The sequence below is a fragment of the Salvia miltiorrhiza genome, unplaced genomic scaffold (genome assembly GCF_028751815.1).
Source record: "Salvia miltiorrhiza cultivar Shanhuang (shh) unplaced genomic scaffold, IMPLAD_Smil_shh fragScaff_scaffold_71_2, whole genome shotgun sequence".
Classification (NCBI taxonomy): Eukaryota; Viridiplantae; Streptophyta; class Magnoliopsida; order Lamiales; family Lamiaceae; genus Salvia; species Salvia miltiorrhiza.
In genome coordinates this window covers 16,129-87,608 of record NW_026651484.1, presented here as the reverse complement: position 1 = coordinate 87,608, position 71,480 = coordinate 16,129, and the positions used below count along the sequence as shown (strand labels likewise).

Here is a 71,480-nt window from a genome sequence, read left to right as displayed (position 1 = left end):
ATGAATACATGGAGCAACAAGGCGGATCGAGGGTTCCAATGATGGGGTTTGCTCCATTTTCAGCAGCCTCGAATGTCTTGGCTACAGGAAATGTTCCTACGCCGGCGGCGAACGCCAACGTTCAAGAAGAGCCGGAGGAGGTGAAGCCGAAAGCCAAGGGCACTCGCGCTGCATATTCTAGCGAGGAGACCGAGCTCGTGGCAATATTGTGGGCGGAGGCAACCCACAATCCTATTTTGGGGACCTCCCAAAAGTTGCTCCAATATTGGGGAGCAATCGCCGAGAAGTTCAACGCGCTCAATACTTCGGGAGCGCCGCCGCGAAAGTCGGAGCATCTCAAGTCCCACTTCGCCCGTGTCCAAAAGGAGACAAAATTCTTCGAGGGCTGCTACAACACGTGCAAGGAGAATTGGGGGAGTAGTATGAGCGACGATCAAATCTTCCAACAAGCCCAGACGATGTTCGAGGCGAATTTCAAGAAGCAATTCTCCTACGTCAAAGCTTGGAAAGTGCTTCGTGACTGCCAAAGATTCACGTCGCAAGCCGGGGATGTCCACTCTGCCAAAAAGTCGAAGGGCTCCGATGGTGGAGCAACCACTACTTCTTCGGAGCCGAGTGTCACAACGAGACCCCAAGGCCAAAAAGCGGCAAAGCGAGACAAGGGCAAGGCGAAGAAGGGAGAAGGGTCTTCGGGAGGAGGATCGGCGTTCTCCGACGCCCTCGAGAAGGTGGCCGAAAGCATGAAGGAGCATGCTCTGAAAACGGGGGAAATCGCCCATGCCAAAAAAATGCAAGCCGAGATGAAACGGGAGGAGATGGATATGAAGCTCTTGAACAAGGATACGACGGGTATGACGGATGCACAATTGGCTTTGCACAACCACCTAGTCCAAGAAGTGCTCAAGCGTCGAGGGCTTATTTAAATTAGGAAATTATGTTTTTTTTTAATTTTATTAGCGTATTTTAATTATGTTTTTAATTTAATTTAAATTATTGTAATGTAGAATTTTAATTTTAATGAAATTTGAATTTTAAAAATAAAAGTGTAGAAATATGAATTTTGTGGAAATGAGGATCTAAGCACCCACCTAAGACACAATGCATTGGAGAGGGGTGTGTCTTAGGTGGGGCCCACTCCTAAGACACCGCTCTAAGACACCACCATTGTGGATGCTCTTATAAGCTATTTTAAAGAGCTTATGAGTTCAAACAATTTTAATAAATAGTTGAATAATATAAATATAATGAATTAAAAAATTTATTAAAGTTGATTTGTTAGATAATTTTGTTCGATAATTCCTATAACTTCAAATAAATTAATAAAAGAATAAAATGAGCTTTTATTTTTATGTAATTTATAAAACTCAATGATGTCAATAATAATTTCAGAAGTATTATAATAGAAATAAATATATAAAAAATGCTGATACTGACTAAACAAAATCATGGTCGATGTGCTCACATAAATTATGTAGCATATCATTTCTCAGAAAGGGATACAAATAAATTTTGAGATTAGGTTGTAATTAAGGTTAAATTAATTTCAGACAGTTTACATTAAGAAAATTGTTGTTATGATTCTGTCATTAATGGTGTCATCAATACGGTAAGCGAGATGCTTTTATGAAACGAGTTCCTTACGCTCAACAATAAATGCTTGATAAAAAAAGTCTAAATAAGGGGATTCGAATTTTGATTGGAAATGATATTAAAACTATATACATACATGTGTAATTTGTTTTAATGGGTTGGTCTGAATTTGAAAGTTTCATAATAAAAATAAAAAGCGCCCGTATTTTATTTACACTCGATAGGTGAAAATCTTTGAATATATAATTTTATAATACTAAACCCCAAAAGTGTTTTTTTTTTTGGACTTTGATTTAGTTTATTTCCCACTTATATTATATGCAAGGGCGTATCATGCTCACTCACAATTAAATACGAATATTTTAAACTAACAAATATATGAGAAGTTATACGGTTTCAACTTTCACTAATAACTTACTACTAAAAAAATTATTCACTTGCATTAATATATAAAAAGACGATATTATAATATATGTAGGAGTTTTGGAGGTGAACAAGTCATTATACCACAAATAAAATCATTTATTATGTTAGTTATCATATTCAACTTTGTTATTAGTACATATTGGCGTGTATTATATTTCATTATAACACAATGTACAAAATTATATTATATATTACACGTGTAATTTTGAGAGAATTAAAACAAAATAATCAAAGATTAATATATGTTAGCTAACCTCTTCGTAAAGGCAACATCATTAATATGAAAGAGACCACCCCACCTCCACCTTCAATACATCTACCTAAATAAATGCACCTACTATATAAAATTTCAAAACAATTTTTTTTATTTTTATCGGTTTCAAAACTTTTATTCGGAAAATAAGATGAAAGTGAAAGGAAAATAAAATACCGATATTTATTTCATTTAATGTCCACGAAAAAAGGTTTTGTTGTTGCACAGGGTGGGCCAGAGGGCCCAGTTCTACATAGCTTAATTATGCCGGCCACATAACTTGCTATTTAGTAAACTATTTAATTTTTATTATGAAAAAATCATTGAAATGTTAGAAAGTTGAAATTATATTCAATAAGTAATCTAATTGACTTTTGGCTTATGATTAAATTTCCCTTTCGAGTTGGTAAATAGTTTGTCTACTTAATTATCTTTATAGAAAAAAAAAAAAAAAAAGTATGTTAGTCTTCGATTATATAGTAGCTCATGTTTAATATTCGTCTTTTCATATTTAATGCAAACAATTCACTATTTAATCTTGAGTATATGGTTTTTCAGTTTTTAATATTTAACCACAACACGTTTAATATGGGCATGGTTGATCTTGTAGGGACGGAACTGCCCCTTAACTTTCTACATACTCCATGAATTCAATAATGAATTTTTCACTCTCATTTGATTTTAATTTTTTTAAAAGAAGAAGATGAATTCCCATGCATCTTTCTCTCCTTCTTCATTGTCAAAATCGTGGACCCCTCCTATTTCAACAAAATTTAGACAAATCACCAATTTTACAATTGTGGTTGAAAAATAAAAGAGGAAAATAATATTTGGTTAAATTCGTATTTTTTTTCGCGTTATTGGTGTCATTTTGAAACACACCATCAACACCCTTATACCAATATTATTGCCTAACGAGTCGAGTTAGAATATTTTATAAATATTAATTGTTTAATATTTGTTGTAGTCAGACGTTCACTTTATTTATTTATTTAAAAAATTTAATGATCAAAGTAGCATGAAGTGATACTTTTCTCATAGTCATAGATAAGGAGTGAGACTGAGATGCACTTTGAATATGGGGTTGCATTTGGTCTCACCCAACTCATAGTGTTGAAAGAGAAATTCAAAATGTTTGAAGAAGATGAATTAGTAGTGATCAAATATGAAGAAATGGCACTAAACCTTTTGGCTGCTTTTGGAAGGTCAAAGCATATGTTGCCTCCCCAACCAAATCATACGCCCACTAATTCTAATTATAATTACTCTTGACTCACTCACTCACACACAAGTAGGTGTACTTGTGTGTATGTGACGATAGCTAGTTCAACCACTCCATATTTCCATCATTTTTTTGGCTTGTATCACAATACTGCAATCCTTCTGTCTCATTCTCTACCTTTTATCTAATATTGTGCTTTTTATGAGAGAGAGAGAGTTAGATTATGGAGAAAAATGGGCGTATTAGATATTTCACTAGCATTGCATGCCAAGACTATGATAATTCTTTGATAGCGAAGACGCTTTGACAAAGCAATAATTCCACAAAGAAGTTAATTTCAAGATGATATAAGAGATGACGCAAACATCGCACTTTGTTTTGTACCTTTTCCTTATAAATTATCATATTTGAGTAGTACACATAGAAATTACGCGTATGTCAGTCAAAATTGATGATATACCTCAAAAGAAAAAGTGAGCATAGAATTCTAAAGTTATTGATCGTGGTGGAAGGAAACATAAATATTTGATTTTTATAATTCGATTAATCGCAAATCATAAAAAACCAATGTAAATATGTGGCCTGTTGTAAATGGAAAAAAGCCTTCTAGAAGCACAGGACGAATCAAACATTGACCAATTGACATATAGTATTTATTTGGCAACTAATCCACCGGCATTTAAAATGCAATAAAACGCAAAACATGACTTAATCAAAGAAAAAATAGTTTCTTAAAAAAAAAAAAATCATTAGCAAACGCCAGCACGCCTCAATACAAAGTCAAGACCTCACATTCACATTTCAAGATTCGGCATCATTCAACCAAAGCTATAACTAATCTTTGTCTGTTCCTACAGCCCTAAATCACATGCAACTAAGAGAGAGAGAGAGAGAGATTCAGAACTGCTCGTACAATATATACAGGAGTATCATAAATTTCAACAGTGTTTCAAATATTATTATAAAAGAATAGGCCTAATATGCACAACCTAGAACGCTGGCGCTAGCTAACTAGAATAATCCAAACTAAAAACTAAGCAACGAGTTAGCAAGTAGAACAAGACGAGAGAATGAATGTACCAGTTATATTTTGCCATAGCTTGCCAACATTACCACATCTCGGATAGCGTCTAACACGAGAAGCAACGAAGAACTCGAACCGTGTAAGCCGTTAGTCCCATGCGCTAGCCACAGTAGCAGGGCCATGGCCTCCAGCATAGACACTAGACGCACTATATCCGTTGCTCACGTGCCCCGCGCCATAGTAGTCCATTCCACCGCGGTTGTAGGAGGTGTCTCTCCGGAAATCCCGCCCACCAAATCTTCCTCCTGGCCCTCCCCCACGACGGTTCTTGCCATAGGAAGACCGGGCTGCAAAGCGGGAGAGCCAAGCCGGGACGTCTTGGTTTGCTTCTTGCATCAAATCAGACAATGGCCTCGCCAACGAGGAATTGTTGTCGTTGAAGAAGGCAGTAGCCAACCCTGTCTTGCCTGCACGCCCAGTTCTACCTATGCGATGGACATAGTCATCAATATCATTAGGAAGATCAAAGTTGACAACATGTGCAACATGAGGGATGTCAAGACCCCGTGCTGCCACATCTGTTGCAACCAGAATTGGTGTTTTGCCACTTTTGAAAGACCTTAAGGCGTACTCTCGCTCCTGTTGCCAGGATAAAAGGCAAAAGTTTCAAAATCTGTAGCAAGAAGAGATACAAGTACTACAAAACACATAACCCCAGATGGATATGATTTCGTGCATGTGCGTGTGCCAGGAGATGGTTTTTTTGTCTTCAAAGTTCAAATCAATCTCCTATAACTTAAGCGACAAGGGAAAATATTATCACATATTTCAAATTGTTTTCCAGCCTTCGATGTTAGTATGATTATTGTATCATTAACTTCTTAAGAAACTCAAGGGTGGGTATGCATTCTCTGTTCAAGTAATCCGGAAAACAAAAGAGCACTGCCGACTGAAAATGCTGCTAATTTAAATAAACCTGTTGAGTTCTGTCACCATGAATAGAAGCGGCAGGGAAGCCATTGATGCAAAGCCAATGTTCAAGTGCATCAGCTCCCTTCTTTGTTTCTACAAAAACCAGTGTGAGAGCTTGCTGCAAATCAGAAGCACAAAAACAAGGATGAGTACATTAGATTTCACAAAATACACTTTATTACATTAGATTTCATAAGTTCTAAAATGAATGGAAGCAAATAGGCTGAATGAAGAGAATACTAATCAGCCAGAAATGTGAAAACTGTCTCAATGTTCCGCATAAAAAGATCCTATATTCAATCAGTAATCTGGTCTACCTTTCCTTGGTCGCCATTAGCTATCTGCGCATGTAGAAGGTCCATCAGGTGGCTTCTTTTGTCAGTCTCGAGCACATATTCAACTCTTTGGACAATCAAATCAGTACTAGAACCAACTCTTCCAACAGCCAGAAACACATAAGTTGATAGAAAATCTGCAGCCAGCCTCTGCATGTCAAATATAAGTGGCAGAATATCACACAAACGAGGATTGAAGAAAGATGCATATGAACTATATGCTGGTTTCTGTCTGTTACAGGATGAGAAGACAGTTTCACACTAGTTGTTTATATATAACCCTAAGAGTATTTTATGGCTGATATTTGTCAACACTGTACTCTCATTTAGTAAAGAAAACAAGGCCGATATTTAAAAAGTATCAATTTCTAATATAGACCATTACTGTCACTAAAGCCAATTTCTCTATGTAAAAACAAGCAAAGTTAGAATCTAAACTCTAATTATCCAATCTGCTCCCAAAAGTGTTAGTTCTGACAAAGTCAATGACATATAACACCTTCCAGCTCGAATCTGACTCGGCAAAGCTTGAAATACCTGATGTCTGTATCCTAATACAAACACATTAGGTCTACTCATGTATTCAAGTAGCTTGTTCTGATGAATTCTGGAAAAATAAAGCAGACCTGAATCTCTTTTGGAAAAGTGGCACTAAACAGCATTGTTTGTCTTACACCAGCAGGTGGCATGTCCATTTGTTGCACGATTCTCCTTATTTGAGGTTCAAAACCCATGTCCAACATTCTATCTGCCTCGTCTAGTGCTAAATACTTTATCATTTGCAAAGAGACTCTTGCCCTTTCCAACAAATCCACCAACCGTCCAGGAGTCGCAACAAGTATGTCAACACCTCTTTCAAGATCACGGAGCTGTTCGAACAACCAATCATTACATTCAGTCATAAGGCAAAGCTAAACATTTTGGCAGGACGTATGCAATAACAACCAAAATAAACAACAATAGCTGAGGAATGATAGGAAACGACATTCTTTAAAATTAGCTTCTATCATCACTTCTCCAGTTCATTATAATCAAAGTTTTCACCTCTAGTTAATCCATATTAAAATTCGTGTTAAATTTACTAATGAAGCAGCATATAAGTGTTAGGAGCATCAGACAAGATGAGTTGTCAGCCTTTTTTTTTGTCATATTAATAAATTTGCGCCCATAGTTAAAGCTTCTTCAACATTACAACAAAGACATGATATCAGCTCCAAGTATGGAAGAGGCATCACTATTTGATTACAGATTCCATATAATGTAGCTTCTGCAATTCTCTGTTCATGAGATACAACAAACCAAGGTATCATTAATTATCACCATGATGGCATAACTAAGAAGGCGGCAAGCTTACAAACATGAAAATATATCAAAACACTGAAAAATATGGCAGTGAGTGATAAGCAAAAATTGTTCATGGAACTAAAAACTTGTATCCAATGCTTCTGAAAGCCAAGTTACGGAAGAGGCACACTTAAGTTTCAATAACAACAGAAACCTGCATGTTTATGGGAGCACCACCATAAGCAACCACCACCCTGACACCAGTTTGGTAGGCAAACTTCCTAGCTTCTTCATGAATCTGCAAGAGCCGAGACATGGTTGGAATTCTAGTACAAGCAAAGAATGAAGAAAACAACAGAACTAAAACTTTACTTGGACAGAAAGCTCCCTGGTTGGAGAAAGGATGAGAGCAAGGGGACATGCCACACGTGAAAAACTAGGCGCGCTAGGAGCTGATCTGCTAGACCTCATGATTCCACTTATGATTGGGAAGCAAAATGCAGCCGTCTTCCCAGAACCAGTCTGGGCACACGCCATTAGATCCCGACCACAAAGTGATATTGGTATAGCATACCGCTGAACAGGTGTTGGTTTTGAGTACTTGCACCTCTTAATGTTGAGATTGAGAGCTTCACCTAAATCAATTTCAGCAAATGTATTCACGGGAGGAGGAACATCTCTCCCACTCGTCTCAACCGGAATATCCTCATAAGCATCAAAATTGATCCCTGTATTCTCCTGAGACCCAAATTCCTGCTCTGTGTCTAAGTCAGCTCGAAAAGGATTAGCTTCTCTTTCCCTCCCGCGATCCCAACCATTCCCTCTATTGTTCCAAGCACCACCACCACCACCACCACCACCACCACCAACACGGCTACTACCACCTCCATTTCGATCATTCCTTGGACCAGCCGATTGAAATTGGAGGTTGCCACCGGAATGTGAAATTGGAGCTGAGGCTGCTTCAGCTGAGGGAGGCCTATTCCTAAGATGTGGCGGAACATAACTTGTTCGAGCTACACCTCCACCAGCAGAAGCTTTCCCATTAGAATCAGAACAATATGATATCGGCATATTCCTATCTCGTCCCCTGAAAAATCCCTCCAATCCCTCACAGTTCAAAGCTGACAATTCTTCTCCGCAAAATTATACAATCAAAATTCAGAAATTGTCGGCCTCGCAGTTACTGCCTGATTACAGAGTAAACAATCAAGCAGCAAAACGAAATGAACATTAATCAGCAACCAAAAACTTCTAAAGCACATACACATACATTCAGCATTGCAATCACTACGCTAAAACCAGGAAAAGAATGAAAAGTAAGAAATAATCACAACATTTGAGAGCAATGCCCCTACACAGTTCAAAGCAGACAATTCTTCTACGCACAATTTAATTATACAACCAAAATTCAGAAATTGTCTGCCTCGCAGTTACTGCCTAATTATAGAGAGAGAGAATCACGCAACAAAACAAAATGAACATTAATCAGCAATTTCTCAAGCACATATACATACATTCAGCATTGCAATCACTACGCTAAAACCAGGAAGAAGAAAAAAAAAAGCATCAAATAATCACAATTCAAACCACGAACTACGTGGATGCGTGGGTAATATGAACGTACAGAGGAACGGAGGGAGAGGTGAAAGAAACCCTAATTTTTGGGCGAGGGACGTGTGATCGGAAGCAAAATGCAGAAAAAAATATCTCTGTTTTGCTGCTTTGTTCGATTCTCTGGTTTCTCTCTCTAAAAGAGTCTTCGCCTTTTCTTTGTTTCTCTTTCTACGTAAGAGTATTTATAGAGAGATAAAATAAGTGAATGGATAATGTCCCCTCTCAAATATTTCCGTACAATTTTTGTGTGTGATAATTGCGGCTGTCTGGTTGAAATTCATTGGCTACTTTCCATTTTCAGATTTCTGCCTTCTTTTTTTATTTAGAAAATAATTTTTGTTGGGTGCTTTAATTGTTAATTAACTATCCTAATTATTCCAAACTTTGGTAGATTGAATTTAATGTCTTTCATTAGTCCAACTGTTTGACTTTAAATGCAAAATTAAGACTTAAGAATATAGCTTAATTTGAACGAGGTGGACAAATCCAGTCAACGTGAGTTTGGTTTATCGCGCGATCTTTTTCCAAATATATAGTAATATTAATAGTATTAATTTTTTTGTTGATAAAAGAATACAGTATTATTTTTATTGTTGTTATATTTAATGAAAATGTCTCTCATTTAAACATCCACACAGTACAAAGCACTCACATCCAGAGTATAATGAACATAAATGTAATCCTAGTAATCGGTTTCAAAAAAAAAAAATGTGATACTAGTAATCTATTCTATATTAAAACAATAATTTTCAATTTCAAATTAATTTAGATGGAAATTTTGTAAATTATAGAGAAATTAAAGTCATAAGTTTTGCAAATAAACTCAAATTAATACAATTGTAAAGTTAACTGTTAACATGTTTAATTATGCCCAAAAAATAAATCGTTCATTAATTGTCATTAATTTTTAATATTTCATTTACATACTTCCATTTAAATATGCTATAATAAGAAAAAAAAATTATAAAATTTGAAAATAGATAACTTTTCAACATATTTAAACTGGTGATTTCAAATTAATATATATATATATATATATAATTGCTATTGAAATTTATAAAATTTATAATTTCAGGCTCTTTACATAGGTCATCTATATAATTTTATAATTGATTTAAATTTTTTAAAATATAAAATATTTTTTATTTGCATTGCACTGAGGGTAAATCTAGTATTTATGTAATTAATAATTATTGAATTTCTGAGGTAAGGTGTTGGGTCCCGAAAGGTCTAGAATAGGTGTGTGTATTGGGGGGGGGGAATACACCTATAGGCTATTTTTCAAAACACACGAGACAACCTTTAGAAGTTAACTGATACTGACGAGTTTGAAAGATGTAAACAGTTAAAGACGAAGTTAAGCAAAGGTTGAAGACTGATACTGAAATAACTTCAGTGAAGATATCAGTTAAGCACTAGTAGAGGTTCAGTCTTAGATTTGATTAGATGAGTGTTATGAATCTTACTGACTATTCGAAAATTAATCAGTTAGACTTATAACACTGGCAGTGAAAGCTTATCTTTTGAAAAAGCCTTTTAATAAATACGTTGTCAGGTTTATGTTTCACTTTGCAGTTAATCAGTTTCAGTTAACGACGTTTGAGCATAGATAAGAAAGTAAAACTGAAAGCTGTAAACGACAAAGGGATTTTTACTTGGTTCGGAATCCAATTCCTACGTCCACGGTCAGTTGATCACACTGACAAATACTCTAGGCTTATGTTTACGGGTGCACAGCAAACCTTGAACTTAAAATACACTTTTCAGTACCAACACACTGGGTTGGATTTCTCAATCACTTAGCACGCACTGGGTACTAAGATCTCTTTGGAGTCAGAACACTGGTATGAACTCCACACAACTCAAACACTCTTTTCACTTAGTTGAAAGGAGATTCGAAAACTACCAACTAGATCACAGAGAACAAGCTCTTTGTAATCGGTAACTTACGCTTTGGATAAACAAGTATTTGCCTAAGGTTCTAAGAGAATGTATGTAATCAGTAATGAACTGATTTTGGCTTTAGAATTCTCTTCTTCGATTCAAACTTGGGAAGGCTTTGATTGGCTGAGTTGCAAATTCGGCAGCGTTTCAGCTTATGTATTTGAATCGATAAAGATTGAAATGATCCTCGAGCTCTATTTATAGGAGAGGTCTTGAATAGATCCGTTGGCGGAGATGGTCTTCAAGAATTCATCCGTTGGAGAGTAATTCGAAACGGCTACTCAGGTACAGGAGGTAAGACACCTCTGAAAAGATAATCACCAAAAAAGAATGCTCTGCAGAAAAAGGACGATCCTCTGTATCTCTGCATTTAATGCGGCTGTACTTTGAGTGCGTGGCTTCCTTTTAACGTTGGAGTTTCAGTCTGAGGAAGAATGTCAACTGATACTTGACTTTAGTACCAGTCCGCTAATTCCACGTAGCCAACATTAGATGAATCAGTCATAACTAATTCTTTAGTTGAGAAACTCGTTTAGTCAAATATCAGTATTTGACTCTGCCTTTAAATGCAACATCAGTTGAGTTCTTCAGTTTTCAGTCTTCAATCCTTCGTTCTTCATTCTTCATTCCTCCGGTCTTCAGTCTTCAGAACACTAAACAAACTAGAAGGTGAACTCCAACACTTGAGTTAGAAAGATTCTAGTCTATTACAAAGAAAACTTAAGGATTATGGTATCATCAAAACAATGGTTAGGATATTTCATTAAGTTCCCAACATAGGATTTATCCTCCGTGATTATTTGGAAACCCCGATTGCAGCTGTGAGTCGTCAAGCTGGTTATACGACCATTGTCCTTCTTGGTGAATTACACGTGTTGATGCTAGCTATTAATTTTTGTCTCTAGCAGGATTTTGGTCCGATCATTGTGTTCACATACTCACTGTTGGTTATTCATCTTCTTCACGACACCTATAGAGGTTTTAATTCACTGTGTGACGATTTTTGGGAAGTTTCGAACATAAATGGAGGCATGTAGTTTTCGAATTCTGTTATAGTCGTTGCGAGGTCAATTGTGCAGCGCATGAGCTTGCTATTTTTTCTTTGGTTTCTCAATAAGTTAAGATTTAGAAGAATGATTTTCTATCTTGACTTCTTGACATTATTCTTTCTGATTTGATTTGAATGAAATTTGGTTTTTGCCTTTAAATAAAAAAACAATTATTGAATTTCAGCATTTGAATTCCTATTAAAAACAAATATTGAACTCAGTGATTATGCCATCATAGTTATTTACATATATTTCTTGGGCTGTTTGTTTTAGTGTACGGGATAAAGTTTAATATATTTAATTATGATGTCCTATAAAATATTACGATAGTAGTATTATTTTGTAATAAATGAATATATGATAGTACTATTTTGATGACACGTACCATATATATGTGGTGTCAATATAATCACATATACTTAATAACATATGTTGATCGATCCCTTATTTTATTACTAGTAAAGATTTTTAATATTTAAGCAAATAAAACGTTCACATATTATATATATTATATTTAGGGCTTGTTTGATATGGTAGATAAGGCATAGATAGAATAAGTATCTATCACATACCAATTGCTTGGTGATTTGGATGTAATTATGTTCACCCGCTCGGATCAAGTATAACAGGTGAAAAAACATGAACAAGAGCAAAGAGTTACCCTAGATTGCTTAGCCTTGACAGCTCAGTTGTGACATTCACATGTGGAATATGCAAACTTAGTCTTGATAGTTCAGTTGTGATATTCACCTGTGGCAGCAATGTCAATGTCCACTCGTGGCAACTGTGTCAACGTCCACTCGTGGCAGCTATGTCAACGTTACCCTTGGCACTCCAACTATGTCAAGGCCATCATTGGCACCCCAGCTATGTCAACACCAGATATTTGGGACCAATTGCACTGCTTAATGGGCCTTTGGGCTAGGTTTACTCTGTAACTTATAAATAGGGCTCTCATGTGTGAATTTAGGGGATTGATTCATTATTCATTACTCAACTTTGTAATTATAAAACTCCACAAATAGTTATTTCTCTCGGGTTTTTCTCCGTGGACGTAGATCTTTACGATTAAACCACGTTAAAATCTTGTGTTATTTTAGATTTTTATATTTTTTGCTGTTGAGTTCAATTCCAAGCTCAACATTTGGTATCATATTTCATCTTGGAGGCTTCAGAAAACAACAAAGCCCAATTCTAATTATTTGTTTCGTTCAACTTATACATCTTCCTATCATAATTTGCAAGTATACAATCTTGTAAAAATATAAGGTTAATTGAAGTTCTGGCTGGAGGTCCAAATAGAAGTAATACTAAAAGATTGTAGGAACTTCATTGATGAGCAGAGAAGATTGATGCTCGGAGAGGAGATGCCATATGCTAGCTCTTTAGTAGGTTGCAAAAAAATTTTATATTGTTCGTATTTTTTTATTTTTAATTAGTTTTTAGCTATTTAAATATGAAATTTTAATAATAATATAGTTTGGACTTTTAAGAGCTCAAAATTATTATATTAAAAAATGACTATTAATTTTGTTATATTGACAACGTAGTGTTATTTGGTCAAAAAGAGATTGACTTAAATTATTTTCTTTACAATCTATAAATTTAATTATTATTAGGGTTAATTTGATATAAATTCACCAACTTTCGCCGATTTTGAATTTAGACACCACCTTCAAAATTTGTCTGACAATACTCAACCTTTGCACCCAGTTTAATTTTTGGCCCAACGAAAATTTCCGTCAAAATACGTGTCATTACTTATCCGACGTGTGCACAAATTATCTGACCTGTGTAATTTTAATAGTGACATGGCATTTATGAGTAAAAAACGACTGCATTTTAGCTGGAGAGATTTAAAAATGTTGTCGTCCTTAGAAGCAATTCTTCATTTCCAAATAAGGGTTGGGAAAAACTGAATCTTGGCATATTTCGTTGAAGAACCACGAAAATGGCAGACATGTAAATCAAATTTGAAGAATGCGATGAAATTTAATGAATTTGTTGTGTGAATAAGTTGATTTAGTTATGCATTTTCTTGTGTTGCTCATTTTGCAGTTCTTTCAGACTTTTTTTACAACGTGATGGTCGATTTCATGAAATTAATGGGGGTGAAGAGTATTGTGGGGGGGGGGGGGGTGCTGTTGAATGTCGTAGTTTAGATACCGATTTGTTTGGGTACTTTGATTTAGTGGATGAAATTATGAAATTAGGATATAAGTCATGGGAACATATTTAGTGCAAGGAGATGGATTAAGATGGTTTAGCTTAGTTGAGGACGACAGTGATGTTCTTGGTATGTTAAGTCAGATGACTCCATTGCGTAAACATATTAGAGTATATGTTGAGGGTTGTAAGAAAACTGCATTAACAATTGGAGAGGGTAATTTGGCTGTTGAGAATGAAACTGCTCATAACTTGAATGCAACTCATGAGGCTAGTCCTGAGGTGCAGCGGCCTACAAAGAAGTCTAAGGGTAAAAAGAAAGTAACTCAGAAATGTAAAGGTAAGGAGAAGGTGGTAGAGACTGTGAGGGAGACTATCAATGAAAAAGTGAGGGATAAATCAACTGATAAACATATTGGGAAGGTTACTAAGAAGGTGACTGAAAGCATAGATGAACTTATAACTGAAAAAATTACAGAGAAGGTCAATGAAAAGGAAAGTGAAAGGGTTAGTGAGAGCCAAATAAATAGAGTTACTGAATTAGAGAGAGCCTAATTCTGTAAAGAGGAGAGTGATACTGAAACTGATGATGGTTATGTGCCTAGGGATGGGGAGGAAACTGAGGATGACCTTAGTGATAGAGAGCTAGCTGATGAGGATAAGGAGTACATGTCAAGCCGTAGGGAGGTTAGAATTGATAGAGATACATTTAATGATAATGATGATGATGTTGGGTAAGACAAAGAAAGAACATTGTCTGAGTATGATGATATAATCATATAATAACTATGTGTGAGGAAATTAGGTGCTCTGTAATGGAAAGACAGTTTAAGAAGCTTTCTGAGGTTGTGAGTGTGAATGATACCCTTGTGTTGTAGGGTTAGGAAAACAGTAGAGGAAATGAAATTTAAAAGTAGATATTGTGAGGTGCATCATGCTGTTGGTGGCTTGTTTGAGGTTCATCTTTATGATGACAAATTCATTGTAAGTTTAGATGAGAAAGTGTGCTCTTGTAGATCATGGGAATTGACTGGAACCCATGTCTTCATGCTACTACTTCAATTATGTATATGAAAGGGAATGTGGATTAATATGTGCATGATTTTTAAACAATTGAGCGGTACAAGAAGGCATATGAGGTAGGTATCAAACCACTAAGGTTGCATTTACTTTGATGGAAAAGGTGAGAAAAAATATATTTTCACCCTTTTTCCACCCTTTTCACATGTTTACTATGATGGAAAAATTTTCCCGGGCAGGCTGGAAAATTTTCTTGGGCAGCTCCTTTTCAGCCATTTTTCTCTCAAATGTTGGATAATATTATCCAAGGTTAGAGGTGTGAAAATATTATCCAAAGTTTTAATTTTTTTAACTTTTCAATTTTACCCCTGAAAATGTATGAGGATAGCACACTCGGTCTTCATTCTTCCCGCAAGCATAAAAATTCTCCAAATTCTCTCATCGGCGCCGCTCCGCTCATTCCGACGTCGCTCCACCCAGTCCATCGTCTACCTTTCCACCTGCTTCGGTTATCGGTCAGTCTCTCTCTCTCTCTCTATTTGTCTTTCTTTTCCATCGTCTCTCTCTCTCAATTCGGGAACCCTATAGAGTGCTCGCAGGTCGGGTTCACGAGTCATCTCGTCTATCTCTCATTGTCTTAGCCTCGGTTGTCGCTCCAGCCAGCTCCGCCGTCTGCCTCGCCACGCAATTGCTGAATATAACTGATGGGGTAATTCCTGAATTTCTGTGTTTGTTTTGTTGCGTCATATTATAAGATTTGTGGATTTGATAGCTTCTTTTATGGTAGATCTACATATTGATGTATCCTTCGTAAGAGGTGCTATTGATGGATTATTTCTTTCTTTTCAAGCTCTTGATGTGTATGTTTGTTGGTCCATGTTATGCAGCTTGGTTCATATATTCATATTTGGTTGTTCCTTGTTTTGCTGGTTGCCTAGAGTATAGGTTTCATAATAACCACTTTTACTCCAAATTTGACTGTTTTTTTTGTTTCCCTTTGTATTATCAATATCAACTTTGCACTTCATCATTTGCTTAAAATCAGGACATGGCTTCTCCTGTAAAGTTTTTTAGGACTTAACTGTTAATCTTGTGCTGGGGTTATGGTAGATATATTGGGTTATGGTTGTTTACAAATTATAAATTGGTAAACTTTATATAGGCGTTGTGCTGAGTTTCAAGAAATATAAGTAGTGATATAGAAAAAGAGGATCTTCCCGCAACCTTTGGATGATTCATACCATTGATTTGGATAAATTTCTAAGTATAAGATCAACTTACATTAATCACCCAAAATTCTTACTTGTTGCAACAAATTCTGGATAACATACATGACTTTTACCTCTTCATTACTTAGTATTGCCAAATGCCAACTGATATCATATGACATGATAGTTGATAGACTCATTACTTTATTTGGATTTGGAGCAATGGAAGTTTGCATAATGCATGAGATTCTATTTGCTATACAAGTTTCATTGAGGTATATTACAAAGGTCTTTGTAGTATTCTGTTGAGATGAAGTAGTTCTTCTGTAGAGAGTATCAATAGAACTAGAAATAGTCTTATATTTTCCGAAGTGTAAGGACGGGAGGAGCTGGTGGCGAGTGAGACATAGAGAGAATGGATTGACTGGTTCAGTACTCTAAGGAATTAAGTACAAGAAAAGGAAAAGATGCACAAAAATAGTGGATTCAGCCTTGATTAAACATTAGCTCAACATCAAACATAATTATATTATAAGGAGAAAATTTCATTCTAAATCATTTATGTTTGATATTAGTACTAAGTAACAAGGACCCTAACCTTTTGTTGAAACTGGTAAATCATTTATGTTTACATATTATAAACTGGTAAATCCTTATAATTTTACTACTTCCCCCATTTTTATCATCTCAATCATGAGTTGGTTTAATTTATGTGCGTGTGTTTGAATATAATTAAGAAATCTTATATACAAATAAAAGTAATTAATTATCTTAATAGCATTGATGAATATACAATTAATTATCTTAATAGCATGTATTTTACATTTATCAAGGAAAAGTTATTTCTTTTCTTTTACGCGGGATAGCTCTAAGTTAAATATAGTGTGGTTATCTGATTATACGTGTTGCTACCAGATATAACAATGATCGTCTCAGATAGTATTGAAATATATTTTGTGTGCCGGTGGAAAATCTCACTCGGAAGGCTCAACTTCAGGAAGTAGAGATAGAAAGAAAAACCACATAGCTGAAGGAGGCAATAGCAATTGCAGGGGAAGAGACTGCGAAGTGTAAATCTGCAAAAGAAGTCATAAAATCACTTACAGCTCAAGTAAGAAAAATAATTATGTATAAAAATCTAGATGTCAATTTAGATGACAAAGTTTCTTTTAGTTGTATAAGCCTCCCAGATGTGGATGAAAGTCCAGTTCTTGCTCTTTTGAAATAATCTTTAAAGTTCTCATTGATGAATATGTGGATTGAACACTTTGTCTACAACAAGCTTTTTGTGATGCCTAGTTGTCTGGTGGTATCTTTTGTGTGCATGTAACACAGCTACTACTATCTGAGTTGAGAATTTCTAGATTTCTACTTTTTTTCAAGAACAAATCTTAAAACCTGCCTTAATTGATATGGGCCAGGGGATTCCATTTGTTGCATGAGCCATGCAGCAACAGCTTTGGAATTTATGGGAAGGATTCCATGAATTCCAAATGCTTAATTAGAATTTCTGGTTTGCTTGACATGGAAATGCATGTTGCAGAAGGGATTAAATCATGTCTCTACTTGAAAAAATATAGGGTCCATTTCATTTATGTTTCTTGCTTCTAATTCATCTAGTTTTCCTAAACCTCGCACTGCCTATTCATGTGGGTAGAGGTGCTTTTGGCTTATGCCGTTTTGAAGGTTGCAGGATTAAACACAGCTGTTGTTATCTGAGTTGAGAATTTCTTTCCATGGAAAAAAGAAAAGGAAAAAATAATTGCAAAAAAAAGGTGTATAATGAATAAATTAGAGGCTTTATATAAAAAAAGGAAAAAAAAACAAACCTAAACCCTTGAAAAAAATTAATATATTTTTTTTAAAAAGTGTATAGTAAGACAAAGAAAAATTCAAGAGAAATTCAATTTTATTTTATTTTTAACCATTAATTAAGATTTATAATCACTTTTTTTGAATTAAGTAATTAAAAAAATATTAAAAGAAGAGGTTCTACGAGATTACGGACCAAAAAATATATTTGTTAGTATATTTTATAACAAATTTGAAAGAGGCTAAAAAATGATTGTGTATAAATTTGAGAGAGGCTAAAATATGGTTTTAGTAATTTGTATAATGAGGGCAATATGGTAAAATTACTAATGTATCCATTCATTTCCATCAAAGTAGACAAGTGTATAGGATAAGTGTAGTATAATTTATCCACTAATTTCCAACAAAGTAAACACATGATAAAAAAGGAGAAAATGATAATATTATCTCACATTTTCCAATGAAAATTTTTCATCAAAGTAAATGCAGCCTAAGGGGAGAAAAGATGTGGCCTCATGCGGATGGATGGCCGCTTAAGCCACCTGCATATTCAAAGAGAGCTGGAAGGCCCAAGAAAAAGAGGGCAAGGGATGAGACTTAAATCCGCATCATGATCCAAATCCGCATCTTAACTTAAATCGTGTAAATGACACTATTTAAAAATATAAATGACAATTTCTGTAATTAACACTATAAGATTGAAAATGACACTATAACATTTTTTAAAATGTTACAGTGTCATTTATATAATTGAATAGTGTTAATTATAAGTAGTGTCATTTGTATAACTGAATAGTGTCATTTACACGATTTGGATCAAAATGCGAGTTTGGATTAACATGCGGGTCAAGATTTGAGTACGGGTCAACCCGGGTGTACGGTACATCGGGTGTACATGAGATTTTGCGTACAAGGGTCATTGATAAAGTATAAAAATTATAAAATTAAATTAAATTATAGATTATACTCCCTCCGTCCCGTAAGAGTGTATCACATAAGGGATGGTGCAGGATTTTAAGAAAAAAGTTAGTAGAGTGTTATGTAGAAATGAGTGGTTGTGGTTAAAAGGAGAAAGTGATGTCATGTCCCAAAATGAAAATTATACTATATTTTTATGGGACGGACGAAAATGGAATATGTGATACACTTTTACGCAATGGAGGGAGCATATAAAATAAAGAGAGAAATAAATTATTGTTTTATTAAATAATTGGATTGACGTGAGCCATCGATAAATATAATCTAAATGTCCTTATAATAATATCAAAAGTAGGATGCTAATCCAAAATTTCCAAATTACAGAGTAACAGGTAATCTATATTTAGATGGAATAAATCCAAAATATCGAAACAAGCATAGTCATCTGCTGGTCTTACTTACAAAAGTGAAAGCAAACAGATTTTGAAAATATTGTCCCTCCTAAAAAAAGTAAAAATTCCATTTACAATTAAAATTCAAAGGAGTGAAGACATTTTCCTTCCACATCATCCGCAACCATAACTGTTGCCAAACAAATCCCAACTAACTGTAAATCAAGCAACCTGAGAGGGCTTTTAGGTAATTTCGCAATCCCCTTCGATTTCCTCGCCACTAGTCTCTACTCTCCAGTATCCACCTGTCACCCTCTCTTCGCCCCAGAGCGAGAAAAAGCTACCTTCAGAAAAACGACGCCGTCGGAGGAATCGATCGCATCGGAAAATCGACAAATCTAGGGTTTATTCCATACCTGATGGATGCGGCGGTGGCGTCGAGCGCTGGCGGAGGAGCCAATGGCAACCTCGACGAACAAATCGCGCAGCTCGTGCAGTGCAAACCCCTGTCCGAGCCTGAGGTATTGATTCCGGCCGTTATGGATTTTATTTCCCGCGATTCATGATGACTTCGTTGGTTTCGAGTTTCGAGGTTATTTCTTTTTTTTTGTGGAATTCGAATTTATTGAACCGTGTGGTGGATTTGATCCAGTATTTCCGACGTTAGATCCATTTGGGGGAATTTAAGGTGTCGAATATTTTAGCTGGTTCTTTGGTTTTGGCGAATCTTTTATTTGAAACTACGGTTCTGTTGTTTAAGGGTCGCTGCATTCGATTCCTTCACCGCAGTTTTGTTTTTATCCTCAGTTTCAAAGCATTTTAAGAAAGTTGAGGTATTTCAGGATGTGTTTTGAGAATTCGCTTGTCCTGCTTTCCTTGCATGCTTCTTTGGAATGCTAGAGCGTTTATTGGTTTTCTGCTGTGTCTAAAGATGAATGATAATAGCTTTGTCTAGCAAGAGTGATGGTATAATAGTTTTTCTGGGGTAAAAAATAAGAATCTCTATCACAGCCACAGGATATTGTTCATTGAGGAAACACATGATTTCCTTACTTGATTATACAAACACTCTAACACGCAGCCAGGGGCGGACACAGAAAAAATCTTTGGTGGGGGCTATATATTCTAAATCTTGAGTTTGGGATTTAAAAGACAATTTTGTTGCGAATTGATTTGGTGAGGGGGGCTATTATACAATAATTCACACAAAATACCAATGATTTGATTTTTTTTTTAAATAAATAATATTAATAACAAAAAGTTGTTTGGTGGGGGGACCGAGGATTAAGGCCCCCCCTTGGCTACTCCTCTATCCGCCACTGCATGCAACACCTTACCTGTTTAATTTTTCATCTTTTTTCTTGTGTCTGGCTGCTGCTGAGTGGTAGTGAATCTAGTGATTAACTTATTTGTTAGATTTTCGATGTGAAAACACTTATGGTCTTCGCAATCTTTTACATCTTGTTTTATTTGAAGATTGCCCTACTTTTAACTATGATAGCTTCTTATGTTATTCGCAATTTGTATTAATACGTACAACGAGGCTTGTATAGGTTCTTCCATGTTAAATGAGGTCTTTACCTGTGTCTTCCACTGATTTTGCTAGGTAAGGATGTTATGTGGCAAGGCCAAAGAGATCCTGATGCAAGAGAGCAATGTGCAGGTTTTCTTTCCTCTCTATACTCGGCTGTTACTGCATACACAAATATGTCTGTTGGTTGGAATGATTTTTAATTCTTGTTCTTTTGTGTACTTAAGCAGTTTTAGTCATCTTGTATCCCGTACCACTTACCTTATTCACTATTGTTGTGAAAATTAACCTTAATGCTCATTGGATCACTTTTTATCTCTTGCAGCCTGTTAAAAGCCCAGTTACTATATGTGGTGACATTCATGGTCAGTTCCATGATCTTGCTGAGCTTTTCCGGATTGGTGGGAAGGTATATACTCAAATCCCTTCTTCTGCTATCCTATGTGTTCTCTAAGATTTCACTTCTATGGATTCATATATTTATCAATGTTTTCCACATTTCGGCAGTGTCCGGATACAAATTATTTGTTTATGGGAGATTATGTTGATCGAGGATACTATTCTGTGGAGACAGTGACGGTTAGTTAATTCTTTTTATAAAGTTTTCTATGTGAAATGCTAATTAATCATATGATCTGTTTTATTATGTCAGGAGAGATTTTGTTCCAAAACTAACTCCATCAACATATTGAGATCTTAAAGCATGAAACCCAGAAATTGAACTGTTTTACTTGTGAAGCAAAGGGTTTCTGCTAGATTCCTTTTGTTACAAGAAGTGAATGTGTTGCTTTTCAGGCTTAATATCATTTATATGATTGCCTTTGTAGCACCACTAGCACAATGGTAGAGACATCATAATCTTGGTTGTATGTATGTGAGAAAGAAGGACCTCAGGGTGGGGGAGGGGGTTATGGTGGACTCAAATGAAAATTCTTATGATTGCTTTCATAGTACTTATTTAGTGTGAAAAAATCTAGTGTCTTTCAGGAGTACTATATCTAATGGATATATATCCAAACTGCCTGAAATTTATCAACTTAGTTGTACATTGCTTGAATTTCCTGATTTATTTTCTGCCAGGAAATTAGGATGCATGGGTTTAATTTTGCTTTGACATGTACATAAATTTGTTTCAGCTCTTGGTGGCTTTGAAAGTGCGTTATCCTCAAAGGATCACTATTCTACGCGGAAATCATGAAAGCCGCCAGGTAAACTTGTACGAATGCTTTCCGCCTTTATATATGCAATGAACGACACCACATCTTGGTTGCTGAACTGCACCCAGGACATAGAATTTGATTAGCTACATCTCTAGTTATTCATCATCAGATTTCTTGATGGAATGATTGTTTCTTTGTAGTAAGCTGCATCTGTTAGTAGTTTCTTGAGTTCAATTCAGGAGTTCCTAAATGATCCTCCATGTCTTAGTGCTAAAATGAGTTCTCCGTTTTTCGCAGATTACTCAGGTTTATGGTTTTTACGATGAATGCCTACGAAAGTGAGTTTCTTCTAAAGACCATTAAATAAACCATGGGAATAAATTACAATCAAAGTGTTAGCATGCATTATCATCTGTATCGCAATACTTATGTTATTTGATGTATGCTTCTGTGTTAATTTTGTTCTGTTGTGCAGATATGGAAGCGCCAATGTGTGGAAGACCTTCACAGATTTATTTGACTTCTTTCCTCTTACTGCACTGGTTAGTATATTTGTTAAAGATGAACGAAATACCACTGCACTTAGAGTCTTAATATCCTCCCGTTCCATGTCCTCACGAATCGACTGAAATATTTGATTTGGTTCTTACTTTTAGGTTGAGTCAGAAATCTTTTGTCTCCATGGTGGATTGTCTCCATCCATTGAAACTCTTGACAATATCCGTAATTTTGATCGTGTTCAAGAAGTTCCTCATGAAGGGCCTATGTGTGACCTTTTGTGGTCTGATCCTGATGACCGATGTGGTTGGGGTATCTCTCCTAGGGGTGCTGGATATACATTTGGCCAAGTATTTATCCATTACTTCTTGGTCATCCTCCATAATTTTGTTCATGTGAAAAATTGTGATATACTTTCTTCATGTTTATTGAACAGGACATATCAGAGCAATTTAACCATACGAACAACTTGAAGCTTATTGCTAGAGCTCACCAGCTGGTTATGGAGGGATTTAACTGGGCTCATGTAATTATAGTAACTTCTTAACTTTGTTCTTAGTTAACAATCTGATTGATAGCTGTGCTTGCTTGTTTGCAGGACCAAAAGGTTGTTACAATCTTTAGCGCACCTAATTATTGTTACCGCTGTGGAAACATGGCATCTATTCTTGAAGTTGATGATTGCAAGGGTCATACTTTCATTCAGGTCTCTCTTTCTCTCTCTCTCTCTCTCTCTCTCTCTCTCTCTCATGTTGTGTGTGTACCTACCTTTACACCTTATTCATCTGGTATTGGTCCAATTGGGCATCTCCTTGTCAAATGCAGTTTGAGCCAGCTCCCAGACGTGGTGAGCCAGATGTAACCCGAAGAACACCAGATTACTTTCTCTGAAGTAGCTGGAGGGTTGCCGAGTTCTGTAAGGCAGATGCCTGCTAGCTGTTTTGTGTGTCGATAGCTGCCCTATAATTTCAAAAAAATATACTGCAAGTATCAATCATTGGGTGGTAGAAAGCATAAAAAAGAAGTCTGGTGCTACTTTCTTCGGTTCAGCTGTTACTATGGAGACATACTGCAAAAGAGGCAGAGGAGCTCGGCTGTGCTGTCCACTCACATACACTACTGATGCAAAGATGTGGAATTTTCTCCCACTTTCCCATTTTTTTCCATTTTTTTGTTTACCATATTTTGTACGAGACTACATTAAATTTTTGTCTCTCTCCAGAACTTTTGTCTTCTCATTTGAGAAAATACAAAAGGTTGTAGAGGAGAGAGTTTTATCACTTCCTAAATATTTCTTGTGGATGCTGTTATGTATTTTTGCAATTAATGAATGGTTTTTGGTCCTGTGTTCTGCTTTAAGGGGTTGAGAGTCGTATTGTTGTCGACTAAATTCATGCCCATTATTTGCTGGAACGACTATGACATTGATAGCTTGACATATGCAGGTATGCTGAAATTTAGGAACTGTATTTCTGGAATATGATGATCGTTGCAAGTTTGTAGATGATATGGTTGAAAAAAGACATTAACGTGTCATGAGATTATCTGTAATCGTTTATCTCATATCTCAGCTTCCAGTATGTGCGTGTATATATATAAACAACAGCAAATTTGCAGAAGGGAACAAAGCTAAAATGTGGTTTGTGACCATCTTCTATGCAGGATGTTGCAGTCACGATTGCATGCCCTCTCTCTCTCTCTCTATGCGAGAACCATACTTGGTTTGATCAGGGATCTAGTGAATGCTACAGGCAAGGCCAGCAGTTTCTTGGTTCTGCCCACATATGCTCGTTTTGTCAAGTTATCGTAGCCGTTGTTCTCGATCGAGTCCAAGATCATACGGTACAGCATCAACGACGACCAAACCTGCAATGTTTAGCAGAAAAGAAATGATGCTTCTTGTAACACTGGTACGAATAGTTTTTCTCTCATTTACATTATGCGATGTCTTGATAGGATTGAAACTCATACCGGCCAACGGCTCGCCTCATGGAGCTGCGTGGCTCCCTCCTCGGCCTGGTCGAAGTAGAATCTTGCTCTCGTTATCTGCTCTTTCATGAACTCCTTCCAACCATCTGTCACCTTTCCTGAGAAAACATCCTTGTCCGATAATCCGAATCTAGCCAGTTCATCTTGTGGAAGATAAACCCTCCCTCTTGATGCACTGAGAGAGAGAGAGGATCAGACACGACACAACACATAGGATAGGATATGTCCTAAATTAGAAAGATACATATGTTTATGTCTTAGATTGAAAGACTCACTCTTCTCCAACATCTCTTAGAATGTTGGTGAGCTGATTCCCAATCCCTAAATACAAAGCTGCATTGTAAATCCTTTGATCTGAGAGCAACGATTCCGGGGCGATCCCCATAACCGGAACACTCATCAAACCAACGGTCCCAGCCACGCAGTAGCAGTAGATGTAAAGCTCTTCAAAGTTTGCATACCGATCCTTCCTCGTGTCCATTCTCATCCCCTCGATCATGTCCTTGAACGGCTGCAGATCGAATCAGTGAACATTCCATCGCTTCAAATACATCCCAAATTTCGAGTTAAAATTTTACCTTGATGTCTAATGGGAATTTGTGGACAGTGTGGGTTAGCGCAGCATCAAGCATGTCGTAGGGCCGGCCGTTGAAGATGTCTTCTAACCTCCCTTCCCATCTATCAAGAGTTGAGCTAAGATGTGCAGCATTTGGCCCATCAACCAATTCATCAGTCCTCCTGCACCACACTGCATCAAAAATAAATTAACCCAAATTAATGAATCATCAGATTTTGTAAGGTAGGACATGAATCAAACTTTTTATAAACTTAGATGATTTTTGAAGTGAAAACGTAACATTTTTTGAAAGTTTGGGATCAAATCCTATAAGATGTTAAGGATTCATTACTTCTCCTACCATAAATAGCCCATATTGCTTTCTGTCTTTCCTCAGTCATCAGCTGTGTTCCTGCATCATCATCATCAGATACTTGATTTAGTTATTACAAGAAGTATAATTAACAAAGCTGTTTGAAAGACGGAAAATGAGATTGAAACCTAGATAAAATGTCTTGGCGTATTCAGCACACAAATCTCTGCATCTTCCATAGGCTTCTTCGAGGAACATTGGGTGGAAACTAGGGTTTTTGCAGAGATCCGACGTCGTATCGGCTTTCCTTGTCTGCCTCTCGACAATCTCATGCACAAACAGATCGGTGGAAGCAGTTCCAATGTGAACTGATAATTCTGTCTGAGAAATTTGCTTTTTTCTTGTGTTTGGAATCGCTATGGCTGCTCTTACACTTGTAGTTTTCTTGTTCTTTCTTGATATAGCTTTGATGCAAGGCATTGCATGGTAAGAAGCTGCATTCATTTTGCTAAATCCCTCTCTCTCTCTCTTTCTATCTCTCTCTCTCTCTCACTGGGCTCAAGATATAAATAACACATATTTTCCTTATTTATTAACACCATGAAAACCCTATTTTGTATTACATTATCCATATTTAAGTATATATTATACATATTTGGAAGTTAGTTTAACATAGTATATGATTCTAGTGCATGATCACAAAGATGCTAATTTGTCTCGAAACTTCAAAACTCAAGTGAGTGAAAATTTTGTTGTTTTCTTTCTATGATATTGTCTGGATGTGGGATATGAAATAAGGGATCTTGGCCGACTTCGATACCTTCTAATTAGTTTACCAATTACTACTATTATATATTGCATGCCACGTGGAACTGAATTTGAGCAACAGCATATAGCATGAGATCACTACGGCGGGCGATGAAATTTGTACTAACAGATCTTAATTTAAAATTAATTGGTTTTTACAAGAATACGATCGATGTAGTATTTGTTAATTTTCTTGTATTTATCTTTTCATTGTCATGAATTTTACGGCACCTCTTTTCATCCATTGTTGACGACGAAATGAAGATGCCTTCCTATGCTGGTATATAAGATAACAAGAAGTCCCTTTACTTAATTTATTCAATATATATAAATTAGTGTTATTTGCCGTAAAATACATCAATTTTTAACGATTTTTAATTTTTAAATTTGAAATAAAATACACAACTTTCACGATTTGTGTAGATTATTCACATGTATGTCGAATTCTTTCAAATCAATATTACTAGGATGAATGCCTAAAATGCTTGAAATGAGTGTCAAAAACTCTCTTAAATTGGATTAATCTATTCTTGTAAAGTTGGTTTGTTACTGTGACGGATAATCAATTAGTATAACAACATATATTTATTAAAAGGGAAAGTAATTAGCCCCTATCGTAGACACTCCTATGACATCTGATACACTATACTCAATATTCGATTAATCATATCAGACCCCTCATGTTCTAATTTGAGTGCAATTAAGCCCATCCGTCTACTCAAGATTCGATCAATCAGATCCCCCATGTTCCACTTTAGGTGTAATTTGTTTGTAATTTTTTTTTATTGCACTGCACCTCCGCCCACTCAGTGTCACTGGAATTTAAAAGGAGAGAGAGGAGATCGGCGGCACACATAAGCAAATATAAGACAAACCAAACATAATCTAGAATCATCGAGATGTCACCAAAGATAAGACAAACCACTTATACATATGCACACAAGCAAAATCAACAGATCTTGAATTTTATCAACACAAAGAAGTTGCAACATTTTCAGCCTGGCTGAATTTGGTTTGGAGTTGCTCATGATTCTATTTAAGAAACTACAATAATGGCTACACGAAGCGTTGAAGATAAAGAGTGAATTGTGACAGGTATGATGTAATGTTGGAGTTCAATTAATCTAAGTTAATGTTTGGCGAGATTTCTAGCATTAATTAGTGGAGTTTTGAGTTGGCGAGTAAATAAATTAAACCCAAAATTTTAACTAATTATAATAGTTTTTCACTTAACCATTTCAACCACTGAGGGGCTGTTTAGTTTGAGAAACTGAAATGAAAGGTTTTTTCTGTAAATGAATTTTTCTGAGTGTTAACCCGTCGAAGGCGCGGCGGAGAGTGGCGAACTCACGATGCGCCTCGTCGGAGACCAGCAGCTTCGCCTTACCTTCCCAGTCGATAGTCCTTCCCGCTGCTGCCTAAAATTGCACATGGGTCTGCCGTCACCGCCGATCTCCTTCATCTCCTCTTAAATTCCAATGACGTAGAGAGGATGGAGGAGTAGTGCAATAAAAGAAAATTACAAACAACGTCATTAATCCCCCCATGTTCCAATTTGGGTGAAATTAAGCCCCCTCCGTCTAACAATGTCAGGTCGCCGTTAGACAGAGGGGCTTAAATGCACCCAAGGTCGAACATGAGGGGTGTGTTTGATTGATCGAATCTTAGATATAGGGTGCCAGACGCAATAGGGGTATTTATGATAGGGGCTAAATTGCTACTTTTCCCTATATAAAATTCAAATAGGTTCAGGCTATTAGCAACTATTGTAAGGTGAGGATGTTTTTGGTATTGTAACTGCTGTAATTTTGATAGAGGGGTTTCAGAGGGGGTAGAAGAGGTGGGGTTCCTTTTTGGTACCTGTGGAGGAGGAGTCTGGCTCTTGCTCATGCATGTTGTACACTTTTTTTGTCGAGCTAATGGTACCTCTGGTACTGACGCTCTATGTTTCGTTATAAAATCGCATTTTCCCTGATCAAAAAAAAAGAAAAAAGAATGAGTAGTAAAATCACTTTCAAGTGGTTTGGGCTAGATACATCTACTATATATTTTATATGAGTTTGGGTGGTTGAACCCCATTATTTTGATTAATTAATTGATATTTTAGAAAACTTCACAAATGAGATATTATAAATAAATTGGAATCTCATATGTATTTTTATTTATACTAGTTATTATTAATATTTAAATATTTGAATTTATTGGGATAAATAACTAATTATTATAACAACTTATTTTATAAATTCAAACGGTCGGGGAGCCAATGAGATCACTATGGGGGTTTAGATAAGAATGAGTAATTAATGAGTATCCATAGTATTATTAATTATTACATTGTAATTTTTAATTTTTTTAGATATGTAACTAACTGTCATAACACAGTTTATATTTAATTAAGTAATATTTCATGAATATATATAAATGAGTTTAGGCAATTATCAGGTATTAGTGGACGAGTTTGGAATGAAAATTGGTACTAAAATCATTTTTGAAAATGAATATGAATATTAATAGACATGCATATACGAACTTTTCTATAATTTGTAAGCTTTGTTATTTATTATAATTTACTATTAATGTTTACTTAAAAATGTTCGAATTTGTTATTACGATGAATATCTAATTATTTTAACAATTATATTTATATATTTAAACTAGTTTGGATAATTATTAAGTAATTTAATATATATTTGAGATCAGTAATAAAATTATTTTTGAAAATGGATACAAATATATAGATTTTACACGAGCACTAGTCTCATTGTTTATCGTCATGCCACGATCAACAATTCCATATATCAAAATCTTATTTAAGAATAAAGCTATGTTTCAATCTTATTTAAGAATATAGCTATGTTTATAAGTTCTACATGTAACTATGTCATAATGTGATATTGCCTCAAATCTGGACCGATTAGAAACTAATTTAAAATTAATTGGTCTCTTACAAGAATACGATGTATTTGTTAGTTTCTTGTAGTATTTATCTTCTCATTGTCATGAATTTTACGGCACTTTTTTTCATCCATTGTTAACGACGAAACGAAGATCATATCCCTTTCGTATGCTGATATATAAAATAACAAGAAGTTCCTTTACTTAATTTGTTCATCTCAAATATATATATATATATATATATATATATATATATATATATATAGGGTGTGGTTCTAGAGAGAACTACATTATTTGTGAGAACCGGAGAACCATCAAATCTAATGCATCCACTGTAAAAATTAATGCATTCGCTGTTAAAATTAATGCACTAAAAAAATTAAAAAAAATGCTCCCTTCAGGATTCGAACCCAGGATCTGCATTCATCCAACAAGATGATGCATCCACCGTAGATCTTGATGATCGAATGGCTGAAAATGGTTCTCTGGTCTTCTTTTATTTATGGTTCTTTCTTGAACCTCTCCCTATATATATATATATATATATATATATATATATATATATATATATATATATATATAGGGAAGGGTTAAAATAAGAGCATTTCTTAAAATATAAAATAAGAATCATTTTCAATCCTTAGATCATCAAGGTCTACGGTTGATTCGTAATCCTGTTGGATGGATTTATGGTCCTGAGTTCGAATCTCAAAAGTAGCAAAAATTTATTTTTCACAATTCATACCTTTAAACAGCGAATTCATACGTATTCTACATAAAATTCATACATTAAAAATTACTCTTATTTCTTATTTTACAATGTGCTCTCACGGTAGCCCACCCCGATATATATAAGGAGAAGATCAAATAAAAATGAATTAATATGATGAGAAAATGAGAACAAATCTGCAGTGACGGATGCAGAGTGGGGCAAAAAAAATTTTGTGTTTCTAGTAGTATTATATATTAAAATATTACTCCCTCCGTCTCATTATTCATGACACGTATTCCTTTTTGGGTTGTCCCAACCTACATGACACATTTTCTTTTTTAGAAAAAATCAGGGGTCATTTAAGTATTAAAATATTCGCTAATTACACATTTACACTTAAAACACATGCCCTTAATTAAATGGACTTTTTCGGACCTCAAAGCAATTTATTCCAGTTTTGCTCTCTCTTCAATTCCGCCGCATCTGTGAACCCTAATTCCATCTCTTCTATCTCTCTCTCCCTCTCTCCCTCTCTCTAATGTTCCACCTAAAACCTCTACTCTTCATCATCCTCCTCTCCCTCGTCGGCTTTCTTGGGTTCCGGCGGCCGACCTCTCTGCATTCGTCTCTCACCGTGCCCGAAAATACCTTCGCCATATCCCCCAAAATCCCTAGGATTTAAACCTATTGATTTCATCGTGCCCTAGTTCTTTTCTGAAAATATTGTCTGAGGGATTTGGGTTTCTTTTGGCCGTGATTTGTTTGATTTCGCCGGTTAAATGTCGAGATTTTACGAAGATCTGTTCGATTTTGACTGGATGGCGTCTTTGCAAACGTGGGTTGAATTGACAGTGATAGAAGATAGATGCAAAGAAGAGGCGGCTTGCCGGGCTTCAGCCTAAGAAGGTAAACGGCCGATTCCTCCATCTACTCCCTGTCCTCTAACGAATTCCGGTGAACAACCGGTCTCTACTTCAGATTCCATTTCTGATGCTTACCCTGATTCGTTCTTCTTTTGTGAGAAAAATTGGGAGCATCGAAACATGAGCGATGCTGAGCTTTCTATGATGCAGATCCTGCTTCATGCGTTTTTTTTGGTGAGATCTTCCCTATTTTTGAACAACTCTTTATGGTGATCTGTGATATGTGGGATTATGTTGCAATTGTACTGTGGCAAGTGATAATTTGTGGCTGAAATGATAGGATTATGCTCATTCTATATATATGTTCTGTCCGAAAATTTGTACATCGATGATTACAATTTGAAATTGTATGAGATTATCAGAAATTTTGATCTTGCATGTTCTCTTGTTGATTATGGTTTGGTTTTCTATGGTCTATGTGCTGTGTGTAGTGCATGTTCTTGCTTGGTCCTGTTGGATGGCATTCTTAACTGTTGGTATCTGCTTGTAGCAGTATTTGTGATCTATGTGTTGGATCTGCTTGAAGCAGTGTGCATCTGTGCATTTCAAACCTGTGCATCTGAATTTCATTAGAACTTTGCAAGCATAACATACATTACAAAAATATGTGCATTTGAAACTCTACATAGAGTGTGCAGCTGTGCATTACAAAAACAACAAAAAGTTTGAAATTCTTGAAATCTTCAATATGCACTTGTGCCTCCTTGAATTTGTAGCTGCTGCATGCTACAAGTCAGCCCATCTGTTGTGCCTCCAATCATGCCTATTTGCAGCTGCCTTAAGAAACCTTCACTCCCATTAATATTCCCCTACTCAATTAGGTAGGCTATGCATTCCCTAACAAGCCTTGAATCAACTTCAAGGTTTGAAGGAAGCATATCCTGCCTAATCAAGGCATCCTTCTTCAAATGGGGAATTTTGTAACAGTTTTGACCTTTTACCTTGAGTATTTCAATCATGCAGCTTTGTAGACTAAGAAAAACCTTGTTCAAGGTTTGTGCACTTAACTGTTCAAATGAATTTTGAACAGTCATAAGTAAGTCACTAACATTGTTGCAAACTGATTCAGTTTGTAGCGATTGTATCGCCCTGAACCACCCCAAATCATTTATGTTGGTGTCGGGTGAGTTTGGTGGTTGATGCACCCAGTGTATGTCAAAGCCATCACTAGAGGCAGCTGCCCTGAAATCAGGGTCATTGTCTTTAATGTGTAGCCGCATTATCCTGTTGTATGTAGATGACTTTGCTAGCAAAACTAGGCCACTTTGCCTTTATAGCAGGTATAATATGAAATTACAATAAAACATGTATACTAAGCATATCAAATTACATGAAAATATGGATAATAAGCATCTGAAATTACATGAAAATATGGATAATAAGCATCTGAAATTACATGAAAATATGGATTATAAGCAGCTGAAATTACATGTATACTACTCATAAACTGAAATGATTTGGATCCCAAACATTTTATTTGAACATTCCTAGCATAAATCATTCATTTGCCATACCTTGTTAATTAGGCAATCCTTCACCACTTCTTTGGTGATACTTTGAATGGGTTTCCACTCCATTGTGCCTGCCTCCGTGTTCTTACTCTTCCTCTTTGCTGGTACCATTTCAGTAAATGGAAAAATGCCTATTTTTCCATCAAATACGCATTATCCATCAGGGCCAAAGATAGGCCTACACACTGCACACATAAACATCACATTCGTGATGAATTTTTTGCTTTTACAGGTTCTATGAGGCTCAGTCTCTGCAGGGGTTAAGTAAAACCTTTGGTTAGTTTTGGTTATGTAGAACCATTTCTCATCAATGTGAATTGTGTTGTGCATGTTTTAAAATGTCACACTCCTCATAATCCTATCATACTCTGGGGCCTCTAATGAAAACCGTAGCCTAAGCAACTTGTTAGGAGCTGTAAGGTTGGGTTTAATAGCATTGGAATGAGCTTTGATCAGCCCTAGCTTAATCCATCTTCCTACAGTACTTTTGCTACATTGAATTCCACATGCAAGCCTTCGAATGGTAGATCTTTTGGACAAGTCTAAGTTAGCAATTAACTGTAAATCTAATTGCACCCTTCTGTATTTGCTTTTTTGCAACTACCCATACCCGATTGATTGTACTTCGTGAGCTGCTCCATTTTGCAACAGCTGCTGAAATCTTCCCCCTAGAAGGCTTCCCCTCCTTGCTGTCTTCAAGGAGGAATTGGATTATTGCTGCCCTCTCAAATGTGGAGAGATCTTTTCTCCTAGCCATAGTGTAGTTTTTGTGATTTTTTTTTTTTTTTTTTTTTTTGTAGCAGCTGTTTAGTTTGGTCTTTGTAAAGTGAATTGGTCTCTATTTATAGAGGGGAGAAAACTTGTAAAGTGTGGGAAATTTAAAATTCTCAAATTTTCATTGAAAAGACAGATTGGAATTGGATTCTGGCGCCATAATTTTCTTTAGTTTGCACACTTTTCTTTTTGCTCCAAGTTTTACTTTAATTTGCACAGGTTCATGTTCATAATTTAAATTTAATGTTACAGGTTTAGATTTAAATTTAAATTTAATGTTACGGGTACAGAATTTAAATTTAAAACTTAAATTTAAATTCCAGATTTAAATTTAAATTTAAATTAAATTAATTAAATAAATATTTCAAAATTTAATTTAAATTACAGTAATTTAAATTAAAATGCAGAATTTAAATAACTTAATTAAAGAATCTCTAAATACAAACCTAACCAAATGGACCACACACCTTTACTCCTTAATCTACTACTCCTTAATCTCCGTGCCCAAAAGTAATGTCCCATAAATAATGGGACGGGGGGGGGGAGTAATTTTTATAAGTAATATTCACTCCATGACCCATTAAAAGAGACTGCATTTCACTTTCAGCCCATTTATTCTTGGGCTTTGGGCTTATCTTTCTTCAAATCAAATTATAAAGAAAAGATATGTTCAATTTTTTTAAAAAGAAAAGAATAACGGAGACAAGAAATTAAAAGAACAAAACAATTGAATAGGTAAGTAATTAAAAGAAAAAGAAAAAATACGCATCCCACAAGAGCAAAGTCAGAGAATTAAGTCGAGATAAAGCGCTAGAATTAGTCTTAAGTTAGTAAAATAATATGTTCTTCGTTTCAATCTCACCACATTAAATATCTTTTATATTTATAAAAATATAATTATTTTTTGCACCCCCAATTTAAAAATCTTGGATCCGCCACTGCGAATATGTAATGGATATCACCATTCTCAACCTTTATATTATAGAGGTTCAAATAAGAATTCTTATTTAAGATGAGAATAGAGAACCATTCTATCAATCCTTCGAACATGATGATCTACGATGGATGTAGCATTTTGATTGATGAATGTAGCACATGCGTTCGAATCTTAAGGGAGCGATTTTTTTTTTGTAGTGCTGTAAATTTCACTACGATTACAATAACTTTGTATGTCCAATGCAACATTCTCACGATAAATGTAGTTCTTATAATAACCAACTCATATATATATAATAGGAAGTAGTTCAAATAAAAAACATTATCATCATGAGAACGTGAGAACCTTTGCATAGAATGTATAGCAAATTTGCACGAAATGTACAAAGTAAATGCATTTAACATATAAAATAATTCATCTATGATAACATTATATTTTAGAACATCATATCATTGTGCTTCTACTTTGTACGTGACTCAACCTAGAACACCTCTAGTTTGACTTGCAATAGAACAAGGACATTCTAGTGATGGTAAGTTGACCCAGTGTCATCTCTCAAGGAAAGTCTTAAAGGGCTTCTAGTAGTATCGTGGAAAAAGTAATAAAAGAAAGCAGTAAAGAGTTTGATTATTAATCTAGAACTGAAACTTAAAACTGAATTAAAACCAAATTGTAAAATTACTAGGCGAATTAAATTATTAACCCTAGGCAGAATTAAAACAACTTAAATAAAATCTAACTTAAGAAATTAAGTACTTGTAAATTAAAAATAAAACTAATCTAGGCATGAAACTAAAGTGCATAATTTAAATTGCATAATTAAAAAGAAAGCATAAACATGAACTAAAAACATAAACATGATTAAACGAAAATAAATTGAATTGAAATACGAAATACCGTAAATGTCTTGAACGTGTAATTGTGTCACGCAATCACAATCCAATAAATAACTAAAAACTTAACTTAATCGAAAACTAACTAAAAACAATGAATTTTCAATACTATGAAAAAGAACTATGAAAGCAATAAATTCTAAATTTCGGATGCCAAGAGATCTCAAGGATGGAGTCTAAAACTATAGCAAAAGATAGATGATTTTACAATAGAAATGAAACCCTATTTATAGACCTAGCTCTGGTGAGAATAAGCATAGCTAGAAAGTAATCGGTGCTGGCAAGAATAAACATAGCTGGAAAGTAATGGTGTTGGCAAGAATATGCGGAGCTGGAAAGAATAAACATAGCTCTGGAAAGTGAACTCCGATGATTATGCTTGGGAAAGGTAGTCAGCGTTGGCGAAATAGGTGGAGCTGGAAAGTAGTCAGCGCTGGCATTTATGGGCGGAGCTGAAAATGGTCAGCGCTGGCAAGAATGGGTGGAGCTGAAAATGGTCAGCGCTGGCAAGAATGGGCGGAGCTGAAAATGGTCAGCGCTGGCAGTTATGAGCTGAGTTGAAAATGGCCAGCGCTGGCAAGAATGGGTGGAGCTGAAAATGGTCAGCGCTGGCAGTTATGAGTTGAGTTGAAAATGGTCAGCGCTGGCAGTTATGAGCTGAGTTGAAAATGGTCAGCGCTGGCAGTTATGAGCTGAGCTGAAAATGGTCAGCGCTGGCAGTTGACTCTGGCACTTAGCTCTGCTATGTCGATGTCTGCTAAAAACACCATTTTTAGCCCAAAAATCTCCAAAATTGCATTCTTCCATCTATAAACCTAAATCTCCTGCAAAGCATCAAACAAACCATAAAACGCACCAATTTCCAGAAGATTTAATTTAAAATATGCACATGCAAACCCTTAAAATTAGAACAATTAAGCATAAATCAGTACGCCTCGTGCAAGTTCGCTATACATTCTATCAAAGGTTCTCACATTCATGATAAGAAGAGTTTTTATTTTAAAAAAATATATATGAGCAAGCTAAAATAATAATTTGTTTTAAAATATAAAATAAGAACTATTTTCAGCCCTTATATCATCAAGATCTACGATTGATTCATCACTTTGTTAGATGAATTTAAGAATTTTTTTTAATTTTTAAAATTCAGACGTATTCTATATAAAATTCATACATTTAATTTATACACGATTTTTCAAAAGTTAAATTTCAACTGTTAAATTATAGGTCAACATTGATATTATTATTATTATTATTTTATTCTAAGAGTGATTTACAACCTAATCACTCTCTCTCTCTATGTGTGCGCGCGCGCGCGACTGAAAGAGATCATCTTATTAAGAACACGGACATAGAAGATGGAGAATTCCTTCCCGAACAAGCGAAGGGTGAATTAAAACCTCCAGCCAATCTGGCTAGCAGTAAAATTTTGCATAAAGTTTAATATTATTGAGCTTGAAACCATGATGAGCAGCCACTATGTGTTTGAGCACTCGACATTTCCACTTCACTCCAACTTGATTGCATCACAAACAATTTTTACAGTGAACTAACGTAAATGATTTTCTAGAATAGTGAAATGCCTGCAAAAGTTAAATACTATTACCCTCATTAATACAAGAGATGCGATTACTAAAGATTTATATACACGAATGAGTAATTAGTGAAAATTCAACAAGTGTATAGATGTGAGAAGAATGTAAAAACTTCAAAGATGTCAAGCAAAACGCGCAATAAGAAACATCAAATATTTCCAATATTATGTTGTACAGAACATATACTTGATTTCCAAATTCTGTTGAAAAAAATATAGCAATAGATAATATACTACCTCCGTCCCACTAAAAGTAGCATGTATTTTATTTTGGACCGTCACATTATAAGTGGCCTATTTTATAAATAAAAAAAATTTAACCCTTAAAAAAATGTAGGCACTTTTAATTAATTTACACCTTTCTATTTCTTGTGCCGAAAAGTTTTGAACCACTTATAATTGGACGGAGAGAATAATTAATAAAAGATTTAAATATGGTGTTGCAATAACACCGATTTAAAATGTATATATCAAAGTTATTCGCGAAATGAGTAAAAAGAGTCGCAAAAAAATTCCTAAAAAAGAGTCGGCAATTAAAAAACGAAAACATTTGTGACGGATGTTAATATTGGGCCTTACTTAGTAGTTAGTACAACCTTCTTAGTTATACGAACAAATATTATCAATTGAACTGGGCTGTTAGGCCCACTTAGTTTGCTGTAAGCTATATTTGAATTTTACCTTTTAATCCCTGGGTCTCATCTTATATCTATATATTATATAAAGAACCAGTTTAACAGAAAAATATTTAGCACCAAAATTTTAACTGAATCTTACTAATTATTTAACGCTCACATATAATTAACTACATCCCACTGACCCACAACATTGACCAACTTAAAAGATAACTATAAAAATTAATTAAACATGTATCTATATTCTATTCTATACTATATATAAAGGACTTTAATGGTAAAAAAAATTACTGTCCTTTTTCAAATTTTAATTCTTTTAACTATAACTATCTTTTTTTCGCCACTATTCCTATTGCAAAATCATTTCATATCTCTTTCCACATTTTAGATATTCCTACATGTCAAAATGAGCCCAATATTATTCCTTTTCAATTTCTTTTTTGTGTTTTTTTCTTTCTAATAATAATCATGTAGTTTGATCAATAATAAAATACTTAATATATATATATATATATATCAAATTAAATATAAGAGATAGATGGTAAAATTATTCATAAATATTTTTATTCTCAAATTTTGCATTTGCCAATGTACTAAATAAAGGCAAGACGACAAATTATCGATAAACGAAAGAAGAAAAATTAGTTACATTGTAGCTTAATTAGATTGTCAATTTTCTAATGAAATCAAACAATATTCAAAGTAATTATAACAAATGCATGCGTCAAAAAATAATTATTATAGCATATGCTATAAAATAATATATATGTATATATATATATACACACATTTGCTATTATCTTTTATCAATTAAATTTAATTTTACATTGATATTCATATATACGAAAAATATAATTTATATATTTTTTTCAATTTTTTCAGTGACATGTTAAATTTCGATATAGAGTTGAAGTAATGATATGATAGAGTAATTATGTTATTGTTAATTACATACTCCCTTCGTCCACGAAATGAGTACCCATATTTCCTTTTTCGTCCGTCCACGAAATGAGTACTCATTTCCCTTTTTGGCAAGTGTACCCCACACATCTCTTTAATTAATACACTAAAAAAGTGGGACCCTTAAACTATTCACACTACATTCCATACATTTCTTAAAACTCGTGCCGTCCACAAATGGGTACTCATTTCGTGGACGGAGGGAGTATAAGATAGACTATATATTGTAAAGTCTGTAATATATATATATATATATATATATATATATATATATATGTATGTATGTATGTATGTATGTATATACAATAATTGATTTATATAAAATAATTTCAAATTGTGTTATTGTTATCATAATTCTACTTTCTTAGTAATTTAATATTGTTATAAGATACTCATTAAATTTAATAGGGTTAATTGCATCAAAATACCTGACCCTTTTCCAAATTTTGATTTTTTGACAAACTTTTTAATTGTAGCAAAAAATTTAGCTACGTTTCAATTTATTGCAATGTCCGTCCCGCGTATATTTCCGTCCAAATCCATTCATTTCCGGCCAATTTATTTTAGCTACGTTTCAATTTATTGCAATGAATTTGAGACGACAATGTTTCATTACCCGGCATGACATGCCACCTAAGCTTTACGAAGGTCCACCTCAGCATGGATTTGGTCGGAAATATACGCGGGACGGACATTGCAATAAATTGAAACGTAGCTAAAATTTTTGCTACAATTAAAAAGTTTGTCAAAAAACTAAATTTTGAGAAAATATCAGGTATTTTGATGCAATTAACCCAATTTAATATAATATTCACTGAGGTGATAATATTATTATCATACACTATTTAAAATAGGGTTAAATGCATGTAATATCATGAACTTTAGTCGAAATCCAAATTTAGCACGAACTTCAATTTGCCCAATTTATATTGGCTAACTTTGCTCCGTGATCAATTTTAACACCGATTATTTTCCGGCAGAAATTTCAAAACCACGTGGCAACGACGTGAACCACGTGGCAATGACGTGTCTTTCAAATGACACGTCATAATTTGTAACTTAAAAACGTCCAATTTAAATGTGTAACTTTACTCCGTGTTCAATTTAAATGTGTAATTTTACTCTGTGTTCAATTTTAGCACTGAATAAAGAGAGATATAGAGAGAGAAACGAGCATGGTCGGAGAAGAAGAAGAAGAGACGGCGAAGAAGAGATAGAGAGAGAGACGAGCAAGCCCTTCACCCCCTCTCTCAGATTCTCCTGTCCCAGCCAATTCTCCCCAAACTTCATGGCGTCTCCAAAATCCAATCGGGAAAGACAGAGATGGTGAGGACACTGGGGTGGCGAGGAGCTGTCGCGCCGATGTGGGAATTGGAGTGTGGAGGTCGGCGGCGGCCATGGGTACTGTTGTGGTCGCCGAAAATCAAGAGGATGTGTGGTATGAATTAGGGATCTAGGATTTTATAGAGAGAAGAAGGAGATTTGGGGACTGGTTAGTCGCGGCGGCGGGGCTTGCGACTGCTGTCGCCGGGAAAGAAGGTAGCGGCGTAACCAGAGAAAGAGAGGGATATCGAACCTAGAGATAGGAGAGACAGAGGTCGGATGGAGATGCGGCGGTGGCTGCCAGAGGAGAAGTGAGGCAGCGGCGCCACGCTTGTGATGTCTGGCAGCGGCGGGAGGAGGAATGGGTGGTGTTGGAAGAAGAGTGATCGAAGGGCAGAGGCACGACATGAGCTGTGTCGTCGCCGAAGGTTGCGAAGGGAAAGTCGGCGACGTGAGCTGTGCGTCGTGCTTGGAGGAGGAGAGCCGCTCGCTGGTGAGAAGAGGAAGGAGTGTTGGAGGAGAGGAGCAGAATCCAGCGAGCAAAACGCAGCGTTTTGCTCGCCGGTCGGAAACTTGTGCCGGCAAGCCACGTCATTGACACGTAGGATTCAAGTTGGGGGAAAAAAAAGGGTGTTAAAATTGGATACGAGATGAAGTTAGCCATATAAATTGGGCAAATTGAAGTCCGTGCTAAATTTGGATTTCGGCCTAAGTTCATGATATTACATGCATTTAACCCTTTAAAATAAAATAATATATAAATTAGTAGGAATTATTGTTTTGTTATCAATTGATCTAAATCATAAATGATGATATTTTGATATATACATATAAATTATAAGATATGTCATGACCCGTGCATTGCGTGAGATGACTTAAAAGTAACGTCTTTTAATTTTGATGTTCTCTGTGCATCACACAGACGGGCGTACTAGTTAAGAATTAATGAACACTTATTTAAAAACGATAGGAGTTTTAATAAATAATTAAATTTACGAGAGTGAAATAAAAATCTCATTTTTATTGCCTATGTATTATATGGGATACACTTACTAAAAAAAAGTTTCTAATTTGATAGATAGATCAAAAAAGAAATACTATAAATATTTATTTAACTTTAGGGTTTTGACAAATAAAATCACGAAGTAGTTCGGAATTATAATTTTAATATGATTTTTGAAGTGTGACGAATTAAATCACCATCTTCTCAATTTTTACAATTCCAATCCTCCAATTATTTTTGGTCGCCGGAGTGTTAAATTGGAGCTTACGTGGATTAGTAAAGACGAAGTCGTTTTTGTGAGGTCTAAACAACACCGATTCGTACAATTTCAATTAAAATTTTCCTTAAATTATAAAGGAATTGTATTTTGGATCTGCACCTTAACTTCTTAATTTATTGCTAACAACGTCTTAACATAAATATTTTGTGGCGAATTAATCCACATGAATTTCAATCCAATAATTCGACTACCAAGAAAAGTTAGAGGGGCGAAATTACAAAATTAAAAAGGTGGTGATTTAATTCTATAATTTAAAAATTACGTTAACATTGCAATTTCAAATTAATTTATCATTTTATTAACCAAAACCCGTTAACTTTTTAAAATATATGAATCTGTATTACTTTAATTCAATTTAATGAGACATTTAATTTTTGTTAAGAAGAATATGACTGATTTCAGTCTCACCTAACTCCTGCTCGAAAATGAGGTGATAACACGTGCCACGTCACCTTTCCCCCTTTTCGCAAACTATAAAATTTTGCGCGCCACCACCTCCGCCGTCATCAACCACTCAAAAATGCAGCTCCGCAGTCAAGAAACAGCCGTGATCCGCCCCATCAAACCGCCGTTCGATCACGATCACGTCCTCTCTCTTTCCCACCTCGACACCGACCGCAACCTGCTCGTCACCCTCCGCTACCTCCGCATTTACCCAAGCACACCCCACCAACAATCCGACCCTTTCCACGTCATCACCGCCGCTCTCTCCGCCGCCCTCCTCCACTACTACCCCCTCGCTGGAACCCTCCGCCGCCGCCACTCCGACAGCCGCCTCGAGCTCCACTGCCGCGCCGGCGACGGATTGCCGGTTATCGGCGCCGTCGCCTGCTGCCCCTTGAGCGCCGTCGACACCGAAGCCGATTCGTCTTTTGCGGAGCTGCTGGTGCCCGACCCGGACCCGGAAGAAGACCCGATTCGGCCGATGATTCTGCAGGTCACCAGATTCAGTTGCGGCGGGTTCGTTCTCGGCACGGCTGCTCATCACGCGATTTGCGACGGTTTTGGAGCCACGCTGTTTTTCAACGCGGTGGCGGAGCTCGCGCGCGGGTCGGGTGAGATCGGAATCAAGCCGGTTTGGGATAGGTCCGCATTGCTCGGGCCCAGGAACCCGCCCCGTATTGAGTACCCAATTGGTGAGCTCTTGAGCTTGGATAAGGATTTCTCGCCGTATACGAGTTCGGGTAAACGGGTCGTGAAGGAGTGTTTGAATGTGGAGGAGGAGTGGTTGGATCGGGTTAAGGGGTTGTTGTACAAGCAATCCGGGTTGAAATTTACAACTTTTGAAGCGTTGGGTGCTATTATATGGAGCACCAGGTATGAATTATTTCGGAGTCTTCCTCTTTTATTTACTTATTTCGCGAATTTGATCCATTACGAAGTATGCATATTTTACTTTAAAAAAATTAATTTAAATTGTTCAATTTAGGGTTAATTACAGTTTATAGCCTTTAGTAGATTTCAGTTTATAGCCTCAACTTTCATTTATTCTTTATATAACTTGAACTTTGAAATTTTAATTATAGCAACGATCACATAAAAACTATGACATTTGCTCTCTTTTTTTTTTTCGAAATTACATATAAAACGATGATATATTGCAACGAAATCAGATTCTAATGTATTCTACGTTAAATGAGATACATACATATATATATATATATATATATATATATATATATATATATGGGGGCGGTTATTCAATAAACCACCCTTATTTTAAGAATTACGAACCAGCAAAAATGCATGAATTTTATGTATAACACGCATGAATAAACTGTATAAAGGTATCAATTGCGAAAAATAATTTTTTGCTACCTTTGGGATTCGAACTCAGGACCATGAATTTATCCAACAAGATGATGAATCAACCGTAGATCTTAATGATCTAAGGGCTGAAAATGGTTCCTAATTTATATTTTAAGAAGCGTTCTTATTTTAGCCTTCCCCTATATATATATATATATATATATAATATATAATATTATAAATATATATATAGGGGGGGTATCATAAACTACCTTATTTTAAGAATACGAACCAGCAAAATTGAATTTATGTATAACGCATGAATAACGTATCTGATTAAATAATTTTTGCTACCTTGGATCGAACTCAGATTAATTTGTGATGTCAAGATCTGATGATCTAAGGTGTTCCTAATTATATTTTAAGAAGCGTCTTTTTAGTCTTTCCCATATATATTATGATCTTACGAGATTGTGTAACTCTTAAACTACCAAAATGCTTATATTTGCAACTTTTGAGTTTTTCTCAACCCAAAATTTAATAAGAGAACCTTTGGTCACCTAAAAAAAGATACATTTATGAATTTTGAATAATGTATGAATCTGAAATCTTTGGATTGTTGCAGAATCAAAGCCGAAAAAGTCCCTGCAAACGAGAAAGTAACATTTGCATATTCAATGAGTATCAGAAACATAGTAAATCCAAGTCTACCCGCCGGCTACTGGGGCAACAGCTGCGTCCCGATGTTTGTACACCTGACGGCGGAGCAGCCCATATGGAAAATCGCGGCCGCCATCAAAACGAGCAAGCAGCACGCCACCGGTGAGTACGTGGCGTCGTACGTGGACTTTCAGGAGCTCCATTACGGGGAAGGGATCAGCGGCGGGAGGAGAGTGAGTGGATTCACCGACTGGCGGCACTTGGGCCATTCGACGGTGGACTTCGGGTGGGGCGGGCCCACGGCGGTGGTGCCGCTGTCGGCGCGCCTCCTTGGGAGCGTGGAGCCTTGCTTTTTCTTGCCGGGGAAGGAAGGGAGGGTGAAGGTGTTGCTGCATTTGGAGGAGAGTTTGGTGTTGCCTTTTAGGGGAGAAATGGACAAGTTGATCAACTTAATTAGCAATGGACTCTTGTCCGCTATTTGATAGTCATACTTTAATATCATCCAAATACTCACTTCATTAGAATACGAGGATTTGTGTGTGTTTGTTGAATACAAAAACTAAGCAAATTGAAAGTGGTCAACTTTGATAATGTGTATTATAGAGAAAGTACATCCAATGGTTTGGATGTTTTAATACAATTGTATGTTTTGTAATTTTGCTAATATTAACGTGCGTAATGTGGATTAAGTATTAACTATATTAGATGCCGTTATAAATATGTTGTATGACATATATTAAACAAAAAAGTCCATTACTACTAACATAATTTTAAAAATAAATAACTTTTTAGTTTCCAAAAGAAAGTCATATAAATATAAAATATCCTTTCAGCATTAAAAGCAAAAAACGCTAAAATTAGTCGAGAAATATTTGAGCCGTAATTCGAAATATAGCCCGCTTATATAATATTGATAACTTTTTTTGCTACAAAAACGTGGTACCTTATCAGCGACAATTATTTTATTTTTTAAACTTTTTTCAATTAAAAAAAAAAGGCGTTTTACGCCGCAAAGGAATGTTGATATTTCGGAAGAATCATCTCGATCGATTCTCCTCGTTTACGAAATTGCAGAAATGGAGTTGCTGCCTTCTTCCAAATTCTCGATTTGGCCAACGCTAACTAAATTTCCCGCGAAATATTCCGTTGCCCCAAATCAGTCGCAAAAATTGGGGATTAATTTTAGGTGTTTGCCGTTGATTATAAGCTCCAAGAAATCTAGCTATCAAGGTATTTCACTTGCAACTCCTTCAAATCTCCTTATTGACAAGAGAAACTAATTCAATTTGGGATTCGAACTCGGTTCTTATTTATTGAAACGGTCATAGGCTTAACTTTTGTTGGCGGTTCAGATTTTCAGGAATATGCAAAACCTTCGAGGCTCTTACCAGCTGGGGGTGTGAGAGATGCTTCATCAATTGAGAATTTCTCATCTACCAAATCCAAATCATTGTACAGGGTGAGGCTACAAACTAGTAATGCTTACGGATCAGGTCTGAGCGATGTCAACTCGGGCATTCTGCTATGTTTAATTGATGAGAATGGATCCTCGATCCTGCAACGGTTACCTGCTATTTCTGTTGATGATGATACTGATACATGGCGTTTTCGAAGAGGCTCCATTGATGAATTTGCTTTTGAGGGACCTCATCTTGGCAGAATTGTTTCTGTATGGATCAGTTTGGAATCAGGTAATTATGAGTTAATATAAGAAAGCTATTTTCATATTGTAAAGATAAATAACATGGAAAAATATTATTTTTTGGCTTAAAGTACTCTTTTTGTCTTTAATTGACGAATTTAAAATTAAATTTATGATTAAATATATTCTTTGTGGTGAATTGTCCTATTTAACTAACAATAAATTTGGTGGTGAATTGCCCAAATGGTAATTTATAACTAAACTTATTCTTGATCTTGAATGAAGGGTTAAAATAGTAAGAACGATTATTTTAAAAATATTTGTTTGTGTTAATGGCTGGATTTTATCTTAACTATAGTAAAAATTGTTATTTAATTAGTGCACTCTATGATAATGAGATAGGAGTAGATATAGTAGATTGTGAAATTTTGGAGCTGAAAATAACAGGCGAATGGAGATTAAGTGGCATGAATTTGAGAGTTATTTCTCGAGTGGGAGAAATGAAGCAGCAATTGTACGGCTTCGAGTTGGAGGATATCTTGCTTGGGGAAAAAGGGGAGGCTTCATGATGGAGTTGAAACCTCACTCAGTAACTGCATTTTCCGATGATGAATCCACCTTGTTCGATAACGATGAAGAGCCCGCCTCGCCTGCATCAAATGAAGAGGGCATGAGAGAATATACATATCTCAAGCTCTCGTTATTATTCTACGACGCTGTGCTCATCCTAGCTGGCTCTGCAGTTGCTTCGATCACAGTGGGGGAGAACGCTTGGCATGCTTTCTTGATCGGTGGATCGTTGGGGTTCGCTTATTTGTTGCTTGTGCAGAGATCAGTGGATGAGCTTCCGGCACCGGATCTCATTGGGAGTGAGAATGGAGTAAGTGGTTTCGGAAGCTTAAAGGGCTCTGTTTCGATTCTAGTATTGGTGTTTGCTGTTGTTGTTATAATGGTGAAGTATGTTTCTGGGGATTATGGTGTTAGGTTGGGGTCAATGGACATTGTTTTTGGAATGATGGGATTTCTTATGTGTAAAGTGGCTCTAGTGTTGGCGGCGTTCAAACCAATGACGTTTAGTTTGAGAGAGAACGAATAGGTGTCTTGTGTAAAGTGATAAAGGTAGAATAGTTATATGTACACTATCCAACGTTACCAACTATTTACTTGTATTACCATGAATTCTGCAAATATCATAGCTAAACAAATCAAATCTATTACAGGATCATATCAATTAAGTCCCCAATTAACTGTATGCAAAACATACTCTTGTTCATAGCAAAAACCTACCAAGTGAAACAAAGACATAACATGCATTGTACGACGTCAAACATTCCAAATCCCATCAACACATTCAAGAAAGCAACTATGAAAAACAGTCAGATTTTGGAAACAATGGAAGTCCGAATCCCACAAGTCGACCTATTTAGTTAGATAATCTAATAACACAAGGTTTCAGATATTACAAGGAGCAACAGCAGGCATAGCTCATTGGCTAGGGGACCTATCCCTCACAGGTCCAGTCGGATAGTCTGCGGGGTAAGGGCTCCTGCTTCTGCTACGACTGGGGCTACGAGCAGGTGGAGGAGCTCTAACTGGAGAGCGGCCCCGACCTTGACCTGGACTTTGGCTGCGGCTTCTTGATCCAAATGGCGATCGATCTCTCACTGGACTTGCACTGCGTTTCCTTGGGCCATCGTATGGAGGGGGGGACTGTTCCCGTGCTGGAGAGCGTGAATACGACCTCTCTCTGCTGTACCTTTTCTCATGAGGGGAAACAGACCTGCAAACATTAATAATTTAATTATATGCAAAGCAGGATCAGCAAACAAAGCAAACAGTGCAGCAAAAGTTAGCAGAAAAGAGATAACCACATCACATAGGGAATGCTTTAAATAGACATTATCGCTTTGAGATCATAACTTTCATCCGCAGTGACACATGATCATTAGGACACGCTCCCACATAAAAGAGAGGACCTCCTACCTTGAATATCTTCTCTTAGGAGAGTAGTAATCACGGCCCCGTGATGGAGACCTTGCATAACGTGGAGGTGGTGATCGGGATGAATACCGCGGAGATCGAGAATAGCGTGGTGGGGATCTCCTCCTATCATAAACGCGACCTCTACTGCTGCCTCTACTACTGAAAAAAGGAAAGAGAGAAAGAAACTAAAATTAAAAAAAGGGTATTCCATTACAAGGCCAACAGTATTTTATCATCAGGTAGTTTGGAAGAATAAATAGAAGGATGAAATGTGCAACTCAGGTTTTTATATCTCCAAAATTAAAAAAAAATTAAAAAAAAAAACAAAAAGGAACGGTTTTAACACAGATGAATACCTTCCTCTTTCTCGGGCTCTCATTTCAGTTGGTTTTTTCCTATTTTCCTCAGCAAAAACAACAGTCAGCTCCCGACCTTGCAGAATTTGCCCATCCATATGATATTTAGCATCTGCAGCATCAGCAGGGTCCACATATTGAACAAACCCAAAACCTCTAGGATCACTGCAATAAAGAAATGACAATCAAAGAAAACAGTGAGTCCACAGCACATATTACACTTCAGCTGAAAGATGTCAAACCCAGAAGTTGTGTTTGACACAAAATATCATCCAAAAGAAGCTGGCCAACTACATGATAGCAACACGAAAGCTGTTGAGAACAAGCCATAATAGATTATATCTATAAAAGAATATAGATATGCTCAGGGTCTTTGCACCATTGTACTTTCATTATCAAGATGCATTGATTGATTTGAATTTTTGAATAAAGAGTTAAAATTCCCAGTACTACCCATCAGTCAATTAAATAAAACCTACATGAAACAATACCTCCAACAGAGACAAAATAGGAACTCAAACAACAAATAAAAAATTGGGATGATACCCAATAAGTGCAACTAGAAGCAGCTTCAGTACTTACAGATAATGAATCATCAAATGCATTATCCACTAGAGTCATGTGATTATTCAGCTCTTAAATACTTCATTCAAAAGAAGTCCATCAAAAGGTCAAATGATGCAACAATATCAACCAAATCATGGAAAAGAAATGACAATGCATTCAGTAGGGGCTACCTTATATTTTCTAAGATTCACAAACCTCAAATAGCTAAAATAATTCCAATAATATGGAAGGCCATCATAAGCGCATAAACAAGCACTTGGCAGCTGACCTTGGTAGGGACAATTTAAGATGACTTGAAATTCTTCAAGACTTGAAATCTTGATATCTTCACATTGTATTCAAACAAGAATCCTTCCAATCTTCATTACCAATTACATCACCTTCAACTCCTTATAACTCGATTGACGTCAAGAGACCTCTTACTATTAGAATGTGTCAACAGAACTCTTACTACTTGATTGATGTCTTCACAACTCTTACTTCACTGCTAAATCTCAAAGGACTTGATAAAGATATCCAATTTAAGAAGAAAAACACTAAAAAGAAAATTGAAAAGAAGAAAATCTACCTGTTGACAATTAAGCACAACAATGTGGAAGAGAATCTTAATATTATTAAAGGGAAATAGAGAAGTGCAAGTCAAAGTATAGAATGTCATGACATTCCATCAAGCTCACCCAGTGTAATAGTCCCTAGGAAGATAAATGTCTTTAATCGGGCCAAATTGTCCAAAAGGCCTCCTCAAGTCTTCTGGCCTACATTCAGAAAATTGTAAACAATAATGAATTTCTTGTTATCTTTCTTCAATGTTTAAGGTGAATTTTCTAAGGTGGAGTAAGTGACCATCAACAAAAGGAAAAAGTGCATAAAACTGACCTGCAATCATGGCGAAGGTTGCGAACTAAGAGACTGGTTGGAGCATCACCTCTATCTCCTCTACCATAGCGTCCTCCTCCCCCTCTTGGAGGGCTCCTTCCTCTTCTTCCATAACCTCTTGGTGGTGAAGGTGAGTAGCTCCTTCCCCTCATTTAGATTACTTTCACAAATCCTGGCCACAGAGAAGTGTTCAGTGACATCCAAAATTAGGAAATAAGACAAAGTGTGGGGGAAGAACAGGAGCAAGATGAAGTGATCAAAATACTCATGTGTTTCAAATTATCAAAAAGTGATACCTTAATGAATCTACAAAAGGAAAATATCAATGACATAGATAAAGTAAGAATATTAGATGATTGTAAAGAGCTAATCCAACTGACTTGACATCATACTGACAATAATTATCATTTCTCTATCCTCATCTAAATGTATAAGAATGCTATATGTACTGAGCTACAAACCAATTTCCTTCTTGATTATTACTGAAAAGTCCATGTGAAAAAACCCATGGTATGTTTTGAAGCAATAACAAAATAAAAAATTAAAAAAATCGATAGAAAACTTAAAATTGATTAAAATTTTATTTGGCAAAGAATGATCAGCTAGAGCTAATACATGATAAATAGCCATCATAACAGCTATCAAACCATTGTAATCATCATTTCATTCTCCAAACTCATCCAAAAACCAAAAACACAAATGCAAAACAAATCCATAGTAAACAAAAAATCAAAACCAATAATTTAAATGGCAAGAATGATCAGCTAGAGCTAATACATGATAAATGGCCATCATAACAGCTATCAAACTATTATAATCATCATTTCATTCTCCGATAGGCAAAATAAGAAAAAATAAAAACCAACGCAGTCAAACATTCTTGAAAAAGACCCAAACACTATGGACACCTAGACGTAAAGCGGAGCATTCGGAAAACAAAAACGAAAGGCAAAAAGGCAGCAAATTATAAACCCTAAGACCGAAAATCAATGTCTCAAATAAGAGATATCGGGTATATGGAAGCAATAACGCTCACAGGGCAGCTAAAAAAACAAGATCCCAAAATTATTATTACAAAAACAAAAACAAAAACAAAAAAACTAATTCAAACAACAAGCCTTTATCGAATTCAAAATCAGGTATTCAGGCGTATAATTATGCGAACTCATTCTTGTAAAGATTGGATCCAAACGTGTAGGAATGTACGAAGGGAATACACATTGGACGGGAGGAGATTTACCTTCAAGCAGGAGAAAAAATGAATTTGAGGATAGAGAGAAGCGGCGGGCGAAGTAGAGAGAGAGTAAAATAGTGTTTGGAGATGTTAGGGCAAAGGGAATTTATAAGCAGATCTCGGAGACAATACATCCGTCTAAACTATGACGTCACCAAATTTTTGCCCTATTTTAAAGTTTTTAACTTGAAAAAATATTTTAGAACAACTTCATTAAATTTATATAAATACAATAGGATTTAAATTCATACTCCCTCCGTCCACAATTTAATGCCCTATTTGGGTGTGGCCACGGAGACTAAGAAAGCTGAAAAATGTGATGGGGATGAAATATAAGGATAGTTGACTAAAGTAATAAAGATAGTTGACTAAAGTGATAAAGGTATTGTGAGTGAGTCCACTAGTGATAAAGTGTAGTAAATATAGAATATAAAAATGATAAATGTGTTTTAAGGTAGGTCCATTAGTGACAAAGGGTAGTAAATATAGAAAAAGAAGAAGAGTAAAATGGTACAAAAAGTAGAATAGGGCATTAAATTGTAGACAGATTTTTAAAGGCAAGTAGGGCATTAAATTGTGGACAGAGGAAAGTATTTCATAAATAATTAAATATTTAGAAAATTAATAATTATATCATTATGTTTCAAAGTTTACAAATTACATAAAAAAATTACTACTCCATATATCTACATATAGGTGTGGATGAGTATTATTCACCAAAATTTATTCAGACAACATAATAGATATACATTTTACATTGTATTTTTAAAAATATATTTTAGATTTTATAATATTATTTTATCATATTGGTTAAAAATATTTTTTAGATTTTATAATATTATTTTATCATATTGGTTAACTTAAATATGAAAATTATTTAAGTGGAAACCTATAAATAAATACCACTTTATAAAACTAATAACTTATATATCCCCTCTTTAAAACTCACTCTTTTGCATACTAAAATCTGCAAAATGACTAAAATACTCCTTACGGTCCCCACCAATTTAGTAGAAAGTCAAACACTCTCTCTTTTTAATTTCCGCGCAACATGACACATGCCCACGATCGTGGACACAATGAAATATGTAGTTAATCGAACAATTGTATCTTAAAACACATAATTAAAGTGTTTGTGTGAAATGTGTCATGACAATTATAATACATAATGAAATGTTATATGTATTTTCTAACTAGATATTCATAGGTCTCAATGTATATAACTTCAAATTGTTGATTGTTTGATTAAAAATCAAACTTGATTAGTAAAATATGATTTTAAACATAATATAATACATTAAACAAGTCAATAATCATATTTTAATTCAAAATTGAATGATTTTAATAATCACACGATGACTCGCATAAACCATCGTGCCTATGATCGTGTCCACGATGGAAGGTCACAATCGTGCCCACCATCGTGTCCACGATAAAAAGTCATGATCGTGCCCATCATCGCATGCACGATCGTGTCCCACCATCGTGGACACGATGGCAACCATCGTAGGCCACGATCGTGCCCACAACGGTGCCATCGTATCCACGATGGAAGGTCACAATCGTGTCCACCACCATGTCCACGATCGTGTCACACCATTGTGGACACGATGGAAGCCCCCCATCGTGTCCTCGATGGGAGCCACGATGAGCGACGGGGAAGGGCACGAGGGCAAGGCACGACCACGATGGGGGCAAGGCCTAGCCACGACGGGGCGACGGACGACCACGACGTGAAGCGGACGACAAGGGCTCGATGGAATCGTCTCCCTCACCTTCGTCGACCCTTAAGAACTCAAGCTATATCCCAATCAACAATGTCCAAACCCAAACTATTTTCGAATTTTTTTCAAAAAAAACATCCTTCAATCTTCAATTTTTTTTCAACAAATATCAATAAACTCAAGTTATATATCAACTAAACATGATTCTTAAAGCATTATAACACATATATATACATTTAACTAAGAGGTGGTTGTTCAATCGCCGAATACGAAAGCTTGTGGGTTGAAAATTGTATAGAGAGAAAGTGGGGAGGAATTTGAAATTTGGTTTCTGTCTCCTCATTAAATAACTGGATACCACCAATGTTTGCCCTAAACAACAACTCCTTAATTTGTGTGCCTTAATTTATTGAGACGTTATTAATGAAGCAAAAAGAGTATTAATTAGTGATGGTATGATGAAACTTGGCGGAAAATGGTATATAAAGTGAAAAATGGTATATAAAGTGAATCGCCTTTTATTACATTAGGGAAAATTTGGCGGAAAATGTGTGTGTATAAGGTTTTTTTTTTTTAGGAATACATGTGTATAAAGTTAGGTTATAGTAATAATTGTCATTTTTTATGATAAATGAGAATAATGAATAACTTATTAGATAATGTTGAATAAGACAGTATATAATGTTGAATAATTAAATTCAAAAAATTAGTAAAAATTTCGCTACCTCCACGATTCGAGCCTAGGTAAAAAAAAAATTTCCGTCTAGGTAAATATTAATCATATGATACATTAAATCCGCACTTATAAATCAATTTAAGATTTCACCATATATGAGGGATCTCATTAGAATAATTCCCTATATATTTTTTGAAGCGCGTAAATACCAAGACGGCCAGCTGCATCAGGCCGTTGTTTAAAAAATTTATCTGTGGCGACGAGCTTGTTCATTATACGTTCGAACAATGGTTTGCGCATGTAAAACCTTGTTCGAAAGGGGATAGATTTTTAATGTGTTCTTTCAATATACCGCCTCGTAGCTCTAACAATACGATTGGTATAGGTTGTATAGATAGACTTGCTGCATGGATGACCACATCCTCAATAATGCGGATAAGTTGTCGATTATGTTCGGCAACGTTTTCTTCCTATGCTTCATCCTCGATAGAATTTGAAGCATTAATAATAGAACTATAGGCCATTTTTTCATAAAGGGTTGTTCTATCAAGAATATGGAAGACTGAATTGCTCTGCCATTTGACAAGGTACATGGATAAATATATAGAAGTTATTGCTTTTGGAAATATAGTGACAATAATGGAGAGAATCGCATGGGTAGGGCTACCAAAGTTATTGCTTTGGAAATATAGTGACAATAATGCAGAGGCCAGAGAGTCACATGGGTATGGCTACCAAAGTTATTGCTTTTGGAAATATAGTGAAAATAATTGTATGAAAAAACTAATTAAGGAAGTTTAGGGTTGAACTTTTAAGCCTGGGCCCATAAATATTGAATCCTAGGGCTGGGTGGCATGATCTTATTAGACCCTCTTGATTTATTTCCTTTTATGCAGTTTTGACATATGACAACTTTTGATTGACCAATAAATCCACATAATTAAATATTAATTATATATAAATAAATAAATATATATATATATATATAGCTTTAGAATTATATTTAATTTAATTCTAAAATATAAAATAAAATATGTATAATTTAATATTTAATTTATAATTCCACATGACATAATTTAATAGGCTATAGATTTTAATTTGCCTACAAATTGCTCCATCGACACTTATTCATGGACGCTTGTCTTTGGGAATGGACGAGTCTCGAAAATATATCGTATTTTAAATTTGAATTTATAAATAGTTTATACTCGTATTAAGAAAAATTTTATTTGAATTTAATTTTTTAAATAGTTTATATCCGTATTTATAATTTCTTTAATTTAAATTTGTAAATAATCTATACTATATTAAAAAGGGAGTTTTCAATTTCAAATTGATTTCAAATCAATTTCCAAATGAAGTGGGAATTTTGTAGTTAGAATAAAATTGAAGGTTTATTTATAAGCTATTCATCTTTTTTTTTTCCCTTTGACTTCATATTTTTCTATTTTATTTTTTTTTAAATTGTGAAATTCGACCAATTATAAAATATTTGATATGCATATCAAGTTAAAGATTATGACAAGAGCTTTTATTTTATATATGTTATGTAAATATTGGATTTAAAATATAAAAATTATAATTCTCTCTCCTCTCCCCTCTTTTTTTTTTTTGAATAAATCTATTTTTTTTCGATTATCTTTTAACTTATATTGTTTTCTTTTTTTTACAATATCAATTTTTATTAATATGAATTATTCTTTATTATTTTTATTTTAAAATTAAATATATTTATCTTAAATTATAGTATTTTTAATTATATTTAGAATTTTTATATAATAATCAAATTAATATCAATTTTATATATAATAAAATATAAAAATATTTTTCGTGCGTTGCACAAGTGCAAATGCTAGTTTATACTCTTATTTAGGAGTTTTTTATTTGAATTTAAATTTATAAATACTTTATACTTATACTTTAAAAAATTAATTTGAATTTATAAATAATTTATACTATTAATTAGAAGTTCTTGAATTTTAAAATTTGAACATCACAATTTTGTCTCAACAATGGGCTTAGATTATTCCAAATTATGAACTGTAGCTAGTACGAAAACTATGGCAATTTAAATAGTTGAACTAGTGTGTAACCCGTCGAAATTCGACGGGGAACCACTTTACATCATACGAGTAATTGTTATTATATATTGTTTATAATTATAATATATGAAATACTTATATAAATTACATTTTTTAATTTTAATTTTATTTAATCAAAATAAATTGGTGGTACAGTTCAAACTATAATAATCTCAATAGCTTTTATCTATTATATGTTAATTTTTTGTTGAAAGTTAAAATAAATTGTCTTCTTATAAAGTTTTTATTTGATGAAATTTCAAAAAAAAGTTTATGTGAGGTTTGGAGATTTTAGAGAAAAAAAACAAACAAACAAATATTTATGTATATTTGACATAGATATGATGAATGATTGATACATCTCAGTTTGTACTAAAATCACTCTAAATAGTTAATTGTAGATATTTCGTTAAACAATTCAGCTCACTAAAATTGTTCGAGTCTCTTCTTTTTTATTTATATCTGACTTGGCTCTAAGAGTTTAAACGATGTCACACCTTTGATTATTTGATTTATGATTTATGAAGTTTATATTTCCATCTATAATGTTCCTTTGGTTTTTAATTCTTTTCGATGATTGACTCCAATAGTATTGTAACTCATGCATTTACTATCTGGTGCTTTTTTTTCTTCAATTCATGATTGCAATGTCTGTGACATTGTAAAGACTTTGTGATTTTGTGTTTCTAGACTTCTATAAAATTAATTTTATGATATGCTTGTGTAGGATGTAGATAAGTCACTTATGTATGTTCCTTAACCAAATTTTTCTTTTAAAATTTGACTAAGTCTGCTTTTTGGTATATTTGTAGTCATACAATTGAATGGGTTTAATAGATTCTAAAACTTGATGAGAACTGACAATGGAATCCGAAGCAGTAGCAAAAAACAACAACTTTATACATTGCACCCAAAACTCAGTATACATGTTTTGGAATGGAAAATTCTCACGAGCCATAATGCAGAACATCAAGTCCTGATACCAAGGATGACACTGGAACCAGCTGATCCAAGACTATCGTTCAAGTTTCAACGGCTGTAGTTTGTTATTATAGTTTCTTATTGTCACAGCCCGACCTAAGCTAGTGAATAGTTAAGTCGGGAAAAAGTGTGACTGAAAACAAAGTAAGAAAAAAAGAAAAAGAAAATAGATCTCAATAAAAATCACTAACCTGCTTAAACAATAATTTACCAAAATATTTGGTAATCATAAGCAATCTTTTCTAAAACTCAAAAGTAGACAACTCACAATACATAACGACAAGTTGTCTTAGTATCAAGTGACATATTTCTGTAAGCTGTTAGTTTGAAATCTTTGCAACACATCAATAAAGTAAAACGCACTAAGCGTTGCAGCGGAATAGCTTAAGTGGATTACATGTATGAAGACATGGAATCCTAAGCCTAATTTAGTACTTATATATCAAAAGCTTTGCTCTGCTCGCCTCCATCTGCATCACAACTTAACCTGCACATTTAGAAAACATATGCAGGGCTGAGTACTCAAAAGCACTCAATGGTCACATGCCAAAATAACTTGAAAGCTTGCTCTTAGAGCTATATATTGAACTTGTCATCTCAAGCATCACACAGGAGTTTTATTTAAATAACTTGTGCACGCCAAAACTGTAAAACTTCTATATATATATCATCATAACATCATATACGTCTGCAGACATACTTCTTTGTACTCTACCATATCTGCAATGATAACTGTGTGCCGAGAAGGTGGCCACCTTCTACGGTCACTGATCGGCCGATACGCTAAACCGGCTCACGGTCCTAGACCGACCGATACGCTAAACCGGCTCACGGTCCTAGGCCGGCCGATATGCTAAATCGGCTCACGGTCCCTTGTGTACACTAATCCTGTCTAACATCTGGATAGAACAGGATCCGAATTCGATTAACTTCTGGTGCCAGATAGGTATCATACAAGCTCATAAATTATTTTGGCAAGTCAATAACTTTAATATAACCTTACTCATGCAAACATTATTAAATAATGTGCACTTCAAATTTTGAGTTTAGAAAGCCCACCTGATCGTGGTCTGACGATCCAGGTGATTCTGAACTAATGCTTCACTTTTTTTTTCCTTTGTATTTGACCTTCTTTGCTGTGAACTGCTGCGGGGCTGTTTGTATTCTGATGAATATTTGTTTTGCTGTTGGGAATTTGCAGAATGGGGGAAAAATTGTTTCACGCTCAACTCCTCTTTTCTTATACTGTTTTAAGTCGGTTGAGGGAGTGGCTGAGTCACGTATGCTACGTGTTCTTTCAAGGATCAGATATGCTCTAATGATTTTTATATAATCAGTAAAGCTTATAGAAATTAACTGGTTTGGGATTCCTACTATTATTGTCACCTATTGATCCAAATAACAGCTATTGGGCTCAGTTAAAAACTGAATTCATATATACAGATACTGGGCTTTGGTTCCAAATAAGATTACTGGCCTGTCACGACCAGACCTAATTAAGGATAATTAAGCCGGGGAAACCGTGACTAATGGAGGGAGATTAGAAGCGGGGTAGAAAGGGGAATAATCAAACAAGAAAGGATCACATTTCATCATTTAACAAAAGGAATATTTATAATATAACAGAAGTTTAGTCGTATAGACTCAAATAACTAGTAAGTTCAGATATCTCTGACTTAGCCAAATAAACATAAAACTTCTGAGTACGCAGCGGAATAAGGTTCTGATTACATGTATGAAGACATGTAACCCTAGAGTTCATTAATACATAATAAGACAAAAGAATCCTGCTCGTCACTTCATCACCATCGGCATCTGCTCAACCTGCACATTTAGAAATATATGCAGGGCTTGAGTACAAAAGTACTCAGTGGGCACGTATGCCTAAGTATAAAATACATGCTTCAAAATTGTAAATTGTCATGCCATAATAAACAGTACAGCAAGGGAGTTTTTCGCTAAAAGGCCCAAGCTTACTAAATTCATTTGTGATTCTTAAAGTTCGACTGCAGTCTAAGTTCTCTTGTAATCTATCATATCTGGAACTTTGTGCCGGAGAGGTGGCCACCTCTCACGGTCACTTGACCGGCCAACCCGCTAGATGACTCACGGCCACTGGTGTACACTAGCCTTGGCAGGATAGCTATCAACTGCTCAAGACCCGAATTCGATTACATGATAAAAGTCACATCAGATAGATATCATACTGAAATTTAAATATTTTATGGCAAGACAATATTTGAAATAACTTCAATTAATTTAATCATGAAATAACTTGCTTGAACGTAATATTTAAACTCATTTGATATATATGAAAGTAATGCCCACCTGTTAGAAACTTTTTGTGGTACAGTAGCTCCTTGACTGATTATTAATCTCGTGCTTGACCTTTATTACGAGAATATAAATAAGATATTGCTCGATTAAAATCCTCAAATAATGAGAATACAGAATTAATTATGCATGATCTTTATGCATGATTTATTACTCCGAGATGATATTAGAGAATTACTACTATTAATCCTCGCTATCAGATCAAATAAATACCAACTAGGTTTCATCTTGCGTAGTTGAGTAATTAACTAAAATAATCTGTTCGCCTCAGGTGTTCTAACCCACTAATTAAATAAATCCATCCTTCGTGGTCGTTACTAAGATATAACTAATTCGGCTTATTCGCTGAATAACCTCATAAAATCTCTCGGGCTTAATAAATAGGAATAGAAATAATATAATAAGTTCAAATAATTAAAAGGCTCAACATAAGACAGCCTAATAATTAATCAAACAAATATGGGCTTGATTTTAAATAAATCGTGGCATTCCAATAATTAAATTGAAAAGTTTAGTTGGAGTAATTCATGGACTCAAGTAATTAAATAATTTTAGGGCCCAGTTGAATAAAGAGACAATTAGTTGGGTTCAATTAAATAATTCATCGGCTCAATTAATTAAATAAATCTTGGCCCAATAAATAAATAATTTGATTAGCTGGGCTCAATTAAATAAATCAAACGAGGCCCAACGAAGATAATATAACAGCCCCAATAAAATAGATGGGCTTTAATTTAAATAAATTTACTCCAATGAAATAATGTAATAGATGCCCATCTGAGTAAAATAAATAAGGCCCAACTGAAATAATATAGCAAAGGCCCAATGAATTAAACTAAAGCCCAATTTGAATTAATAACAAAGGTCCGATGAATTAAACTAAAGCCCAATTTGAATTAATAACAAAGGTCCGATGAATTAAACTAAAGCCCAATTAAAATAGAATGCAGTTGGGCTTTTATTAGTAAACTTGGCCCAAAGAGAAATAATAAAGGCCCATATGAAAATAAATACAACAAGGCCCAAAGATAAATAAATAATGAAGCCCAAAGAAAATAAAATAAAGGCCCAAATTTTCGGCCAAACTCAAGCCCACTGAAAATTAAAACAAAATCGGCCCACTGAAACGAAGCCCAAATAAAGAGTCCAACATAATTAAATCGGCCCAATCTTACAATTAAAAGAGAAAGGCCCAATTACAATAAAATAAAACAAAAGCCCAATCTTTTGCCCAACAACAAAAATAACAAAATAAAAGCCCAACACCCCTTTTCTCCCCCCCAAGTCTCTCGGTTCTCTTTCTCTCTCTCAACCGATATCTCCCTCTCAATCTCATCTCTCTCTCTCTCTCTCAACATAACAGGCGACTCCCTTTCTTCAATGAGGGCTCGTCTCTGCTGCTCCGAAATCCGGCGAAGCAAACTCGCCCGCCGCTGTGCCCAATTTCCGCCGAGGCCATCGTTGTTTCTCCTGCCGGCAGCCTCTGCGCGCGCGTGATCTCGCGCCACAGCAGCGCGCTCAGCTACTGGAACGACGAGATCTCCGCCTTCGCCGTCACTGAGAAACCGGCAAGCACCGCCGCCGCGGCTCTCTCTCCGCTCACCACCAGATTCGCCTCTCTTTTCTCCCTCGAAGCTCCTCCCTCACAAATTCAGATCTCCCTGCGTCTGGACGTCGGCCGCCTCCACAGCTCCGTCGCGAAGGGCCCCGGCGAAGGTGTCCGGCCGAAAGTACTGTCCTTGGCCACCGCCCCTCTCAAGAATTTCTGCTCCGAGCCCTGGTGCCTCGTCGTCGTGTCGTCGCGTTGCCAACCCTGGGATCAGCGAGTTGTGGTCGTCATCGAGGTTCTTCTCTGACCGCGTCCGGCGATTCCCCGAGCCCCAACGCCACTGCTGCTACTGGAATCTTCAGCTTCGCCGTGCCGCTGCACTCCAGAATCGGTGAGATTTGCCGCTGCTGCGCACGAGTCCGACGAGTAGGGTCCGACGTTGCTGTTATTTCCGGAAAGCTCGCGAATGGCCGCTGCCCTCATTGAAGAACCAGTGGAATGTCGTTACTTGATCTGAAATCGGCGAGGCTCGCCGTCTGTCTTCCGGTTCGACGGAACATACCAATTATCGGGTGACTTTTAAGAGCTAAGTCTTTATTCGATCTCCCTATTCTTCTCTAGTTTCTAGTAGTTGTTAAGGATGGAGGATCTTAAGTTGGTTGTTCTAGAGAGCAGTAGGATGTAAAGTATAAATCTTTCTATGGTTATACATATTATGCCCATTTGATACTGTGGTAATATCTCAATATATGAATCATACTACTTCTGTGAAACGCCTTAAATCATGTATTCGCATATGGTTTGCTATGTCTCTCTGTAATATGCTTAATCCTATATTTCTGAACCTTTAATACATGAAGCATGCTCTGTTGGGGTGTAAAATGTGTATATGAAAGTAGTGAACTGATATAGCATAAAATACCTTGAGAATGTGTTGGTTGGCTGTTGTGTTGCTATTGTAATCAGTGGGAAGAACTGAAATGAAAACTGATTATTTGTTTTTCCTCAATGAATGCAGGAGGAAACGGGAAGAGGTATTGGAAGAATCGAAGTTAAAGTCTTACCTTGAATGTTGGTAGGAGCAGTGAAGAAAGATCTTTGTTCTTCTGAAATTGCTAAGTGAAGGATGAAGAATATGGTGTTCTTGGATGGAGTCAACTAAGTGTATTAGGTTTACGTGAGTTGATGTAGGCTAAGTGGAGGATTATTGTAGTGGGAAAAAAAAATTGAGTAGTGGTGGGGAAAAGTGATGATAATGGTGTGGAGGAGTTGGGGAACAAAGGTTAATGGAAGAAAAAGAAATAAAAAAAAAATGTAGAGAATAATTAATGATGTATTTTCTATGTCTCGTTGATTCTGTAACTGTAAAGTGGACCGCGTGCTCATATTTGCTTGTACTGTTTATTTAAATAAATCTCGATTTCGACATGTAATATCTCGCTAAAATCGATAAGTTATAAAATGAATCTAAATTAAATCCATAGATTTAATTCGTTCGTTGTTCTGATATCTAAATTAAATCCGCAGATTTAATTAACTTCCTGAGTCGGAAATAATTCACGATCTGAGTAAAAATAAAATCAAATTCCATCTCGCTTAAATAAATAACGTGACTTTGCTAAGTCAGTTATAACTCTGAAATAATATCATTGACTGCTTTAACATTATAAATTCAGGATCATAAGCTGAATTCATATCAGGATAATAACCGTTTTCATTCACTGATGAACAAAAATAAACACTCATTACTGGATTTAAAATATATAAAAGAGCGGGTCACTACATGGCCCAACAACAACATTATTGTGCCTCTTCTAAAATAAAACTCTTAATCCAATTAAAAAGTTTATTAGGATTCATAAAAGAAAATAACCTAGTTTACTTAATCAATTAACTCTACATATAGAAGCTGGATTACTACAGTCCAGATTTGACGACTATCTATATTAGAATCTAATATAGAAATTTAATTATATAATCAACAATAGTATAAATACGGTGGGGCTATTACACTTATGCAATGACTATAGACAAAAGTCAAGGTCAATCACTTTCTCATGTGGCTTTATTTTTTAAGAAGCCTATTTTTAGGCATGATCAATTTTATGTAGCTGTTTTTAGAGTTACAAGCTGAAGATGTCTAAAATCTTGATATGTAATAAAGACAAGGTAGTTTATTCATCTACTACAAATGTTGTATATAAAGAAGTCTTTCAAAATTTATAATAATAAGATGTTGCAGTTGTCTTTTGATATGTTACCCCCCTTCCCCCCCGTCCGCCAAAAGTATGACACTTTTGATCGGCACAAAAATTGACGGTGATTTTTATACACTTGAGAAAGGGTCCCACCATTATATGAAATGTGTGGTTGAAATTGAATTAAGGTGATTTTTTTTATTGTAAATAAGAGGGGTATTTGTAATGTAAAAGACATGGAAAATATGTGGAATCATATTCTAAAAAGTAGAGTGTCATACTTTTGGTTGACACAAAAATGACAAAATTTCCATATTTTTTCCATGGACGGAGGAAGTATTATTTTTATATATTTTTTTTAGAAATTTAAAATGTTAATCTTAAAATATATTTTTAGTATTAATATAAATTGTATAACAATTTTATAACTTTTATTTGATGTCTTACTCAACTACTTATAAATGTACTATGAACTTTTATGTAAATGGATAAATTTTAAAATAAATTAAGAATTTTTTATTATCTTATAACTTGTATTTAATTTTAATAATATTCGTGTATATTTTGAAAAATGAATTAAATATATGAAATTTCAACAAAATACGTATCCCGTGCATCGCACGGGTGAAACGCTAGTATTGATTAATTTATGTACATGCACCTGTTGAAATTCAATTTTAAAGTAATTTTACTATCATTACAACGTAAAATATTATTTTAGAACTTTTTAATAGTTATTTTAGAAGCTAAAATAAATAAATAAAATAGAGATAATGCTATACAATTTAATTCACATAATTTATGGCTAATTATATATATTATGTAGTGCCTAATTTGTGGATATGTGTGCTAGATAGGCGCATACTATATATTAGTAACACATAATTATAAGTAGGATATAGTGCATATTCTAATATTATATGTAATGTGTAGACACTTATTACTTATACACTAATTATTACACACATATATAATAATATATAATTACGTGAAGAAATATGGTCGAAATTTTTGTCATATACAATACTTATATACAAATTAGTATTTTGATTGATCATTAACCAGTAAATTAATTAGTGCATGTATATCAATCGATTGTAGTGATAATCATTTTCTTTATATGATTTTCAACATGTATGAAAAATGGCTCGATCGCAAGTGGTCATACTTAAAACATCCTTTGAAAAATTAATAGATAAAAACAAATTACACAAAATAATTAATAATAAGTTAATTGCTCATCTCAATAAAACCCAATTTAAGCTTGTCTTCTGTTACTATTACAATCTCGGAAATTGGAAGTGAAATCAACATTGCATTTTTCTTTATGAAATTGATCGTCTAGAATGTCATCAACGTCGTATTAGGTTTAGTTCGTAAATTCTTTAATTTCATACATATTATGTAAATGTGTATACATGATTTTTTAATTCTATTTTTTTATTAAATTAATTATGCTTGAATAATATGCATTTGAAACAATTTTAATTTTATATATAGAATATTTTGTTTTGAATATTTGAGTAAATGATTGAACTTATTTTGCTATCTCTAGGAATTAATTACGCATATTAATTTATCTTGTGTGTAAACATGTTGAATTCATACAACAATTATTTAAAAAAAAATAGTGAAAATGAGAGCTTCAATTCTATTAATCACCTATTAAAATCACCAAGAATTTCAAATGATACAAAAGTACAATGTTTAGTAACATGATTTGCTAGGAATTTGCTTCACCTCTTCAATCTTGTTATTCGAATTCTCTTATTTCTTTGTTGTCATCGCATCTTCTTCTTCTTTTTGTATCTTAACGTACGTGCAAGATATTCTGATAAACCATTCTTCATGATTTTTGCTTTGTCCAACAATCAACATTGGAAATCCCTACGTGTAGCTTGAATTTAAGCAATGTTATATGAACGCGTGCCTCTCTTGCTCTCTAGATTTGTGGTGTCAAATATGTAGTTAAGTGTGGAAGTTTTTGTTGTAGAAATTTGAAATATATAGGCACAACGTAATATAAAAATGGAAAAGAAAAATTATTGTCAATTTGTCATTAACTTGTAATTAATATTATTAATTATATTTAATATATTGTCTTCAATTGTAACCAGGGGGCTTAGCCCACTGGCCACCGGGTCCTCACTTAAGTGAAGTGTCCCGGGTTCGATCCCTCTTGGGAGCGAATTGGAGATTGGAGATATAAGGTGGATTTGGTGAATGGAGAGATAAGGTGGTTCTTGGAGTGGTTGGGGAACTAATTACTAACATCTAACATGACTTTGACCGATAAAAAAAAAAAAAAAAAAAAAAAAAATATTGTCTTCAATTGTGTTAGGATAAAGTTATTATGTTGGATTGTATTGATTGATTGATAACTACCAAAAATAGCATTATCAATAGAAGGAAAATAAAAGATAAATTTTGAAATTTATAATTAAAAGGTATATAAATTGAAAGTTTTAGAAAATTGAAAATTAAAATTTCTAATAGTTTCATATAAGATTGAGGATAAATATAGTGTCTCCAATGTGTATTATTATATAAAATTAATAGATAGATAAATAGATAGAGTGAAATTAACTTTTGGTAATTGCAAATGAATATTAAGAATAGCAATAATATTGTTATGATTATAAATATAATATGGAATTAAAAATGAATAAATGCAAAATGTAACATTCAGAAGAAAAAAAAAAGAATGGACGGAGATATCTAATAAAGATATAGAGATGGTTGGATTGAAAATTTGTCTTTAATTATGTAAAATTTGTCTTTAATTATGTAGTAAATGCAAGGTGCTTGTATTAGGGTAAAAATTATGGTAAGATTATAATTATTAGAAATATAACATAGAATTAAAAATGAATAAAATATGAAATTTAGAAAAAAAAGAATGGAAGGATATGAGGATGCCACCTAGGAGAGAGAATTATTGTGGTGGCTTCAATATGTAATCCTATATATAATAGATAGATAGATATAATAGATAGATAGATTTATTTTCAATTAAACATATTGGGCCCATTTACTTGTTTAAACAAATAATAAGTCCATATATACCAATTTCTCGATTTGTTGAAGAGACGGCTTTGCTTTGGGGCAAGTTATTTTTAGAAGGGTGGTTCTATTCATAGCCCCCATTTTACTCCTTATAGCCCCTCTTTTAAAATATTAATAACAATTAATTAAGAATTTACTATTCTACCCTATATTTTATAGCCCCAAATTTTATTAAACTTTAAATTAATTATCACTCCAATTTTATAACCCCCATTTCATGTTAAAGAATTCGTAGCCTCCCTTCCCCCATTTGTCCGTTCCCCCATTTCATATTGAAGAATTCATAGCCTCTCTTCCCCCATTTCTCCGTTCATAGCCCCCATAAAAGAAATCACAATTCATCAAAGATTTAATCATATCATCCGCCCTTTTCTCTCAACATTTGTGTCATTGCTCTGTTTCTTCATCAAAGAAGAAGTGAGATTCTTGGGCACACCCTTTTCCCCAATTCCCTTTTAACCATTTGCAGAGATGTTCTTGGCTCCAGAGGTAGATTCCGGCGATGAATTCGCCGTCGTGTTAGCTGGTTCGGAAGGTTTTGTGGCCGGAATTGTGGTCTGATTCGGCTTCAAGACTTCAACTTTATCTTGAATTTGAGTCTGATTTTGCTTCGATACTTGTCGCCACAAGTCACCAACCGTTGGGAAACCTCGTGGGCTGTAGGTGCTCCGTCACTTCCAAGTAAGTCCCTTTTGCCTGCAGAATTCTGTTTTTGAGGTTTTCTTGATTGAGTGGAAGTTGAAATTGATGCCTTTCTGCAATGAAGTTGAAGCGCCGGCGGCGGTGAAGTTAGGGGAACTGAAGAAGAAAGTTGAGTGCTATGGGGTTTTCTGTCTCACTTATGATCTCAAAGCTGTGAGTTTTTTATTGCACACACTGCGCTCGACATAATCCTCATGTGTTTTTCCACTGTTTCTTTTTTATGTTAGACTTAATTGTTTGTTTACGAGGTTTTGAGAGCTAGAATTAGTAGTTTTGAATATGTAATCGAACTAGTTCAATTGGTTAACATTGCTTTCTCTGGTGCTGCGGGGATGATATCCAATCATCTTCTCTTCAAAGTAAGAATCTGTGGAAATTGCTGCTAAGGATGAGTCAATATCTGGGAAACCAATCCTATCTAAAAAGGATAAGGTTCCTGCAGTCAAGAAGAACACTTCAGTATTGAGGGGAAGGCTATATATAAGAAAAGGTAAAAGATCAAACACTTGAGCAAACAATCAACAATTGCGGCTATTAACAATTAGTTAGTTTTCAAATCTGAGGCAATAATTGATTTTAGAAGCACCGCTTCTCAGTTCTCACATTAAAGCGCCGCCTCACAACAATTAATTAAGCACAAGACGTAATATTAAAAATCAAACTGCAGTTATAAAGAATCAGAATAACATGCATATATTTCTAAATACATTCGGGACAAACACCTGTATATCAGGTTTGATTTCAGAATTTTCGTCCAATATTTTCATCGTAGAATTCTAAAAAAGTTTCAGAATGATCAAACTTGATGTTTGCATCGATTATTTTATGTGATTATCAGAATTCTGAATTGGAGGCTATATAATTTTTTTCAGGGTTTATATATAGGGGCTATAAATATTTTCAGATTACGATAGAGGCTATACGTGTTTATTCTTTTAAAGTTATTTAAAATTTAAAATTAGTTTAATTTGGGGCTATAAAATATAGGGTAGAATAGTAAATTCTTAATTAATTGTTATTAATATTTTAAAAGAGGGGCTATAAGGAGTAAAATGGGGGCTATGAATAGAACCACCCTTTTTAGAATATTATGTTCATATTATAAAATTTTATAAGTTACTTATATTATTATATGAAATAGATTTAATAAAGATACTAATATTAAAATGAAGATGAAACCATCTTATAGTTGGAGGTGTATCAAATGAATGACCAAAATTTTGACAAAATCTTTTTATCTAATGATTATTATTATCTATTTAAAATTTCCACCAAGATATCTAGATATTTTTCTTTCAAATTTTCTATTAGTTTTGAACGGATTTTTGGAACTTTTAATTACTTTTTACTGATTTGCATTTCGCAACATATATTTTTTTAGGCATTAATTGACTGTAAATACACAAACTATTAGTGAATTTTAGTATTTTTTTTCAACTATATAAAATTGTAATATAAATATATAAACTTGAGTCATTTCGGAACTTGCCCTTAATTTTAATTTCGTCCAAATCAAAACATACATGAAAAAAAAATTAAAGATGATATAGTATATGCACCATTATATTACGATAACTTATACAAAATTTCTACTGAAATATATACAGTACTAAAATATATACATATGCATACACACACATATATATGTGTGTGTGCGTGTGTGTTTGTGTGTGTGTTAATATATTATATCTATATATATATATATTTTTTTACATTTAATGAATATATAGTTTAATTTTAAACTTTGTATTTTTTGATAAAATAATAACAAATAATACAACCTAGCAACAATTATCTTAAAATAGATGATCAAGGATCATGACACAACTATAATGGTTGGATTAATCTTAAATGCTCATTTATTTTATACTTGCTGACTGAATGTTCATGAAAGAAAGAAAGAATAAATAGATACATAATTTTGTTAAAAGTCCATGTAAAATTATAAATCTTGATCAATGTTAATATTTTAATAATTTTATTTAGATTTACTAAATATCATATATACATTAATTGAAGATTTTATAATCATTTTAGACAAAAATATGTGATTACATATTTCATTAAATAAACATGGAACTGAATAACGTTTATCTGCTCTTAAAACATTTTAGACAAAAATATGTGATTATATGATTCATTAATGATACATGTAACTAAATATTGTATATACATTAATTGAACATTTTATGATTATTTTAGACAAAAATATGTCGTTACATATATTTCATTAAATAAACATGCAATATTGGTCATATAAGATAGTGTTAAGCTACAATTCCATTTTAAATAAGAACTAGACAGTAAAAACTATGAAATGTGATAAATTGTATCAATAGAAAAAATTATAACAAAAAAATATATGTATAATCTACAGTAGACATGGTGGTGGGATTCGTGTCGGTGCGATGGTCAGGTCGGAGCTCTGCTCGCGATTTTCTCTTCATGGGTCTCGGCTCGTTTATGTCTTGTTTGTTTCTAGACATGCACTCTTTTTCATTTCCGAGATTTTTCCTCTTGAATTATTCCGAAAATATTTTAACGAGGCATGACCTTCAGTTTACGTTCTTGTGTATTCGATGGGTGTTTCTTATGTTTCTTTTTTGTCAATAAAATTTTATTTCAGCAGTATAGTCTAGAGTAGACGAAATGAATAAAAAAAATTAGAAACAAAAATTTATTTCCAAAAATAGTAAGGTGATTTTTGGCGGAAAAATATAACTTATTATTCTTGAAAGTGGTTGTGTTTTTATATAGATATATATATAGATGACAGAGAAAAAATAACATTAAAGATAAATAAGAGAGCATATAAATTAATTTTGACACTTTAAACTATCATAATTTATTTGTTTTCAATTCATTTTTTATAATTTTTATATCGAATCAAATATCTTTTCGTAATCTTTAATTTAACATCCTTATATAATATATTTTCATAATTCAAAGTTAACGATGTAAAAAAATTGGTGAGAAATTTTGAAAGGAGATAAAAGATTTAGTGGGAAAAAAAATCTTTTATGCTCTCTCTGTTCCATTATTTAAAACACACTTTCCTTTTTTGGTTGTCCCATTATTTAAGACACAATCTATATATATAATAGCAAAATATATCTTATCATACGTAGCGTTGTATAATCACGTCATTCTAATTTTCCTCAATTTTCATTCATTCTTTTTTTTTTTCTAAATTTTAATCAATTTCCAAATCTAAAAAAGATTTATGTTTGTATTTTATTTTATTATATAATATTAGTTTAAGTTTATCATTTCATACTCACAAATTAATATGTAGGGCATGACTTCACATTCTAGATTTGGTATACCATTGAACTGCCACGAAAACTCCACGTGCAACAAGATCAATATATCTAGATAACGATTTAACTAGACTCTTCGAGAAGATAAAGCTTATTATTTGGGATGAGACACTAATGATGCACATATACTTCTTTGAAGCGCTCGATAGAAGCCTCAAAGATGTTAAGAGATATTCTGATAGGGTTAAAAAACCTTTTGTAGGATTGGTGGTTATTTTAGGAGGCGATTTCCAACAGATACTCCCAATGATTCCAAAGGAAAGTCGTCATGATATCGTGCGTGCATATATTAGTTCATCTCAACTTTGGAATACATGTCAAGTTTTCAAGTTAACTAAGAACATGAGATTACATGTATTTTACTCATAATCTCAATATATAATTTAATAAATTATATTAACATGCATTATTTATTCATATTATTTCCATCCCAATTAACTGAATATTATTTTAGTATTAAGTAGGGATCCAGTGTTATTTCTTTTATCTATGAATTGAAATTATAAAGTACAATATCCAAGAAAATAGAAGGATGAATTTGATAGGGTTGACTACAAAAGTTAAATGTTTGTAGAATTTATAATATTGTATTTAATGTTATATTTAAATAAAAATAATAGTTTAATTATTTGATAGATGTATATTTTGGGTTTCAAAAATGCATATTACATATAATTATGTTTTCATAAAAAAATCAGGCAAATACAAAAAAAAATTGGAGAATGGATACTTAAAGTAGGTGACGATGTTGCCGGTGAAAGTCGTAGTGATGGAGAATCTGATTTGACATTATCAGAAGATATTCTTAAACGAGATGCAACAAATCATATTGTAGTCATAGTAGAAAATACATATGTACACTAACGTAATGAATAATGCATCTGATCCAGAGTTATTTTGGTCCCCACCAATAAGATGGTTGATATGATTAATAATTAGGGTTATTAGCCTGTAAATACATGAACTTTTTATATTTTCTGAAATTTAACATGACTTTTATTTTTAGCCCACAAATACACGAACTTAGTATTTTTTCTGATTTTTTGACATCGACAAGAAAAAAATCTAATTTACTATTAACGTGAAGGCTGGTATACCATGTCATTCACTCTCTGATCAAAATTATGAATCAAATTACTCTATTCAAGTGCATATTTCATTGTCCACGTCATGTATTTCGGCCTCCACCTCAACAATAAATAGAGTTTTTTCATATCGATGTCGAAAATTAGAAAAAATGTTAAGTTCGTGTATTTCTGGGCTAAAAATAAAAGTCATGTTAAATTTCAGAAAATATAAAAAGTTCGTGTATTTACAGGCTAATAACCCTAATAATTATGTCATGTCTCTAATGTCTACCAGTCTCGATGCAGAAGTATTTTTGGTTGAATATTTCAACACGATCAAGTGTCCAGGATTGACGAGTCATGAAATTAAATTGAAAGGGAGATGCATAGTCATGCTTCCCAGAAAAATATTGATACATCTTATGAGCTTTGCAATGATATTAGGTTGACAGTAACTCAACTTGGGAAACATGTAATTAGAGGTAAACTCATTTCAAAAAATAAAGTAGGCAAGAAGTTTCCCATTGCTAGAATGATTATGAGATCATCGGATTTCACTAAATTTCCTATTCGGTTTTAGAGAAGACAATTCCCGGTGAATGTTTGTTTTGTTATGACAATAAACAAGAGTTATGGACAATCTCTTTCGAATGTAGGATTATACATACCTATACTTATGTTTTGTCATTGACAACTGTACGTAGCAATCTCAAAAGTCACTTGAAAAAGAAATCTAAAAATTTTAGTATGTGATGAGAATGGTCATTGTAATGGACAGAATCCGTGCAACCCGAAATCATGCGGCCCAACGGGTCGGCCCAATGAAGCAAGTCCATACGTAAGTCAATAGTAGTTGGTGTAATGGACAGAATCCGTGCAACCCGAAATCATGCGGCCCAGCGGGTCGGCCCAATGAAGCAAGTCCATTCATAAGTCAATAGTAGTTGGATACCTAGGAAAAATAGGAAGATATGAAAGGACGTTTCCGGGGGAATCGGAACGAGAAGGGTTCAAAGAATACTCTAGAAACCCTAGTCGCCGCCCTACGGGCCCGTGACCTATATATGCACTAGCCCATTGACATAATTGGGCACGGTCAATCATTCATTCCCACTCTGGCACTCACACACGATCTCTCACTCCCGCTATCCCCGCTCTTCCGTTCCGCCTCCACGCTCACAACTTTCTAGGGTTTCGATTGTCCGGCTGGCCCCGCTAGCCCCGACGTCCGTCGCCCCTTGATCCATACCGCTCATTAGCTCTACCTCTAACTACTGGATCAATCGGATCAGTCGGAGAACTCCCTCATTACTATCCTTTTTCTATCTTCTCTCCATCATTTAATTATTATCATTACGTTACTTACGTTACTTACGTTATTATTCATATCAATTCACTGACTTGAGCGTCGGAGGCCCTTCCATCGACACCCCCACCGGTGCTCTTCGGAGGGCTCTAACGTTGCTTGTGGTTTCAGGTTGCTAGTGCCCATCGATCCAGACGTTACTGACGTCACTTCCGTAATTGTTGGATTCACCCCCTACAATTTGGCGCCCACCGTGGGGCCCTAGCAATCAAAAGCTACACCATGAGTGCTCCGAACGACGCTCACGACCCGAACAACGCCTCAGACCCATTGGGTTCAACCCAATCGGAGTTGCTTGCCCAAGTGGAGGTGAATGCCCGGATCTCCGCTTTGGCCGACCAAATTACGCGAGAACGGGAGAGTAGGCTCTTATTGGAAAAACAGAATGCGGAACTACTCGCTCGGTTGAATGCTTTCGCCCAGACCCAGACGCCTCCTCAAATCCAAACACCCCGTGATAACCGGTTCCGAGTTCCCATCAACTCCATGATAGACATAGAGGATGTCCCGCTCACACCCCATGGAACTGAGATCAACCCAGATGACCCGTCATCATCGGTAAGGAACAATAGATCGGAGACTACCCATGCTAACCCAGATACCCTTCTTGTGAATACAGGTGAAATACGCACCCTAGATCGGATGCCCGGAAACAATAGGGACAAACGCAACAGGGGCCCTCACCCAGGCCAACCTGACGACCGGGGGAATAGGTCAGTCAACCTTGACGGGTCGGACCGGCATCGCCCCTGAAGATGACTTCTTGCGTGACGCCCCAACGGGCCAACCAGATGGGCCAAGGCAAGCAGGCCCAGTGAGCCAG

The 71,480-nt window shown here is 34.8% G+C and overlaps 6 protein-coding genes, 1 long non-coding RNA gene and 2 other non-coding genes across 11 annotated transcripts; 4 read left to right on the top strand and 5 right to left on the bottom strand.

Annotated features, from left to right (window-relative positions):
- Positions 1–4,385: 4,385 nt before the first annotated feature.
- On the bottom strand, positions 4,386–8,932 carry LOC131003120 (DEAD-box ATP-dependent RNA helicase 52C-like). Of its 2 annotated transcripts, none has more exons than XM_057929597.1 (7): positions 8,734–8,932; positions 7,479–8,296; positions 7,321–7,404; positions 6,449–6,691; positions 5,805–5,972; positions 5,492–5,605; positions 4,386–5,154 (listed from the first exon to the last, which is right to left on the bottom strand). In XM_057929597.1, exons 2-7 carry the CDS (start codon positions 8,178–8,180, stop codon positions 4,663–4,665), a joined length of 1,803 nt encoding a protein of 600 aa, XP_057785580.1. In that variant the 5' UTR covers positions 8,181–8,296; positions 8,734–8,932; the 3' UTR covers positions 4,386–4,662. The 2 variants fall into 2 exon arrangements, with proteins under 2 accessions (XP_057785580.1, XP_057785581.1); XM_057929598.1 differs by having other exon boundaries at positions 7,479–8,292; positions 8,734–8,891.
- A 6,326-nt stretch (positions 8,933–15,258) lies between these two features.
- Positions 15,259–17,361, top strand: LOC131003114 (uncharacterized). The gene is made up of 3 exons (XR_009094542.1): positions 15,259–15,417; positions 15,491–15,611; positions 17,026–17,361. It is a non-coding gene; the product is annotated as an uncharacterized LOC131003114 (long non-coding RNA).
- A 2,025-nt stretch (positions 17,362–19,386) lies between these two features.
- On the top strand, positions 19,387–23,765 carry LOC131003113 (serine/threonine-protein phosphatase PP2A-2 catalytic subunit-like). 2 transcript variants are annotated; one of them, XM_057929591.1, is made up of 11 exons: positions 19,387–19,753; positions 20,839–20,895; positions 21,089–21,172; positions 21,271–21,342; positions 21,900–21,971; positions 22,221–22,261; positions 22,399–22,465; positions 22,580–22,771; positions 22,858–22,947; positions 23,020–23,127; positions 23,247–23,765. In XM_057929591.1, exons 1-11 carry the CDS (start codon positions 19,652–19,654, stop codon positions 23,310–23,312), a joined length of 951 nt encoding a protein of 316 aa, XP_057785574.1. In that variant the 5' UTR covers positions 19,387–19,651; the 3' UTR covers positions 23,313–23,765. The 2 variants fall into 2 exon arrangements, with proteins under 2 accessions (XP_057785574.1, XP_057785573.1); XM_057929590.1 differs by having other exon boundaries at positions 19,408–19,753; positions 23,020–23,765.
- Positions 23,244–25,867, bottom strand: LOC131003112 (phytoene synthase 2, chloroplastic-like). Its single transcript, XM_057929589.1, has 6 exons — positions 25,468–25,867; positions 25,328–25,378; positions 24,989–25,158; positions 24,686–24,921; positions 24,393–24,585; positions 23,244–24,287 (listed from the first exon to the last, which is right to left on the bottom strand). The coding sequence occupies exons 1-6, from the start codon at positions 25,781–25,783 to the stop codon at positions 24,123–24,125; spliced, it is 1,131 nt and encodes a 376-aa protein (XP_057785572.1). The 5' UTR covers positions 25,784–25,867; the 3' UTR covers positions 23,244–24,122.
- Positions 25,868–40,883: 15,016 nt separating this feature from the next.
- On the top strand, positions 40,884–43,624 carry LOC131003105 (spermidine coumaroyl-CoA acyltransferase). Its single transcript, XM_057929584.1, has 2 exons — positions 40,884–41,843; positions 42,901–43,624. Exons 1-2 carry the CDS (start codon positions 41,047–41,049, stop codon positions 43,415–43,417), a joined length of 1,314 nt encoding a protein of 437 aa, XP_057785567.1. The 5' UTR covers positions 40,884–41,046; the 3' UTR covers positions 43,418–43,624.
- Positions 43,625–43,862: 238 nt separating this feature from the next.
- On the top strand, positions 43,863–45,802 carry LOC131003106 (uncharacterized). The gene is given in 4 exon segments (XM_057929585.1): positions 43,863–44,165; positions 44,288–44,626; positions 45,025–45,138; positions 45,141–45,802. Coding segments are annotated over 4 exon segments (1,140 nt in total). The 5' UTR covers positions 43,863–44,011; the 3' UTR covers positions 45,674–45,802.
- A 66-nt stretch (positions 45,803–45,868) lies between these two features.
- Positions 45,869–49,782, bottom strand: LOC131003108 (serine/arginine-rich SC35-like splicing factor SCL30A). The gene is made up of 6 exons (XM_057929586.1): positions 49,600–49,782; positions 48,360–48,531; positions 48,161–48,238; positions 46,917–47,081; positions 46,561–46,719; positions 45,869–46,357 (listed from the first exon to the last, which is right to left on the bottom strand). The coding sequence occupies exons 2-6, from the start codon at positions 48,509–48,511 to the stop codon at positions 46,063–46,065; spliced, it is 849 nt and encodes a 282-aa protein (XP_057785569.1). The 5' UTR covers positions 48,512–48,531; positions 49,600–49,782; the 3' UTR covers positions 45,869–46,062.
- LOC131003124 (small nucleolar RNA Z102/R77) lies at positions 48,952–49,028 on the bottom strand. The gene has a single exon (XR_009094545.1). It is a non-coding gene; the product is annotated as a small nucleolar RNA Z102/R77 (small nucleolar RNA).
- On the bottom strand, positions 49,114–49,190 carry LOC131003125 (small nucleolar RNA Z102/R77). The gene has a single exon (XR_009094546.1). It is a non-coding gene; the product is annotated as a small nucleolar RNA Z102/R77 (small nucleolar RNA).
- Positions 49,783–71,480: the final 21,698 nt, after the last annotated feature.

Bases quoted from the DNA above. Each gene is read 5' to 3' on its own strand.
- LOC131003120 (XM_057929597.1), bottom strand. From the start codon at position 8,180: ATGCCGATATCATATTGTTCTGATTCTAATGGGAAAGCTTCTGCTGGT. The intron at 7,405-7,478 runs GTAAAGTTTTAG...CGGCTCTTGCAG, and splicing joins CCAGGGAGCTTTCTGTCCAA to ATTCATGAAGAAGCTAGGAA. The intron at 6,692-7,320 runs GTTTCTGTTGTT...TTGTTCGAACAG, and splicing joins GTGCTCCCATAAACATGCAG to CTCCGTGATCTTGAAAGAGG.
- LOC131003113 (XM_057929590.1), top strand. From the start codon at position 19,652: ATGGATGCGGCGGTGGCGTCGAGCGCTGGCGGAGGAGCCAATGGCAAC. The intron at 21,343-21,899 runs GTTAGTTAATTC...AATTTGTTTCAG, and splicing joins ATTCTGTGGAGACAGTGACG to CTCTTGGTGGCTTTGAAAGT. The intron at 22,772-22,857 runs GTATTTATCCAT...TTTATTGAACAG, and splicing joins CTGGATATACATTTGGCCAA to GACATATCAGAGCAATTTAA.
- LOC131003112 (XM_057929589.1), bottom strand. From the start codon at position 25,783: ATGAATGCAGCTTCTTACCATGCAATGCCTTGCATCAAAGCTATATCA. The intron at 25,159-25,327 runs GTAGGAGAAGTA...TTTTTGATGCAG, and splicing joins AGCAATATGGGCTATTTATG to TGTGGTGCAGGAGGACTGAT. The intron at 24,922-24,988 runs GTAAAATTTTAA...TTCGATCTGCAG, and splicing joins AATTCCCATTAGACATCAAG to CCGTTCAAGGACATGATCGA.
- LOC131003105 (XM_057929584.1), top strand. From the start codon at position 41,047: ATGCAGCTCCGCAGTCAAGAAACAGCCGTGATCCGCCCCATCAAACCG. The intron at 41,844-42,900 runs GTATGAATTATT...GGATTGTTGCAG, and splicing joins GCTATTATATGGAGCACCAG to AATCAAAGCCGAAAAAGTCC.
- LOC131003108 (XM_057929586.1), bottom strand. From the start codon at position 48,511: ATGAGGGGAAGGAGCTACTCACCTTCACCACCAAGAGGTTATGGAAGA. The intron at 47,082-48,160 runs GTGAGCTTGATG...TCTTTATTGCAG, and splicing joins CCTAGGGACTATTACACTGG to TGATCCTAGAGGTTTTGGGT. The intron at 46,358-46,560 runs GTAGGAGGTCCT...TAATGTTTGCAG, and splicing joins CCTAAGAGAAGATATTCAAG to GTCTGTTTCCCCTCATGAGA.